A 55678-nucleotide genomic window follows, 5' to 3' on the forward strand; every position below is an offset into this window, starting at 1 on the left:
AAACATTCATTCAGCACACAATTCATATCAACCTCAAGCTTCTCCTCTACCTACTCCTTCATCTCAACCTCCACCTACATCTCCTCTTCCTCATCATCCTTATTTTCCATCTTCCCCTTCTCATATTTCTTCTCCTTTTTCATTTCCCCTTGTAACCCTTGTCACTTACCTCCCTCTTCTCTTCCTCCTCTCCTCCTATTCCTCCTCTTCCTCCTCTTCCTCTTCCTCCTCTTCCTCCTCTTCCTCCTCTGCCTCGTCTTCCTCGTCTTCCTCCTCTTCCTCCTCTTCCTCCTCTTCCTCCTCCTCATCCTCCCCTCCTCCTCCTCCTCCTCCTCCTCCTCCTCTCCCCTCCTCCTCCGCCTCTCCTCCTCTCCTCCTCTTTCTCCTTTCTTATTCCCCTTCTTCCCTTCTCAAATTTCTTCTCCTTCTTGTTCTCCTTGTCTTTCATATCCTTCTCCTCTTCCAATTCCTTTCCATATTTCTTCTCCTTCTTCTCCTCCTCCTCCTCATTCCACTCCTTTTCCTCCATGTCTTCCATCTTCTTCTTCTCTTCCAACTACTTCTTCTTGTTCTTCTTTTCTTCCTCATTCTTCTCTTCCAACTCCTTCTCCTTGTTATTTTTTTCTTCCTCCTTCTTCTTCTTCTTCCTCTTCTTCATTTTCTTCTCCTTCTTTTCCCTTCTCCTCTTCCTCCTCTTTCTTCTATTTCTCTTCCTACTTCTCTCACTCCTCTTCCTCCTCTCACTTCTTATCCTCCTCTTTCTCCTCATCCATTTACCCCACCAGCATTTCCTTCTTCCTCCTCATCATCCTCATCATCCTCTTTCTCCTCATCCACCATCCTTTAGCACATCTCCTTCTCCTTCTCCTACTCCTTCTCCTCATCCTCCTCTTCCTCCTTCTCAGGAGGCTAGCCCAGTACCATCACTCTAAAGATACATTATATAAACATAGTTTATAATATAACATAAATATACAGATATGTTGGGGTGGCGGTCAATCTAACTTTGGCAGAGATTACCATGCTATCTACGCTCGTGCCAAGTTTGCTGAGGGGTGGCCAACCCCTACTGGTGGCCATATTTAGCCCTCCATCGCCAACCGCCCCTACTCTAATCCCATGGAGCCTGGCATTGCAAACTTCTGTTTGCTTCCTATATCACATACTTGTATATAAATACATCACAAAATATGTACACACAAGTTAACTACAGACCTCTTGGCCTCATATTATATACTAGCAGGTAACCCGTGCTTCGCAAGGGTCTTTCTTAAAACTTTACGTAATGAAATCTATAGAAGAATTCAAAATAGGCCTATGTACAGTGAGTCAGTCATTCTATCAGGGCTCGAATAATTTTGAAATTCCAATTGAATAAAAATTGAAGAATATAATTTCTTTATGTAAATAACAACACCTTCATTAAAAGACATTTTTATTAACTGCATGCGTTTTCATATTGCCGATACAGCATTGATGAAACTGTAGACGTTTATTTAGCATTTGTCTCAAAAATTGTTCTAGCTGAAAAATTAATAATCCATGCCACGTGTAGGCCTAAACATGCATCAGGAAAACGAAGTTAAAAACTATGTTTTTCAGGTAGAAAGCAATATAGAAACAGATGTTCCTTTTTTAATTTCGACCATATGATATGGTGATTTTTTAATGAAATCGAATGTACCATTAATTAAATTTAAACATTAATTCTGAAAAATCTAAAAGGAAAATTAAAATTTGGGCTTCCAGGTGTACGAGATTGATATTTTTAGAATCTTTGTGCAGAATTTGGAGATCTAAATCATTCCCGTTTTTCCGGTATGCAATCCACAAGTTGACATGTTTTGATGCGAACAAACACAACCCTACTCCCTCTTATTATAATTTTCACTTGGCTATATAAAGCCTTTACACAGCTTGTCCACCATTGTATACATAATATGTTTTTTTGCATGAAATACACTATACTGGTAGTTCTGTTAACAGTAGACCTCACGCAGTATTCTCATCCACAAGTACCTGATTGAAACTAATAGACCTTATGGAAATACAGCAATAGACTGGCTTCTCCACACATCTGTGTAGTCACTTGTCAGCTGATTTATGATGAATGATGAATGATTCTATAGTCTGATTTTCACTCTATACACACATCTAAATCTCTAATATATCTAATATTGGCGTATGAAGGAGGCTCCTTTTTCCTTTAATATTATCCTTGACATGCAAAATTTCCAAAAACCTTGTATATACGTCGACGCGCGATTAAAAAAGGAACATACCTGTCAAATTTCATGAAAATCTATTTTCGCGTTTTGCCGTAAATGGGCAACATATAAACAGATAAGTTAAACATTCAAACATTTTAACATTCAAACATTTAAACATTAAGAGAAATGCCAAACCGTCGACTTGAATTTTAGACCTCACTCCGTTCGGTCAATGATATACTTTTACATTGGCGACCACAAAGCGCCTATAGTGAGATCCACTTTAAACTGTCAGAATTCCCCATAGAATAGCATCAGTGCTTTCCATTCAACGAATGCTGACAATGTGGAGTATATTAATATTCGAATTCATCTATATCTATCTATTTACAACCACGAGTATGTATATGTGTGTAAGAATATATGGATCGATCTATATCTATCTATGTGCCTCTACGTTTTTGTAATATATATGGAACGGACTTTAGGCTACGTGCCGAGAAAGGAAAACTGTTCAGGCAGGGTTCCAAAATTGTATTTTATATCCTGATTTATCGGACTGGATTTCCCTTTCTTTTCAAATGATCTGGCAAGGATTTCTATATGGTAGCACAATGGATTTACATGATAAAGAAGGGATTTCTTTGAGAAAAATATTGATAAATATACATGAGAAGGGTGAGTGAGATTTTGGATGAAAAGTCGAGGAACTTTGAACAGTATTTCCTCATTCTGATTGAATTTCACACTGTGTTATTTATCGGTTGTATTCAATATTATGAAACCATGGATCGAGTATAAGCTATTATGTTTTCATTCATTATCTTGGAAGGGCTACGTTTCAACAAAATCAGATAAATTAAGAATTTATCAACAAAATCTGTTATTATTGGGTAGAGTTATTTAACCGAGCTATTGATTTCTGTTACTATGTAAGAAAAGTGAATAATTTTTTTTCTGTAACTTACTGTAACAACTGTCCTTACAGGAATTTATTAAGAGTCACAGAAAAAATTATTCACTTCTCTTACATAGTAACAGAATCACTAGCTCTGTTGAATAACTCTACACAATAATTACAATAATTTACTTAATAGAGCTTCTAAATTTCCACAATGTGTAAACATCCTATATATTTCCTAATTCACTCGTGCTGAGAAAGTTTTGTTCTCATTACATCAGCTCGAACTATCTATTGCAGGATACCCATATTTTGTATACTATATACCAACATGCACCAATAACTCATCTAAGCATAATTCATAATTGAGGGAGAAAGTTATCGTTTTCCAACCAATAGAATCTTTTTGCAGGCGAGAAGTTTGAAATTATTTGAACTCCTATTATCTGAATGGCTTTTAGAATAAAATTAGGGAAAGTTTCTGTGAATTTCTAATAAGTTCAAGAAGCATTTATAGTCTGTCCAAACTGCCACGAGCCCTGAAAGATTAAGCCGACCCTCGCTCCCTCACGCGCAGGCACACACGCCCGGCCTACCTGCGCCATTGATAATTATACTATGTTTACTACGTAGTATACAGGTAGACAGACCATTCCTCTACTGAAACACACACAAAATGAGACTGCGCTTGTGTGTGTGAATGTACAAACAACATTATACTCACACGAGTAGTAGGAGGGTCGTCCTAATCCTTCAGAGCTCATGCCTGTTTGGACAGAGTATAAGTTTTTTAGATGTGTTCAATTTATACAATAGAATATCTGACCGGTTGTTATTGAAATGAATAATACTATAATAATTGAATATAATTCTTCATATAAATTTCCCGATTTTTGTGAAAAATCCAATTAACCGAAAATATTGAAAAGTGAATTTAGTTCGGTCGCAACTGATTCGGATGATTGAAGCTTCACTGTTTCTCAGTAACGTTCTAGTTGGCACCAAATCCTTTGTTTTTTGTCTCTTCTCGCTTGTATTTTAGTTTTCGATGTAGTGCTCTTTTGACTCTTTTGACCACATAGCACCAACCTATATTGGGAGTTGATTTGATTTGTTTTATTTTCCACATTTGAAGTTATTGTTGTTCAATTAAAGTTTATTTTTTAGGTTTAAAAAAGTAAAATATATAAGTTTTTCAAGAAATAAATTTGATTATCTTTAATTTCTCAAGGGTAGATGAGAATTCTCTCCCCACACACGGATTAATAGTTTAAGTGGGGAAATATATTTCCTTGATTAATTTTTGTTTAACTTTTATTGAATATGTATATGATTTTTTGGTAGAAATAAATAAACTGAATTGAATTGAAATCAAATAGAATGAATATCGATGGATAAATGTATTTTACAAAAAAGTACTTTTGTAATACTGTATAATGGATATGTATTTGAGTAAGATATTTATGTATAATACATTTTTGGATGCAGTTATAACTGTAGAGTAGGATTCTCGTGAGAATAATGATTAGGGGTAAGAGCAATAAGAAATTGTTGAATATTCAAATTTTTTAAATAAGTGCAATATTTCTTAAGTTTTCAATTTATTGTGATACATTCTGTGATTCATTTAGAGTATAAAATCAACCTTCAAAATTTAAAATTTTCAATAATCATTGCTGGACCGAAAATCAAGTGATGAAGCAGTGTGAGACTACATAACCTTATCTTTTGGACAACATTAACATTTTATAAAAATTTTTGGAGAGAAATAGTACAGGCTCAGCCTAGCTTTCCCTCCAATGTCATAATTGTATTATGATTATAGTATTTTATACAATAAAATTGATAAAAAAAAAATGAACTAAGAGTTTGTGAGAGTGAGCTGTTTTCTGCACAATGCAGTTTATTGGCTACCTTGAAAATGAATTCTCAAACTTTTCTATATCCGATCACCAAACACTCCGTAAAACCCGGCTGCGTTCTGAAAGAATTTCAACTTTTCAAGTGTTAATACCTACTTACAAAAGACAGCCAAGCAGAAAACAAAGTTATTGAGAGAATACAATTGTCGAAAAAGTAGACGCTGAAGTAAAATCGGAGGAAGGAAGGAGTGTTGTATTCATAGAGTAAGCGGCGACGGCAGATATTGTAGGATTGCATGAGGGAGTTTACGACAGTTGCTAAAATGGGAAATGTTTTCGTCAACAGAAAACGACTACCAAGCTGAAGAAATATAGACAAGGAAACTTTGCGACGTTATCATCTCTTTTTATCAGTCCTCTTCTTCATCCGGAAAACTTTCTCTTTCCCGACAAAAACCAAATTCTATTCACTATACAAGTTTTCTCATCGGCTTTCCCCCGCCCTTTCTGATTTTTCCTCAATGCAATTTTCTCATTTTCCGGCAGCTCAACTTTGTTGTGACGAACTTTACACATTCCAAGGACCGAACAAATTTCAAGCAGGAATTTCCGCTGTCACAAATAAGGAGAAGAAGCGAAATAAGTGCGCTTATTTAGAAAGTTGGCAGCTCGCAATCTCTGAGCGAGTCAAAACTCATCTAAAGTTTTGAGCTGTTTTTCTTGAATTAGTTCACAATGCTGGAGACATGGTGCATTCAAGAAAAAGGTTCTTAGTAGGATAATGGCTCGGGGCTTGTATTGAATGGAATACCTGAGCTTGCTCACAATCTACGCTAAAACGTGAATTGTGAAGAATGCTAGTAAATACTACAGGAGATCGAATTAATTAGAAAGAGCTCTTCTTGATAAATGATACTCCAGTGAAATGGGAAAAATTCAGTGAGTGACAAATTTTCACAAGAATATTGTTCATATTCTTACTGTTTTTGTATTCTTAGTTATGTATGATGAATCATTGTAATAGCTGTGTTATGGAAGGAATTTATAGAAAAAATCCTGTTTGCCTTCATTTCCTGTTTCCATAAAAAAAATATTAAATTGACTATGAATATAAAGAAAAATGAAATCTCAGTACCCTTTTTGAAATATCTTATCACAACATGTTTCGAACATTTAAGTAGCTCTATACAGAAAAGAGATAAATAAATTGACTATTTTTATTCCATGGTCATAATAATTTCGATATGAAAATGACATTGCCATTTACTTGTTTAATAGGTGGAAAATATATTTTTTGAATATAAGATTTGCTAAATGACCTTCATTGTGATCTATGCAGTTCTCTAGTCCTTTATGACATTTAGCACCATATTAACACTTCACTTTTGTGAATTTTTGAAAGTTTTGTTCCTTATTCTATTGTTTTATTCCATAATTCCAAACCATTCATTTTTTTATCCAATTGAAAAAGACTACATTTATAAGAAGAATGCATCTCCACTTGACATTATCACTCATGACACAATCATGACAATATTTGAAAAATTCGGCTTACGTCCTGAAAATTGAACATCCTCATGTCACAAATTTGAATCAGATTTATTTCACGAATTTGGTATATTTGAAAGATCTGTTAAGTTGAAAGTTTGTATAGTAAAAAACTTTCAACTTAACAGATCTTTCAAATATACCTTAAGGTGCGTACAGATTTACGCGCCGCGAACATGAGCAATTCACTTTAATCAGCTGATGCCAAGCTTTTTATATCTGTATCTTACCGTTCCTGTAAAAATACAGATGTAGTCAGCTGATTAAAAGTGAATTGCTCATGTTCGCGGCGCGTATGTCTGTACGCACCTTAAGGCGTATTATGAACTAGCGGGTAACCCTTGCTTCGCAGGGGTCTTTCTTAACACTTGACGTAATGAAATCTAGAAGAATTCAAAATAGGCCTATGTACAGTGAGTCATTCATTCTATCAGAGCTCGAATAATTTTGAAATTCTAATTGAATGAAAATTGAAGAATATAATTTCTTTATGTAAATAACAACACCTTCATTGAAAGACATATTAACTGCATGCGTTTTCATATTGCCGATTTATTTATCATTTGTCTCAAAAATTCTTCTAGCTGAAAAATTTATGATCCATGCCACGTGTAGGCCTAAACATTGCATCAGGAAAACGATGTTTCAAAACTATGTTTTTTGGGTAGAAAGAAATATAGAAACAGATGTTCCTTTTTTAATTTCGACCATATGTTTTGTGTGATTTTTTAATGAAATCTTATGTACCATTAATGAAATTTAAACATCAATTCTGAAAAATCTAGAAGGAAAATTAAAACTTGGGTCTTCCAGGTGCACGAGATTGATATTTTTAGAATCTATGTGCAAAATTTGAAGATCTAACTCATTCCCGTTTTTCCGGTATGCAATCCACAAGTTGACATGTTTTGATGCGAACAAACGAACAAACACAACCCTACTCTCTCTTATTATATAGATGACATTTGATATACAAAAGGCTACGTACAAATGGAAGTAATTGAGTAGTTGAGAGGTTGATATAGTGGTAATTATCCATTTTTTAATAAAATATTTTCGTATTATCCATATTATCAATAAATCTGTGGTTTTTTTGACAATTTCTTAGTCTTTTTCATTTAATAGGAAGTAATTGAATTACTCATCCATTTCTATATCCTTTTGATATGATTGAATAAAATTATCAGTGATAATATTGATAAGCTTTCATTGTTCATTTCAATCAGTGCAATCCATTTTAGAATATGGGATAGTAATCTGGGGTGGAGCTTTTGACACTCATGTAAATAATTTATTCATCACCCAAAAATATATTATTAGACTAAAACAATATTAAATAAACATAGACTTTATTCAACTAATCTATTATTTCACGAACTTAACGTTTTGACTTTGAGACAACTCCACTTGAAAAATTTGACAAAATATATTATTAAGTATAAAGACAATTTTTTCATGATAAAGGAATCTCATTACAATTTTAGACCAAATACTATCAATAAATTATACGAAGTTTATTATACAAAATTTACACTAGTTAAGAGACAGTTGATATATTAAAGCAGCAAGTTTATAAATATATTACCTTTTAATTTAACACATATAACTAGAAATACCAGTAATGATATAAAAAATTGGATAATTTATTGCAAACTATTTCACTTCAATAGAAAACCTTATTTGAATTAAAATTTATTGTATCCCTTATTATTTATTTACTTTTCTCTTTTCTTCATTCTCAGAAATGACTCAATGATGAGGTTTTTTTTTAATATTATTATACTATTTTCGATTTGCAACGGTCACCAGCGGGCAAAGTTTATTCTTTTGCTGGTGATGCCATATATAACGCGTAAATTATATATACATACGTAAAGAGATATTTATGATTTTGTATTATTATTTTCTTATTTTTGAGTTAACACTTGTATTTTGTTTGAATTTATTGTTCATCATATTTGATTTGCTCTTTGTTTGTGATTGTTTTTTTAAATGGCGAAATAAATAAATAAAATAAATAAATAAATCATTGAATAGTTCAACATAGAATACGATTAGACAAGAATCAATCATCTATCCTACAATATCTTAATTCAAATCTAATACCCTGGACTCTTTTTCATACACTATTTAAATTCAAATTTCTGGTGCTATATATCAACAGAATATCTGCTACTTGTTTATCTACTTTATTCATTAACACGGTTCTCTATTAGTTGAACGACAAAGCTCTCAACAACACGCTTTTAAACGACCAAAACCACTTGCTTCTAATTATCGAATTAATTAAACAAGTGTGTCAACTCGTCCCTCAAATTAGCATAGACATGTTTGTTTTGTCTAGCTCCCAAATACTACTCTGTGGTTAGTTTCAGTTTGAAGTGTCAGTGTTTCTAGTGGATTACACCGATGGGAGAGAGTTAAAACAGTGCTGACAACCTGAGTTAGCAAGTGGAGGGAGCACTTTTAATCTGATGAAATCCATTTGTTGTTTATGTTTGTTGTTGGTACTATGTATGTGTAAGTAAGATGATAGATAATTTGAGGGTTGGGCTGTGTATATATACAGGCACGGACCAGAGTTGATAACTAGGCGAGAAATTTCCCAGAGGTAATTTTCTGAAATGACTGCTGCAGGGGAGAGCTGGCTGCATTGCAAGGGTCGGTCTCTGGTTCTATCCCATACAAACTAACACGAAACCCGTACAATGTTTGGATAATTATTTGAGTGTGAAGCTAAAACAACCACTCCCAAGTCCCCACTTCGTCACTCTCTCTCTCTCTCTCCAACTATATTCTCTCATCATAATATCATCGCACCTCGTTTAGTGTGAGGGCTGTTTTGGTGGGAGCACCTCGAATAAACTGACGAAACAAACATGGCTACATGACATACATCGTATGCACCCCCAACATGACTGGCTACCCTCATGGTGGAAAAGTACAACACATGATGTTCAATCAACATAATGCTTCATCAACATTATGTGCGCAGCTGCTATGTTGTCTTGTTACTAATAATTTATTAATTTAGTTTGTCTTGTTGCTCATTTGTTGTAATTCTTCGTCGTACAATTTTTTCTGAAATCCATTCATTTTCAAAGATACATTCATGAAATAAATGTTCATGATTTCATAAATACTCTTATAGTAACATTATAATTTTTAATGCTACATAAATATTCATATTCATTTTTCCGTATCTTCTCGAATAAAAATCATGTGATTAGAAATTTATTAAGTGTTAGATGGTTTCCACTGAGGAAACTTACAAAAATGATTTTTCATTTCAATTTTTAAGTGACTGAATAACTCATGTATAAGCTTATTCTTTATTCAAAAAAAATAAAATAACAATCAAATACATTCCAAAAAGCAAATACGATATTGTTTCCTAATTTCTAATGTGTTCCCTATAGACTACCCTTTGTGGGGACACTTGAATATATATAATAAAAAAATATTAATATACTTATTAATATTATAATATTAATAATAAATATTATTATTGATCCATTATTCCACCCAGAATTGTTGAAATAATTAATCAATCTTTCATGGGTCAAGTTACTTTATAATACTTAGGCCCGGTTGAATAAAAGCCGGTTAAATTTTAACCGTGATTAATTTCATGAGAACCAATCAGAGAAGGCGGTTTTGAAAAGACGATTTCTCTGATTGGTTCTCGTGGAATTAATCACGGATAAAATTTAACTGGCTGTTGTGCAACCGGCAATAGAAGTTTTTTATCCAAGCTGGGTAAAACACAACTTTGACATAACAGTGAAAATATTCAAATAGTGTCCCATTGGACTATTCCCATTCAGTCCAGCGGTGCAAAAATTTCCGTCAGATCTTATGTGATTTATATGGGACGATGACAAACTATGCTGACGACAAAGTGGGCTGACGACAAAGTGGGCTACCGCCATAGTTGCACGCCGTCAAACTGGGCTGCATTCCTTAGAGTGCAAGTTTGGCGGTGCACGCAACGACAAACTGGCACTCTTCAGATTTTGTCACCAGGCGACAAAGTTGCACGCCGTCAGACTGGGCTGCATTCCTCAGAGTGCAAGTTTAGCGGTGCATGCAATGACGAACTGGGCTGGAGAACCAGCCCAGTTTGTCGTCGGCCCACTTTGTCGCCAGCCCAGTTTGACGCGGTCCCATTTATATTTTCACTGGTCACTGTCACTGTTGCGTGGGAATCCCCAGCTTTAGTCAGTTATAACTGGAAAAACCACGCCACCTCCACGTCACTTTTAAAGTATTAACTATTGCATTTTTCATGGAAACTTGATTAAGATAAATTATTTTCTTCGTGTTTGGTAGAAATTTGGCACGTGCCATTTATATTCTAGGAAGAGGAATTTTAGAAGAATGATAATGAAATCCTTGTTGTTTCAGAAATTGGTTGTATGGAGGAAATGTACCACATCAAATGCGAAGGGTCTTTGCTAAAGGAGAACAACACGTGAAGAAAAATAAAAAAATTAAAAAAACTAATCCAGATTTATTAGGCGCCAGCTCCAATGATAAGTTGCGTGTGAGTATAATTTTGTCCTAGAGGTAACAAGAAATTATGAATGAGGAATTATAAAAATCAATTATTCCAGACCAGCTGCAAAAGAAGCTCTCTCCATTCATTTCCCATTGGTTGATGATTCATTTCCCATCACAATGTAACTAACATGACTTGAGAGTTCTAATCTGATCTAATCTAATACATTCTGGATACATTACATTGTATAATTGACTGGGCAAATCAGAATGATTTATTCTTTATCCATTTGTACAATTATAAGTACATTATCAAAAAAAATCATTTCGAAGAATCATTCCAAGAAACGTGAATACTTTGGAATTATTGCGTTTTTGTAGATATTAGAGATGATGTTTTCTGCTCAGCTAGATGTGAATAGAAAAATGAATCAAAATTCACAACTTTAAAATAAATGAGTTTTCTGTTAAGACCTGACAATGTTGAACACTAGCATGATATATGTCATCACATTGAATCACATTTCAATCAATCATGTCATCACATTCTCTACTCAAAATTTCTCCATTTTCAACTTGTACAAAAGTTTAGAATTTTGAAAATCTGTTACTTAAAAATGAAAACTTTATATTATTCAGAAAGTTTTGATTCAGGTATTGTTAGCTGTGAACTTCTATCCAAACAAATGAATCAAGATCGACCTACAGTATGTGATTGGATTCAGGCATTGTGAAGCTTGGAAAACCCAAATAGAATTGTCAAACACTTTTTATTTTTATGAATTTATAATGGAACCTGGGTTCACCAGCCACATCTTCTGTATTGTTCACAAGAAAGCTAATTTTGTGACTTCAGCTATCTTGTGAACAATACAGAGGATGTGGTTTGTGAGGCATAAGTGGTCAGATCATGTCCTTAGAATGCCTGAAGACCGTTTCCCATTGAATGCCCTACTCCACAAGCAAATAGGCAGATGAAGTATTGGTAGACCGAGGAAGAGATGGACGCCGGAACAGGCTTGAAAAGCCCAATCCATGACGATGATGATGATGATGATGGTTTGTGAGGCCAGGTTCTGTTATAAATATATTTATTTATTTATACATTGATACATACAATATAATTCTCAACTATGAATGATTGGGAAATGAACAACAGGCTTAAAGCTCAAAACTGTTCCTTCCCCAAATTTAGATAAAAATTGTCCAAAATTAGGTTATGTTTACACTTCATGATTTTTGTCCAATTTTGAGTCCAAAATATATAATTATTTTAAAAAGTGGTTGAAAATGTCTATATGTGTTTCTCTTTGTGGAAAAATACCAAAACCTCACATATAACACAACTGTAACATTGTAAAGCTGTTTATACAACCATTCAAACAGATTTTCAGTATGATGAACAGAGATTTTCATTCAAACAGAGATGTTCAGTATATGATGATGTATTTATCGGTTACAAATCATTGTTATAAATTTCTTTCGAACTGTACAAATATCAGTGATGCATCATCGGTTCACAGTTTATTGTCATAAATTTATTTCGAGCGGTATGCATTTTTTGTCAATCGATACTTTTGTCCCAAGATGCATCGTGCATTTGGGAGGTGTGATAGCGGGTAGAAATAGGAGGGGCAGAGCGTTGGAGCACAAAGTCAAGTAGGCGTAGAAGATGTGATCACAGATAGTCTCAGAGCCAGCGGTATTGGGGCAAGTGTGACAGCCCTATAAAAACGAGAATCTTATTATCATTTAGAAGAATAAGGTAGAGAATTTAGTTGAGACACCTAAGGCGCTAGTCACCTGAGAGTTGAGACTAGATAGTGGGGGAAGAGGCTGCAGTACCGCCAGTGTATACTGGGGGAATTTATTTTGAAATGCTTTTAGAAGCGTCAAGACACTGTTTTGACATATCGTAATGTCGGATTTTTATGTGATGTGCTTGCTGCAATCCCCCTAGCTCCATGCGAAGCCTACGCTGTCTCCCCTGGATTCACAACAAGCTGTCAGGTCCCCTTATATATAACAACAATTCTATCCCATTTAAATAATACTGACACAGCGAAGCTGACTCAGTCTTTCCTAGATTCACTCGAATCTGTCAGAGTTCCTCATACATTACATCAATCCCACCCCATCCAACTAATACAGACAGTACAAACCTCAAACAGTCTTCTCTAGACCCACCTCATACAGTCAGTTTTCCTCACGACTAACACCAATACTCCCACATTCAATTCACACTGACAGACTGAAGTGAACCATACCATATACTCTGGGATGAGCTCCAGGTGGGATGTCTAGTGGGAGAGTGGTGGAGGGGGTGGAAAAGAGGGGGAAGGGGATTTCGGCACGCGATTCTGCCGCCAAATTCTCAAGACACCTCTTGGGAACTTTCCCTTCTTTCTGATCAGACACGCCCTTCCCTTGCTACTTTGGGAAAGTTTGTGAGAGTTCCATGTTGAATCTACTGTGCTAGAGCAGCAAGTATGGTACTAGGGGGAGAGAACTTGCTTCTACACCCTTCACTAGTACAGTACACTGAAGCTTTCTCCTTCTTTTCTTTTCTTTTTCATTCTATTAATACAATTTTCATTTTCTTCTCCTTTTCCTACTCTTTCTTTTTTTTCACTCTGTTTTTCTGGATTTCTTGAATTCCATGAGACTACTTCATTGACATAAGAATGACGAATCCAATGAATTATTATTAGCTATGACAATAATAAACAAAATAAAATTTATCCTTCTTCCTTTTATCTCTATCTATTGTACTGTTCTCTTCTCGTATTTCTTGAAATATAGACTGTTCTATCCATATTTCAATGACAAATCCAATAAGTTATGGTATGATAGTAATAAATTAGATAAAATTCATCCTTCCTCATCATATTTGTTTTTCCTTCTGTTTTTAATTCCATTACTCCATTCTTCATAGTTTTTTCCAGTGATTCTTCCTTATACCATAATTAAACTAATCCTCAGGTGTTTTTTCAAAGAGAAAACAAGAAGAAAAAGGGAAAGAAAATAAGAGAAGAAGTGAATGAATTTCATTTTATTCTCATCGTAATAATATTTTAACTGTCACATATTTCTTCATTCATTGATAGATATGGAGTTTCATCCCGCTCGCTACCTTCTTTTTCTCTAAAAGTGCGTACAGATTTACGCGCCGCGAACAAAAGCAATTCAATTTTAATCAGCTGATGCCAAGCTTTTTATATCTGTATCTTACAGTTTCTGTAAAAATACAGATATAATCAGCTGATTAAAAGTGAATTGCTCATGTTCGCGGCGCGTATATCTGTACGCACCTTTGGAAAAAAATTGAAATTTTTCAATTTGAAGGTACTCTATTCTAAATTTACAAAATGAATGTTTTCCTATCCTTCCACTGTATCTCTTTTCTTTCTCTACAAATCTCTTTTTTCTCTCTCATTGTTTTTCTTTCCACCTTCTTCTACTCCCCCTCACAATAATACTTTGAAGGTACTCTATTCTAAATTTACAAAATAAATGTTTTTCCATCACTGTATCTCTTTTCTCTCCCTACAAATCTCTTTTTTTATCTTCCATTGTTCTTCTTTTCTCCTTCTTCTACTCCCCCTCACAATAATACCTTGGATGCACTTCCACCCTCCCAACTCCCACCCTCGCAAGATGACAAAACTATCAGCCCATCTCTCTCTCACTATCCCCCTCTCACACCTTCCTTCTCACCATAACCACCACCGTTCATCAACTCATGAATCATTTTGAGTTATCATCCCTCCCTCTCATCAACTGACGATATATTGACAACCAGAATACTTCTACACACTATTATACTGCTGTCAAATTAGTAAATCGGTCCATCATTCGGATTGTTATCTGCTCACTAGTCGTAAACTTTATTGGTGAACATCTTGTGAGTTACAGTTACTTATAGGATAGAGAGAGATTATCATCTGGAAAGATATTGCAATGAAATATTTTATAGTTTTCGAAGTACCATCAAGGGGATAACAGGTGTTGATCTAAGAATGTGTTGAATCAAACGATTTATTGTGGATCAAAACTTTATTTGTTTTTAAATGCTCATTCTTGGAGAACAGAGCTACCCCTCCACATTCAGAGGATCTATGGGGACAGATGATACATAGTAGTCTCTATTCTCATTGATTTAGTGTCCTTTTGTGACATTTTTGCCATTTTCCTAAAGCCCTGCTGACTTATTGGGAAAATTGTTTTGAAAAAATTATCTCATTGATTAAGTGTCCTTAAGTAACATTTTAGCTATTTTCTGAAAGCCCTGCTGACTTATTGAGCAAATGTCTCTCAAATGAAAAAGTAAATTTTCTAAAAAAAATGAATGAATTTTTTCATAAATAAATTTTCTCTATCATTGAGCATATCATGTTGTTAAAATACTGTTTCATTACAATAAACGTTCAATCTACCTTGTATGTGTGGATAATTTCATTTGCCAAAATATCGTGACCAACCTGAAAACAAAGAAGAATGATATTAGATCTAGTAATCTTATCATTGTAGGGTTTTGATTCCCAATCTTATTTAAATGAATAGAAAAATTGCATTATAGTGTTATGGACTATTAGGCTTACATCATAAACTGTAAAAAATATTCATGAGTTTAGTAATGAAATAAATTTTGGATAAGTGATTGTTGTACAAATGATTAGATAAATTAATATGATATTGTGATTTATAAAATAGCATCATAGTACCTTTTCATGAAGAGTTTTTAATATGAAATACCATATTAGAAACACAATCTGTGTTTTTGATCTGTTATTTTATATTTAAAACTTTTCCATGTATTCTATGTATATAATTTATGTATTCAGTGCTACTTATATTTTTATTCATAAAATAACATCATAGTACTTCTTTATGAGAAGTTTTTAATATGAAATACCATATTAGAAACACAATCTGTGTTTTTAATTTGTTATTTTATATTTACAACATTTTTAAAAAAGGTACTATGATGTTATTTTTTGAATAAAAAATAAGTTGCCCTGAATACATACATTTAAAGATGATATTGTGAGTACTCAAACTGAATAAAGATACTATATAATATTTGAATAAAAACACACATATATTGTCGAATTCTACAGTTTACACGATATATGTGTGTTTTTATTTCATTATAAAACGGTTCTACAACTTCGACAGTGACTCAGACTATATATTGTTAAAATCACAGATTTATTAAAGATCGAGCTACCAGTTTCGGCTGTTAAACCATTATCAATCACTGATAAACTGAATTTCAAGTAGGGAGCAGCAGTATTCATACCAACGGCCGAGCACCGCTATTGGTGGAAGCAGTGACCTATCAAGGTGAACGTCTCTCATTGGCCTAGACAAGCCCCTCCTTCATTATGAACCGCTGATAGGGGAGGGGCTTGTCTAGGCCAATGGCAGATGTTCACCTTGATAGGTCACGGCTTCCACTAACAGCGATGCAAAGTCATTATTATGGAAACAGCTGCTTCTTACTCTAGTTTTAGTTCACAAGAGATTGATAATGGTGTAGAAACCGAAACCAGTATTTCGATTTTAGATAAATCTATCATTCAACAATATCAAGTATGTATCGAGTATATAACAAGTATTTATGAAGTACTTTTTGTGTAGTTAAGAAGTTTATATTGTGGTAATTATTCATATTGATTGAAAAAGACTAAGAAATTGTCAAAAAACCACAAATTTATTGATACTCAGAAAGACCGGTTTCCGTTATTACACAATTGTCAATCTCTGATAAACTAAAACTAAATAAAAGAGCAGCAGAATTTATAGTAGTAGGCGAGTACTGCTATTGGTCAAGGGCATGAACGCCTGCCATTGGCTCAGCTAGACAGTCTCCTCCCACTCAACGATGTGACAAAATGGCGGCTTAAGCAACAGAATCACCACGATAACAAAATTTACCTTCAGTACAAAATAAGAACCAAGAAAACAAGTGTGGAAGATAATAAAACAAATATGTATATGGAAAAACAATTGAATAATGTATGCTTACAATTTTATGATAAAACTAAATTTGTAGTGTTGTATTGGTTGAAATGAATCTGGTCATTTAAACAATACTGGGAATTTTCCTTGATTACTTTTGTTATTTCTAAAACCTCTAGAATATTCAAAAATCTGCCTTTGTTATTAACATGCAGAAACTCAACATTCTCCTTAACTGTGAACTTGTGATTATTTGTTATCAAATATTCTGCAAAGTTAGATTCCCCATTTCGTTTATTCCAATCTCTGATGTGTTCTTTTATTCTACTTTTGAAACTTCTACCAGTTTGACCCACATAACAAGCATTAAAATCGCCACATTTGAGTTTGTACACCCCATTTTCATCCCAAATATCAATTTTGTCTTTACTCCAGCTAAAATAGACTATTTAAAATCGGTTTGGTCTTGAAAGCAACATGAGATCCATTCCTCTTCAATTCCCTACCTATCTTATCAGATACAAGGCCTCAATATGGGATTCTTTTTCATTCAATATTTATGAAGTAGCCTATTTATCAAGTTGTATTCGACAATATCTTATTCAGTATAGATAACTACAACAATGTTACCTTCACAACTACTCAGTAAGTACACAAATGGATCAAGCACAACTTGAATATAGTTGGCATTGATTTATTCAGAATAATTTATCTGTAATATAGATCACGAATTCACAAGTATAGTAGGTCTCACTCTTCCGAAATTAATATATGACTGTGATAAAAAGTGAAATAAATGAAATGAGATACAGAAATTCACAAACTAGCATAGCAGAATATCAGGATAGCAGAGTATTTTCCAGTTAAAGACAATGGAAGCAAGAGTGTATGTTGAAGAAACATCACATTCCTTGAATCATTACGGAAACAACATCATTTCATAGAAAAAATATTCATTTTTATTTGCTTTAGCTAGCTGGGCTGAGGGAGCATCTAAAGAAACTCCAATGTCAAAACAAAAGAATTAATTCAAAATTATTTCTCCCCACCAAAAAGATCCCTTGTAAAGGCTTTCAACATTTCTGAGATCAGAATACCAAGACAAAGACGTTATCCCCTCCATATTTACAAAAAATTCCATCTCAATAACAGTAGATCATGATACCCCACTCATTTACATGTGTCAGGGTGTTGAAAGCCGGGGCATCATATTGCAGCCCAGACCCCATTCTGGGAAATTCTATCATGAATAATAAGATAAGTAGTCCCATGGTGTATGAGCCCTCTATCATTGCTTCTGATACTCCCTTAGTTATCAAGGAGGCCCCACCCCTAAGATGGTCTTCACTAATCTTCAAGCTAACCCCATTCTCTCAAGACTGATGACTGAACCAGACCACAAGTACTGTATTTTTTTGAGGAGAAATTTAATAACTCCTTGAATTGTCTGCTGACAAGTTGAAGATTTGTTGAGAGTATCATCTGAAAAAATTAGAAATTGGGGTACCTTAATTTTTTTCGGAAAGCAATACTTTCCTTACCTATGGTAATAGGGCAAGGAAAGTAAAAACTGAAGGAATGAAGATGAAATTATATTTTCTAAAATATGAATCATCCCAGGTAGCTGAGGGATCTTCTATTGTTAGAAGGCTATTGTTGTAGATAAATGAATGAATGTTCAACTTAGAACGTTGACAATGTAAATTTCAACGTTATAACGTAACTTGAAAGAAAATTATGCAAATTCATTCAACACATGAGAACGTTATGAAAATAACAATTTGTCAGTCTTCACAGTGTATTAATATTATTTCTGCAATTACTTTTGTTCTCACCCTTGAGAAGCTATGAACTAACGATTTTTGCAGCTGATAAGCTTAGAAGGATATCGTTTTTTATGGCATGTTTTGACGTTTTAATCCATGATATATTTCAATGATGAGATAAGCTTAAAAGGATATCCCATTATATTAAGCGAGCAATTTCTGTATTTTTATATCTGGTTATCTATCTGGCTATTTATTATCTGGTTATTTATGTTCAACGGATCTCGAAAACGGCTCTAACGATTTTATTTATTTATTCATTTATTTATTCGTGGACAGAATCTCAAATCACATAAATATGATTAGGAAGAAACAACAGGCTTGGCCCAAATCTATTCCATTCCCAATTTTGATAAATTAATAAAATGTCCAAAAATAGGTTATGTTTTCTACTGTAAAACGTTCAAGTTCAATTTTCGTCCAAAAATATATACAAGCTAAACATTTTGAATTTATAGAAATTAAAAACACCAAACTATATTTAAATATAACACTTAATTATCACTTCATATTGAATTAATCAAGTAATTTTATAAAATTTTGAACCCAAAAATACACACAACTTCTCTCACTAAGCACAGCTGTTTACATCTAGCTTTCTCCATAATGAAATTAAACCAGCGCGTTTCTTCTTTCCTTGATTACTCTCCCTATTATTTTCTGCTCTATTCGCTTTCTTTTACGTAGGTATTCACCCCGCATTCAGGCGCATATGATTTTTACGAAATTCGGAACATAGTAGGTTTATGATATAAAAATTCGATTGCACTAGGTTTCATCCGGGGCCGTCAATAACGTGCCCATCCGATAACACGGGAGTGATCTGGTTAAAAGACTTTTGGTTGTGGGAGGGTTTGAACCCGGGATCTCCATGCTGCTATGCAAGCACTCTATCCACTAGACCACGAATCACTCCCCGGATTTTCGTAATTCCCGATGTAGACACATGATTTTTTTTTGCAATACCAAAAGAGTGTATTCATGAACAGCAACATACGCTTGTCGAATATTGAATGGCGTCGTTGAATGACCTTTTGGGAAAATTCCAGTCTACATCCAAATGACATCTTCCAAAAAATAAGTAGTTTGTGATAGAATTTAACTGAATGTACCGTCCAGGGAAAGGGAAATTCCAATGTACCTATTCTAGGTACCTTGGGGAAATTCAATGAGTCATTTAACATCCTCTTGCGTTAGTCTCTCAGCTGGTGTTACCTATCATGAGTAACACCTGATCATAGGTCATGATGAGATCATGCACTGCAAATGGCAAGGTCAATTCCAGACTCACTGTCTTTTCGGCACCAAAATGGAACCAAGATTGGAGGAGACGAACAAAACAAAAAAGATGAGAAGAGTGAGTAAGACTGTAGATAGAAGGAGATGGATGAATGTGGGTAGAAGGAGGAAATGAGAAAGTTTGAAGTTGAGTTGTTGCAGTGACAACGGGTGGGGAATGGGGAGGGGTGGGTAGTAGAGAATTGTCTAATCCAATTCGTAGAAGGGAGCTGCAAGATATTCCCCAAGCTAATCCGGCTACTGCTCCCACATTCTCAATATCTCTCACTCTTTCCCCCCTATACATCTCACATTCTCTCTCTCACTTCCGTATTCCCATTCCCTGTCTACTTGTCGTCCCCAAGTTGAAACAAACACAAGCAAATCAACGCCTAATATCGACACTGCAATAGTACACAGCTGTCGAAAATCAAATATGGCGTCCAAGAAAGCAATAGGTAACAGAAAAACAATAAGAGAACAACAAGATTTGAAGAGAAACAGTGATGCAATTTACAGTTCCTAGTTCTTGATCTCATTTCATTCGTATGTGTTGTATGCTGCTAATATAACTCTGTCACCCGGGGCAAATTTGTTGAGGATTTTCCAAAGGAAGCTGTCGCTATTGTAGAATTTGAAGAACAAGTATTCAATCTATATTTATTTATTAGATAGAGTTAACAATACAGTAGTCGGAAAAGGAAGAACAGTCTATTGCCCAAATCTTCTTCAATTTCCTATAATCATTGTGAGATTCTATTGTAGCCTGCACTGTACAACTGAAAAAAATACATAAACAGGAAATTATGAATGAAGAATTCATTAACTTAATCTAAGTTAGACATTTTTGAGGGAGGATGAAGCTTGACTTGAAATAGTCAACAATTGACTTGTATAATTGAACTTTGAAATAATCAACAATTGACTTGTATTATTGAACTTTGAATTTAAACTTATCCTATTTCAAACGGTGTGGAAGTGATATATTATGCGAGTAGCATGAGACTCAATCGAATGTTCCATCTGTAGTGATATGGATATGAATTTTCAATAGGTGAAAGAAAATTCAAAAACGAAAATTGTATTTTGCTGTTGTAAAAGATTCATGTCTTCATATTCAACTACATATCCATGTTCACAGTAAATCGATAATCTGCTAGCTAATCCATTTATCAATGCTTGTTTTGAGCATATCAATGAAAACCCTGATCTCTCAATACCACCCTTATAGATTATAGTTCATGAAATATAATTATTGAACTTGTATTAACGATAAATAATTTGTTGATTATTCAGTTCCTGTGTTCCCAACTCCACAATGTTTTCTCACATATGTCTGTAATGATTTCCCGTTCTTCATACAAAGATTGATCGAAATTTGCCACTGATCTATTCTGCAATTTTCCACTAATATTCTCTCAATTTTCCAGGAGCCAGCTGCAGGAATATCGTGGAACCCGGAAGATAAGAATCAGTTGAACGATACAAATTCGCTACACTTGACCTTAATGCTGCCGCTCACTGAAGAGAGATGGCAATGATCTCTGAAGAGAGATGGGAGTTTTGTCGATTTACTTTATCAGCTCTCGGATAAAACACAGCAGAACGAAGCGAGCGTGAGTTTTATAGCTGCTGGCGCATATATCTGTACGCACCTTAAGTCTCTCAGCTGCACCCAGCATGAGTAACACCTGATCATAGGTCATGATGAGATCATGCACTGCAAATGGCAAGGTCAATTCCAGTCATACGATCTTTTCGGCACCAAAATGGAACCAAGATTGGAGGAGACGAACAAATCAAAAGAGATGAAAAGAGGGAGTAAGACTGTAGATAGAAGGAGATGGATGAATGTGGGTAGAAGGAGGAAATGAGAAAGTTTGAAGTTGAGTTGTTGCAGTGACAACGGGTGGGGAATGGGGAGGGGTGGGTAGTAGAGAATTGTCTAATCCAATTCGTAGAAGGGAGCTGCAAGATATTCCCCAAGCTAATCCGGCTACTGCTCCCACATTCTCAATATCTCTCACTCTTTCCCCCCTATACATCTCCTATTCTCTCTCTCACTTCCGTATTCCCAATTCCCTGTCTACTTGTCGTCCCCAAGTTGAAACAAACACAAGCAAATCAACGCCTAATATCGACACTGCAATAGTACACAGCTGTCGAAAATCAAATATGGCGTCCAAGAAAGCAATAGGTAACAGAATAGCTATAAGAGAACAACAAGATTTGAAGAGAAACAGTGATGCAATTTACAGTTCCTAGTTCTTGATCTCATTTCATTCGTATGTGTTGTATGCTGCTAATATAACTCTGTCACCCGGGGCAAATTTGTTGAGGATTTTCCAAAGAAAGCTGTCGCTATTGTAGAATTTAAAGAGCAAGTATTCAATCTATATTTATTTATTAGATAGTAAACAATACAGTAGTCGGAAAAGGAAGAAGAGTCTATTGCCCAAATCTTCTTCAATTTCCTATAATCATTGTGAGATTCTATTGTAGCCTGCACTGTACAACTGAAAAAATACATAAACAGGAATTATGAATGAAGAATTCATTAACTTAATCTAAGTTAGACATTTTTGAGGGAGGATGAAGCTTGACTTGAAATAGTCAACAATTGACTTGTATAATTGAACTTTGAAATAATCAACAATTGACTTGTATTATTGAACTTTGAATTTAAACTTATCCTATTTCAAACGGTGTGGAAGTGATATATTATGCGAGTAGCATGAGACTCAATCGAATGTTCCATCTGTAGTGATATGGATATGAATTTTCAATAGGTGAAAGAAAATTCAAAAACGAAAATTGTATTTTGCTGTTGTAAAAGATTCATGTCTTCATATTCAACTACATATCCATGTTCACAGTAAATCGATAATCTCCTAGCTAATCCAATCATCAATGCTTGTTTTGAGCATATCAATGAAAACCCTGATCTCTCAATACCACCCTTATAGATTATAGTTCATGAAATATAATTATTGAACTTGTATTAACGATAAATAATCGAAAAACTTATTATTAGTCCTTGTTGATTATTCAGTTCCTGTGTTCCCAACTCCACAATGTTTTCTCACATATGTCTGTAATGATTTCCCGTTCTTCATACAAAGATTGATCGAAATTTGCCACTGATCTATTCTGCAATTTTCCACTAATATTCTCTCAATTTTCCAGGAGCCAGCTGCAGGAATATCGTGGAACCCGGAAGATAAGAATCAGTTGAACGATACAAATTCGCTACACTTGACCTTAATGCTGCCGCTCTCTGAAGAGAGATGGGAGTTTTGTCGATTTACTTTATCAGCTCCGGATAAAACACAGCAGAACGAAGCGAGCGTGAGTTTTATAGCTGCTGGCTCAAGTATCAGCTGATCTACCTTTTACGATATATCACACTCTCTTCAGCATTTATGTAATCTGCTACAATATTGCTCCTCACCAAATCTTCGCTGTATTACCACCATTAGACTATCTTTTCTCAATCCATGTAAGGATGAACGAGAAACCTTCAGCAAACGAGAAGACGATTTGTTCATTGTTGCAATTTATTTCCTAGTTGAATTTGTTGAAAAATGTGTGATTTGAACTGAGATTTATTATCCTATTATATTAAGCGAGCAATTTCTGTATTCATATATCTGGTTATTTTAATATCTGGCTATTTTAATATCTGGTTATTTATGTTTAACGGATCTCGAAAACGGCTCTAACGATTTTCACGAAATTTGGAACATAGTAGGTTTATGATAAATATAAAGAAAATAAAAATCTCTGTACCCTTTTTTTAAAATATTTTATCACAAAATGTTTCAGTCATTTATGCCATTTTCGAAACATGGCATAAATGACCGAAACATGTTGTGATAATTATATTTTAAAAAAAGGGTACTGGGATTTTTATTTATTTTCTTTATATTTATATTACAAGTAGCCCTATACAGGAAAGAGATAAATAGTTTTATGATATAACGATTCGATTGCACTAGGTCTCATCCTTGAGGAAACTCGCTGAACGACATTAAAACGATAATTCATCCTCGGCTGAAACAGCTGTGGATAGTAAAAAAGTAAGTATGTGTAAAATCAAAATATCGCATCCCCGAAATTCATAAGATGACGTATAGCCAGCTGTGGAATATAAACACGATCAATCTAGAGAATTGTGTTCTGTTCATCAATAAATAAAAATAACGAGCGAAAATAATAAGCTCGGTGGCCCGATATTAATAAAACGTTCAAAGATTGTTCTCCATATAGTAGATTGTTCTCATAAGATTGTAGTCTTATGATTTGAATGTGAATTATATACTCACTGTTTGTTGCTTACTAGTTTTTTCAATCATAGGATTCAGGTCTAATTAGGATAGACTTATTTGAAGCCAAGAGAACCAGTCAAGTAAGGTGATTGCAAATAATAAAAAATTATAGTCATAATGTCATAATGTCATAAGATCAAAATCAAATCGATGTCATAAGAGATTGAACTTAGGCTACATCTGTAGCCCTCACAAAGACCACATAAAAAAGTGAAAATTACATAATATAGAATATTATTATGAAACTATTATTCTTTTCGGCTAGTATATTCTATTTTTTATTTATATTTTTATTATTCGTGGATACAATATTACAAATCATCTAATATATCTAATATATAGGGCCCGGTTTCCAGGACTCTACTCAGATTTATAAAAATAATAATAATAATAACTTTATTCTCGCAAAGAAAGCACAAACAATTGTTACAGAAAATGTAAATTGAACCTGACTTTTCATTTATTTATTTATTCATGGAGACAACAAGTAAAAACCCCATTTTGCCTCCTTCACACTGTACAATAATTTCCAACATAATACAATTTTCAATAAAAAGAAGATAGAGAATTATGAATTATAAAAAAACTAATCATAATATTATGAGAATGAAATAAGACGAAAAATAGAAAAAATATACAGTCGTAGACTATAAAGAATAATAAAATTGAATGAAAAAGACTGAGAAATTGTCAAAAAACCACTGATTTATTGATAATTAGAAAGACCGGTTAATACACCATTGTCAATCTCTGATGACCTGAGTTTATCTCTGATCTCTGAGTTTATCAGAGATTGACAATGGTGTAATAACCGAAACCGGTCTTTCTAATTATCAAAAAATCAGTGGTTATTTGAAAATTTCTTAGTCTTTTTCATTCAATATGAATAATTATCACAATATCAACTTCCCAACTACACAAAAAAGAATAATAAAAATACAGTAACTGAATTCAATATGAAAAATGCACACATACCTTAGTAAACTATAATCATTACTAGTATATAGACAAGAGGGAAAAATGTGTCTGTGTAATTTACTACCACTAGACTTTATGAGGATAATTGAATAAAAGATAAATAAACTCATTGTTAATATAGTGTTATAAGATAATAATAAACTCATGGCTCATAAATTGAATAACTCATGGTCCATTAAGTGTTTATAAGTGTTTTTAGAAACTGGATTGGAGTAATTTTGTTGTTTATTCATCCAGTTTTTCTTCATTCTTTGAATGATAAACTTGTATTGTGATTATAAGTAATAGTAGTTTTTATAGTCATCTACTAGATATAGTGAATGAAAAAGACTAAGAAATTGTCAAAAAACCACTGATTTAGATCAGTTTAAATCAGTGGTTTTTTGACAATTTCTTAGTCTTTTTCATTCAATATGAATAATTACCACAATATCAACTTCTCAACTACACAAAAAGTGATACTAGATATAGTATTGATTTTGACAAACTGGAGAAAATATCAAATATCTGATTCCATTCCAAGCCAAAGAGATAACCAATCAAATCAAGCAAATTGTATCCAAAAACTGAACAAAGAGAAACCCAAGTTTAGTGAAAGTGAGAGGGTAAGAGTGAGAGTTCCAAGATCGAAAAGCCTGACTTTTACTAAAGCTCTGATTCAGTTCAATACATTCGAGGCAGCCATTCTTCCGGGACAGCATGCTCTTGAATAATACAATAGATAGGAAACAAAAGTCTAAATAGAATCAGGTCCGATAGACCCCAGGCAAACCTATTCACTCGGAAAGCTAGTTGTACAAAATCTCTCTTGGTCTGATTAAATCTGTAGACTTGCCTCCGTCTTCAGCCGCTAGCAATCGACTATTCAGAGAAAGAGCTCCGGTATAAATTCGGGGATCGAGTCAAGTTGAACCACAATCGGATAGGATTGGATGGATGATGGAGTTTTGTATGCAGGTAGGATACAAATTACTCGGATCTCACTCAAATCAAGTCTGATCTCCACATGCTGAATCTTCACATGCCGTATATGCCTGTATGTAGTCATACGACAAACGGTGATCATGATTATGATAAATATAGGATACAGGATAGGTATTTTTATATGATACTGCACAGAATTTCTTGAGAAAATGAGTTTGTATACATAGCTAAGTTTGTATGCATGAGTTAAGAGCTAAGTTTGTGTGTATACATGAGTTTGTATGCATGTTATATATATAGCTAATTGTAACCAATAATATAGGTTGAAGTTGTTCTAAAATGATTCACCTATAAAAAATGTTCACTTTCCAATGGCAGTATTTGATATAGATATTTGATATTTTTTGAGATAGATATTTGATATTAGACTATACCTACAGTTGAACAAGAATTGATATTGTGGATTTTTACAATGATTGAAAAAACACAGTTTCATTCTTGTCACATCCACATTTATTAATGGATGTCTCTATTTTTTATAAAAAATGTGGTTGTGACAAAAATAAAACTCTGTTTTCCCAATCATAATTACGGTTCAAGAAGCCATGAAGAGATCCATAATAAAAAATAATAATACGATTGGTTTTACTATCCTTGTATATCATTGATAAGAAAAAATTCAAAAATTCCCTAGTTGGTATATTTTTGGCTTCAAATTTTCTGAAATAATCACAATAAATTATTTTTAAGCTTTCAGTGATTATTAAGTTTAATATTGAATTCTAATTGAGTTGGTCCAAATTCAAAATTTATAATTCCTAGTTTTTGAGAAGAAAATTGAACTTGAAAGTAAAATGTAACCTATATCTTTTGGAATCGTTACTGTTTACAAAATTTGGAAGAAGAGCAGTTTTGGGCTAAGCCTGTTGCCCTCTCCCAGTCAATGCTGAATGATTTGTAATTGTATTGTATTGATAAGGCAAATAGCGTTATTTTTTCCAGATCCACAAAGTTGCCAGATCGTTTTTCAACAATGTAGAAATAAAATTAATTGAGAAATCTAATCTCATTTGTGATAATCCATTTTTTATTCATTGGAGAATATATTTCATTGACAAATAAAATATTGATTATTCTAGATCAGAATGAACAGTTGAACAGTCATCAGATATAAGGAAATCAGCTATCCTCTACAGAAGGCAGAGAGTCGGCAACGCACTTCTCCTGCCCATTTCTTCACTGCCATTATAACGTGAACTCCACTATAAATACGGGTCGTTTCCCATTTGCAATGAAAGATTGGTTATTGATTATACCCTCATCGATTACAAAAATATGAATTCAACATTGTAGAAATCTACAGGTGGATCTGATTTATATTTGGTGATGGGCAGATAATAATCAAGATAGATTTTTAGCTGAAAAGAGAGGATATTACGATACACATGTATATGAAAAGAGAAAAAATTGTTTGTCGACCAAAAAGAATGTTAACCATCCAGCCTGTCTCCCGATACTTGAAATCATTGACAACATCCATTTTGAAAAATTCCAGCCGTGGAGAATCTAAGCAAATAAATAACTTACTCTTGAAGCTGGCATAATTTAGAAGGCTCTACACTGGTGACAGCTTCATTCCAGTTTTCTGTCTTTTTTCACCAGCACTCGATCAGGCCTGTTCAATGGCGCATTCTGTTCTACATCTTTCGAGAATATTCCATGTGTCAACTCCAACTAGCTGAGAAGAATTTATTCGAAATCATACAACAATATTTCACTCACATCGTAGCATGAGACATCAACATAATTAGCATTTTTCCATGTAACAAGATGACACCCCATGAGAATTATGGACAACAAATCGTATGGTAGCCTCAACTATCCAATCAAGATCTTGAAAGATTCATTCTGTTTGTAATTTGTGGTTGAGAATGTCTTACTTTGAAGCATATCTCCAAGATTATTACAAAGATGTCATCTCTTGATTTGAATACGCGATGTTGAGTTTTCTTTTGTAATAGTCTCGAGAGCAATTTCTAGTCATATACATTAGGAAAAAGATGAGTTATTGTACAAATGAATCTATTAGATCCCTCATAAATTCCCTAAATGTTCAAATACTGAATTCAATTTAATGGAGAAGCTGAAGTTGAAAGTGAAATTTGAACTAAAGTGGAGTAGAGCTCAAGTTAAATAAAATTTGAATTCTCAGGAAATTGATTACTCATTAATACTGCGAGGCTATCTATAAGTTGTCAATTCTTGTACTTAGTACGAATATATCCACTACCTCCGTGAGCAAAGCCGTAGTGCATTCGTGTGACGTCAGCACAGGTAGGGCTCTTACACCAATAGAAACACTAGCCGATATAAATCAGCTGAAATCAACGATTTTTCATTGGTGTGGGAGCCCTACCTGTGCTGACGTCACATGAATGCACTACGGCTTTGTTAGGAGGTAGTGGTATATCTCCATAGAGAAAATATAGCATATTCTGTGCTATCTTTTCTTTATGATTTTATGTACTTCAACTTAAATACATTGTCATAACTCTTCATTGTTTCATTCATAAATTAGACTCATCTTTTCTCCGTTCCTATTTTTGATGGAAGTCTTTAGTTTTGATTTTATATACAAGTTAGAGTCCGTCAGTCCTGATCCAAACAACATAAATTCAATACTGGAATAGGATATTGGAATATACTTAATACTGAAACTCAAGACATGAATATTAAATATTATTGGGCTTATAGTAGGATGATAATTGAATTCATGTAACAGTCTAAATTAGACTACATTTATGATATGATTGAGATTGTATTTTTTTTAGTTGAGATGGAAATTTTATAGAAAAATTCTTTGACATTCATATCATCGAAACACATCTCAACCTCCACAATTCAACTTGAAAGAATAATGAAATGCTCTAGAAACACAAAGACGAATTGCTGAAAAGAAAATCTCAAAACTCTCATCCTAGCCTTGTAGCTGAACCTGTGAATTGAATTTAAACTGGAATAGTTCGGTCATTCTTGAGATAAATAATGAACTTTTTCTGTAGTTGAGAAGTTCATCAATAAAGTTATCAATCTGTGGTTTTTGACAATTTCTTAGTATTTTTATTCGATAAATAATGAACCCTTCTATTGTACCATTATTGTTGAATAAACTTTTCAGGGAAATAACATGAAATTGATGTAGCAGTGACTGAGCTAGTAGGCCACGCCTCCAAAACCAACTAACTCTCTGATTGGTCGAGGAGTTGCAGTTCAACTTTCACAGCTCACTACCAATAGAAAACGAGCAGCTTGAAAATGTCACAAGCAAGTCATTGACCAATGAGATTGCTTGTTGAATACGGGGCATGGATCACATCAGCATAACCAATCCCATAGTTTTCAGTGTATTGAGTTAGTACTGCCTTTCTCCACTTGGATTATTCTCTCTAAAATTTTCGAAGTGGAAAACCAGTGAATTATTTGAAGAAAAATACAATTATCATGAATTTGCATCGTGATACAGTGTTTATTTATTTTTCATTTAACAATACCGTACACACATCAAATATATGATTAGAAAAGGATCAACGGACCTAGCCCAAAACTGTTCCTTTCCCAAATTTTGATAGTAGTATGCCAATGTCTAAAAGGTGAGTTATGTTGCTTCACTTTGAATCAAATTCCGAGTCCAGAAATATTACTGCAATTAACAATTACAAATTCAAGCAATTAACATGACTAGCATAACTAGGATTCCTGAAATATATTACAGGAGAGTAGTTACTAGAGTCAGATCGATAAGGCATTGGAGCCTCGAATTGCTTAGAACTGCCCTGCAAAAATAAACTCTATTTCTGAACCGTTTGATACATAGGTACATTGTTCATTTGAACTATCTGCCACTCCCCAATTCTCTCATCTTCTACTGGGAGTGGCCATGTGAAGATAATTGAGATAATAACTGAATGAATGATAAATAATAATTTATACATTAATGTGTGACAGACAGTTTCAAGTATAATAGTTGAGTTGGAAGTAACGCTTGAAATATGAAACCCGAGCCATCCCGTTGTGAATTAAAAATCTTGTCACGGTGAATATTCTGAATTCAGTAGCCTTCCCTCACTACATCCCTCTATTCTAATCACGTGTTTGAAAAAAATGAAATCTTCTCCGACCACCCAAGATCTGATCCTTGCCACCGTACAGCAATGAATGAATTTGTATTTAAATTGACATCCTATCTCCTTCCTCAAGATTGAGCTTACTCTCTTCAAATAGTTGTAGGCCAATCAATCAATCAATTTTATTAGAAAAATCATGTACGAATTTTCATTTAAGTTACGTAAGTAGCATAACCTTTAAACTGTGTATTCCAAATTGAGGTTTGAAGCAGTTTTGGGCAAATGCTTGTTTTTTTTACCTGAATTGTATTTGCATATGAATAAATGAATACATAAACAGAATGAAATGAATAAATAGATAAAAACATTTTTACATTGTTGGGTCTTGCTAAACCAGTGGGTTTTTCAGCAGGTGCCAGATCAAAACAAAATTATTCATAACATTAAATTGAAATTAAGTATAAATTAAGTCTCAATGTTTCATTAGAAGAAATTATTGTGTATCATTGAACCAATAAATGGAATAAATGCATTTATTCTGTAAAATTATTGTAATTGGTATATTTTTTCACATTTCATTGTAAGGTAATTTTCAACATTTTCATTTTGAACAGTTTATTGTTTTTAGTTTACTTATCAGATAATGAAAGCCTGTAAGATAGTCAACTACTATCACATTTATTTAATAAAAATATTTTACTGGATCTTATATTTTCCTCTCTCGGAAATTGTAAACAACAATTTTCAGGTGCTTCATTGATAATTTCATAATTCCATGGCAATCAATCAATATTCACTTATTATTTCATGCTTGAATGTTAGTATATAATATTTTAGTTCAAGATATGAACTTTTTAAAAAATTATCCTAGTCTTGATTTGTAGAGTATGAATTTTTGGCAGATGTATTTCAACCACCTTGATTTGTAGATTATGAATTTTTGGCAGATGTATTTCAACCACAATTTCAATATGGTATGAGATGTTGTGGTATTTCTCCATAATTAAAAGAATACGACGTTGATGTTGTATCGACTATATTAGTGGTATTCACAACAACGTCTTATTCTTTCAATCACAGTTTCAATATTTATAAACCTTGATTGAATTCCGGTTTTCCTCCAAATACTTGCTCCATTTTTTATAACTTCTGAAATACCATATCCTATAACGAGATTCCTATAATTAGCTTCTACAACCTTGCTAACTGAAATCTATTTTTCCAGTTGATCAAGAAATGAAGATGAGACGAGACGCCATCTTGATGTAACAGATGAACTTGAGCCAGGATGCTGGATGCTGTACCGGACTCATCGGGGATTCAGCCATATTTCAATCCGCACCTGACATATCTCAGCTGGCCACATACCAGATTGGAGGAGTCTCTCCTCTCCACACAAATTATGCCACATCTTTTATGTATACCGAATAAAAATTTCACTTTATATCGTCCATTAGTAAACATGAATCGTTCAAGACAACATGGTCGGAGCGATACAATTTATGGTTTACTCTGTTAATAAAATCATTTACTTTATTAAGGTATTAGATGGAGAATACACGTGACACTTGAGAAAAATATTTAAACCGCACAATTTATTGGGAGGAAGTAGTTGCGCTGAGGCTGTCTCTCTCTTTGTCACTCTACTACTTTTATATTCAAATGTAATCTTGGAACTTACTGTACTTGAGAAACCCGTTTTCATTTCTATCAAATGGTGGTCTTACACTGTGGGCTGATTGAAAATGGAGAATTTACTCCTTAATTGAAAATGCAATGAGAAAAGCTTTTTGCATTCAAATAGATAAGTTGAATGCATTTGAAAATATATATTCCATGTTGCAGCCTGTGTTCAAATTACTGCCTCCTAATGGATTGCATGGTGCAGACTTAATGACTTTGATTTTTTTAAATAAATTCCTTTGTCTCTACCTCTTTTTTTAAAATGAGAATTGATTGTGCAGGGATGCACCAAGAGAGTTTGATCTCAATCTCATACTAGCGCAGTGGTAAGTTAGTATATTGATATGATAAGATGATCTTGAAGAGAGTTGATCCAAGCTGGTACAACTCAGCCTCTCAATTGTCTCAATTGTGAAATTTGTTAAAGCAACTCTTGCTTGAACCATAATACATGAAAACTCACACGATGCTGATAGAGTTGGAAAAATAAGCTGACAGCATTGTTAACATTCTCAACAATTTCAATTTCAATTTATTTATTTAAATTTTCACAACATTACATTTCATCAAGTACATAACCTCTCTAGCTATTTAGCTATTTGAGAGGTATACAGTTAGAAAATTTACAGACAATAATTCTTTTATAACTCTTTGATAATTCCAATGAACACAAAGTCAACAGCAGAAGTTCGAAAACAGTTCAGTACAGATTGTCGGTACACTTTTTTAGCATCCCACTTTGTCACAGTATTCTGATACACATATCCATACAGAACAACACAGAACAATTTGTTTGGAATAGAAAATACATAGCAGTGTGGAAGATGTTTATACATGTTTATTCAGACGATTTTTTTTAATATGAATGAATCTTTTTAAATTCTTCCCTCTAGATTTGTGTGTCTGCGACTGGAGTCGATAATAGCAGTGTTGAAGCCGTATTCTCGAACTATTACATTATTACAGTAACCACCTTACATTAGTAACATTATCTTGGTAGTCTTTGATGAACAATTATAACTGGTAAGAATATAGTTTAGAACACAGATGAAAGAATCTTTAATTATACTCTCTCAGACATTGTAATATCATAGAGAAACAATAGCATAAGTAGATATCCCATGGTATAGGGTGTTTATGTCGTAACTTTTCCTGTTATCTCAAGCCGATAGTCCACGTAGTTCTTTCCCATAAAGCTGTGTGGCGGTGGCAGTCTCTCATATTGTGCCGTTCATACAATCTCACCCAGACAAAACAGTAAAAATCTACAATAATCGACAGTAATCGGCTTGAGATAACAGTAAAAGTTGCGACATAAACGCCCTATACCATGGCATATCTACTTACGCTTTAGTTTTTCTATGTTAATATCGAGCTCATACAAATGTGTGGTTTTTATTTGTAGCAGCCAGAGAGAATAAAACTAAATATTAGCTAGATAGAATATTCAATTATACTATCTCAGACATTATAATATGCATAAAAGATGCAATGAATCAATCAGCCTCATTTCAATTCCCTCAAATTATACAAATTTTATCGAGAATCGTTGCTTTGAATGTGATTTTTCTATCAAGGAATACGTATATCCAATCATATGACACTCATAAGTAGGTCACATCTGTATGACGAAGGCCTAAATTCCTAGACAGTCAACTCCATTATATTTGTTATTCTTTCAGAAGAGTAGAAAGGGAAGAATGCACAGTCTCTTCAGGGCTGTCAGTTACTACAGCACTTCTTTTAAATTGGTCCATTCCATGATGTGTGTGCTTGTGTGTGTGAGTAGTCGACTCACTCACGCACATGCACTCTAGCGAGCGTGATGGCGTGTGTGCCAAGACTTAACACGCATCAGTGCTGAAAAACGCATCGCATCCACAAACGAAAGTAATTACGTAATGAACGACGAATCTACCAATCACACATCAAGAGGGCATTGGCCTCATTCATGCTACTTTTGGAAGCGAGGAAAGATGTGTTGAAAAAACACAAGTCGATAATCAATGGAGCTTGCTTCAAGACACTGCACAGGCCTGAATTGAACGAATCATTCTGGAATCATTGGGAAGTAATTATTTGATTGAATGGAATCAACAATCTGTTGAAATCATTGAGTTCTGAAATCATAGTATGTAATCATTCAATTGAATAAAATCAACAAGCAGTTGGAATCAACAAAGAAAAACAATTGGCGATATCAAGTTGTCATAAAGTTCAATTGAAATTATGAGAATCTATGATCTTAGATGTGGTAATATCAGTTTGTGATAATCAATGATATTATCATGCATTATTATTGCATAGTTGCTCTGAGACCGCTTGATAATAATTTGAAGAAGGATCAATAGAAAGAGAATGGAAGAAGAGCTCTTTATATTTAATTACAGCTCCGTCATTATCCCAGTAGAACAAGTCAGCAATGATTACATCATTTATTCATATTCTCTGATTTGCTACATTGTTTATGTTTATATTACAAATTCAGAACACAATCAATCAATCAGATCTAGGCCTGTTTCACACGATAGGAGACAAGGTTAAGTTGAATTAATAGAGTTCATGGAAAAACCCTTCGTGGTCAAATTGAATAAATGGATTCAATTTTTCAGAAAAGTTGGATAATTTCCGAGTGTGTGAAGGCTGCATAATTGAAGTACATAATTGAATAATTGTGACCGCATAAACAAATATTGAACACTTTAGAAATAGCCTTGAGCGGGATAGAACCTAGAAGTATAGAATTCATTCATACTCCATTTACATTCTATACTTTCTGTCTGGACATCTAAAGGTCCAAACTTCACCGTTCTATGTGAAAAAATTACAGTCACCATCACAAAAACATTACCTCAACTTTTGAATATTTCATGTAGATTTCAAGTTCCCAAGCAAAGCTGTTCTTAGTAAAATGTTTCAATGAGAAAGAGAATTAGAATTCATGATAATATGAGACACTGGAACTGCATCGTGATCATGATCATGATATGAAGTTTTCTCCAACTCTATAATAAAGGAAGAGGTACGTAGACTACTACGAGTGTTGCAGTGGAAGATTACGGGTAAGTTTAAGCATAGAAGAAAGTACCATATTCTCTCTATGGTTTAAGTTTGATTGAGTTTTCTTTTAAATATCGACAAATATTATTTCTTTTGCGTTTCTAACATGACTATTCACACCATACTCGCAGCATAGAATGAGTCATATTCACGCTGATAGAACATTTGTTGCTTTATTGAACAATTTCAGTTCGTTAATACTTTGAAAGAAGTCATGCAGAGATTCGAATGGAAGTGTTCCTATCCATGTTATCCATGAAGTTAAGAACGTAAGTTATCACGAATTCTCAGTTTAGTAATGGGGATTAACTACTCTAAGAGAATGCATATTCTGGAGAAGGAAAAATTCACACATCCATTTTGTTCTCTATCTTTATATTCCAAAAGAGCTAAAGCTAGTCGTATATAAATGAAATTGATATACCATACTTCCATAGAATAGAACACTTATTGACATGGGCTGCTTTTAAATAAATAAAACAAAATAAATCTTATATCACCCTTAATTCTTTAAAGAACTTTAAAATAGTTGAACACTAGTTTCGGTTTACACAATCTTCAGGTTCTAAAATGAAAATCTTTATTTTTGAAGATGGTGTAAACCGGAACTAGTTGTTCAACTATTTTAAAGTTTTTTAAAGAATTAAGGGTGTTATAAGATTTATTTTGTTTTATTTATTTAAAAGCATGAAGATTTTTATTTTAGAATCTGAAGATGGTGTAAACCGGAACTAGTTGTTCAACTATTTTAAAGTTCTTCAAAGAATAAAGGGTGCTATAAGATTTATTTTGTTTTATTACTATAGAAAATATATATCGTAATAACATCACTGACAAAATCAACCAATGAGATTCTGATAATGTGATGAATTGATTAAACAAGAAGTAATAAACAATATTAGATTTGAAGAACCTGAAAGTATGGCTAAAATAGTGTGGCTCTATTTCTAATCCAAACTCTCATTCGAATAAAATAACTGAGCCTCAGTCAGTCTAAAGTGGAGTTAAAATATGGGCTAACATTAAGAATAGAAAATAGACCAAATAAATATAAAGGAAACGCCTCTATTTTTAAAATCCAGAATGAAAAAAATAGGTTTGGCTATTCAATCGCCTATGATTGTCCATAGTCCAACAATAGACTATGTGCCGGTTGCTCAAAAGCCGGTTTAATTTTAATCATGATTAATTTCACAGATCAGAGAGGCCTTTTCTAATTGATTAATATGGAATTAATCATGATTAAAATTAAACTGGCTTTTGTGCGACCAGACATTTGTCTGCCAATTTGTTATTTCTTAGTGACAAGAGTAAATAATATTGAAATCATATTAAACTGTGATAAGCCTACTGATCAAGTATTCACAAATTCCTCTTTCATTAGAATTCTGCAACATGTTGTAAACAGAGAGTGCAGAATTACAATAGATTCTATTCCAATTAATCCTATACCCTCTTGTTGTAACAAATCAGATGAAAAGCAACTCTATTCAATAGATAGGAGAATATTCCCGAACATCTTAATGGCAATAATAGGCATTACAGTATCATTTTATGTTATAAATTGTTTACTATATCTCCTCATAATTATGTGCCTTCGATTTATATTTAAAATGAAAATAATTCTTATTTTTATTCTTGTAATTTTTGAGAATAATATTCTATTTAATTGTGTGTACTTTAAAAATGTAGAATGACTTGTCTATTGCTTTTATTGTAGCCTGATGGTCAATAAAAATGAATCTTGAATCTTGAATCTATGAATCTTCATTCAAAGAAGCCCAACAAAGCCGATAATTATGATTAGCAAGTAGTAGTGATTTTGATGTCGATTGGTAAAACACTTTCCGCTCTATAAAATATTAAACAGAGAGAAAGAAAATAGATAATGAGATTACTGTACTACTTCGTATTAGAATTAAATTCTACATAGTCTACTCTATGAAGAGTAGATAAAGGTCATGCGCATTAGAGTGATACTGTAGGTGTACCCGTAGATTAAATCACCTCAGTTCCACATAATCTAACAGGAATTTCTCATGGATTTCATTTGTATGTTTCAATAGCCTATCATTTTTCAAGAGGTTCAAAGTTAAGTGTCAAGAAAATAAGAGCAGAAAACTCAGTAACGCCACTGATATTGCAGTATTTTCTTTGAAATGTTGTTATTGCAAGCCTCACGATGATAATTTCTAATTGGAATATTCTAATATCCAGTTTCAATCATGAAGTGAGTGATTTCTCATAACGTTCCATCAATAAATATCAATCTCCGGGATTAGAACTCCATGATGAGATTACATGATAAACATGATGGGATGGCTCACAAAAACGTGATTGTAACGCAGAGGTTCAGAAAACACTCAGCATCACACCTTAACATTCACTATATATCAAGACTATGGATTGATCATCCATTATAATGAATAGCCTATTGCAAGATTCAAATCACTGTATGCCTCCTCAATCATAAGAATTTGATTAAAAATAATCTCAAATCAAAATCAATTTATTTTAAATTTTTTACAGTATATACAGAGCATGAAATAACCATAGTTAGGGAAATAATTACAAGATAACTAAAAAACACAATCATACCCCAAAGAACGTTACAGAGAATCTTTATTATGGAGAATAATCCTAAAGGTTACAAAAACCTGTTTGGGCAAAAATGAACCTCAAAAAATTGCCAGAACGCAACTTGTAATCAGGCAAATCAATCATAATTCTCTCATTTCTATTTTAAGTCTTGAAAATCATGTGAATATTGAGTGAATGAACTTGTCTCTACTTTTTTGGAAGAGTTTGTCGTTTCTCTAGTCGTTTCCTAAGGAATAAACATCGTTCTTCCAATTCGATTCAACTGATGAGGATTTTAAACAAAAACCAAGAACTCAGCTCTTGAGGTTCGAGCAAACATCCACAGATTGAGCTAGCAGGAACTCAAGCATGCAGCCAAGCAAGCAAGGAAAGAAGCGCCAAGTCCGTGAAGTAAATCAATATTCAGGGTTGCCTTACGGTGGAGCGCTCTAGTGGGGTGGGGACGAACTAACAGCTGCCAGCACTAGAAGTCCACCCTTAGAATGATGGCCGCTCGATACTCGTCTGTGATTGGTGGAGAGGTCGGCGGCCATGATCCTTTCCCGCCAGAATTAACATAATTTATTGAAGGGTTGCTATAGCAACGAGGATAGCCGATCTATGGCCTCCTGTGTTCGCTACGGTGGCTCGGCTCTTATCTGCTTATCACTCTGTCTCTTTCCTTCTCTCTCTCTCTCTAGCATCGTTCTCTCTGAAAAGATCAGCCGGCTCGGAAAGCGTTGCCTATGAATTGGTGCCCTGCCCTAGAGCCTCACTGTTGATTCCATGAGCGTGATAAAGTAGATGGATTTTCTGCACGATTCGAAAATCAGATACCGTCAGCCTGATAGCTTAGTGTGTTGTTGCTGGCAAACAAATTCTGGTGAAGCTTTTTCACAAAAACATACAGAGCTTTTCTTCAAGTTGGGAGAAAAATCTGTACAGCACAATCACTTTCAGTTTATTCGAATCATTCAAGAACTTTCCGACACAATGCACATATATGAGATTACCAAGCATTCAAGAATAACTTGAACGAGTTTCGTTCTTATTTTGATACTTCAAAAACATAATGTACCCCATTTTTGTCATGTTATTGAAACTTTGGAGTAGAATATTTTTGGGTCCAGCCTGTTTTCCAATCCCAATCATATGAGAACGAAACTCGTTCATGATAGATTATTTTATCAATGTTCACTGCAATAATTTGAAAAATCAATAGTTCTTTGAGCACCAATCTCATCTAGCAATGTGAAAAGAACATTTTTCCAGGCATCCCACTCTACGTTAATTGAATAACTAAATTACATGTGTATTTTTTCTAGAATCACCTTAATTCATGCAGAAGTTCAAAGATTGATTATAGCCTACCATAATCCTTGAAATTGATTTGGTTACCCTCTATTATCTAACATTGAAGAAAACAGAGGATGAGGAGTCTGCAGAATTATGCTTTAGAGAATCACAATACAAATATAGAAAAAACCAATCTTCAATTTAATTTTTGAATACACTTGGGTGGAAAGTATTATTAGGTATAGGATACATTTCATGTCAAATTTATATATTGATTTTAAATTTGGTTTTTAATTGATTTCAATTATTGGTATCGAATTTGTATTGATACCATGACCACATACATGAGACAACGTCATATTCAGTACAGTTTAATTGTAGCTCATTTTGTTGTACACATGAGTTTTACATATTCTACTTGAAATTGATCACATTCAAAAACGTTGAGGAAGAATATTTAAAAATTGCAACCAGAGTGGAGTTGATAACCTAAGCTTGAATAGAACTTATAATAATTTTGAAATCATCTTCAAACAATAATTCAAGAGTCACAGACATCACTAAAATACAATAATTACAACAACAATATAATGTTATAATGTCACAACCATCTGATGAACATTATTATGAAAGAGTTTGAAATTGATTAAAGACGATGATCAAAGGGAGTATCTAGCGGGTGATTCATGACAAAATCAATAATATGATTATGCGTTCCACCATATAGTATTTTTACAATCAAGAAGCGGAAGAGAATTTTGAGATGTCATAAATTGTTAACTCAATGCTGCATTATATTATATACATAATTATTCGTGAACAAAAAGTTCTTTCCTTTTTCTCACATTAGACTCAAGCCTTAAACTTAACTCTACCTCTTATTCTGTTCATGATAGATTATTTTATCAATGTTCACTGCAATAATTTGAAAAATCAATAGTTCTTTGAGCACCAATCTTATCTAGCAATGTGATAAGAACAACTTGCTCTAAGAATCCCACACCACGTTAATCGAATACGAATTCAACAATAGAACATCATCTCAAAAGCATTCTTTGACGCAACAAAAACTCCCTGAAATATAATGGATGCATCCAGTTATGCTGGCATTTGATGCTTTGTAGACTACTTGCGGCGATAAGGTCACATCCTACCACAGATCAAAACTCTCTACCAATTCTCCAAGGGGAACAACTCCCTGGAGGGTTGGAAATGTCGAATAGATGCGTTTTTAACGATGTCTGGAGTTTTTGACGGGTCATTGCTTCAGAACGGTGCTTTTTCTGTAACATTTTCTCGGAGGGGCTTATGCTCATTTCCCGGTTCCTGAAGTTCATGATGGATAATTGAATGTTTCATGTAGATTTGTACTAGAAAGTTGATTTGCAGTTGAGAATTCATAGTATGGAAGTGTTAAACTTTGACTCACTTATGATTCAATTGAGAAATTAAAAGATCTTTGGTAATTCAACCAGGTGAAAAATTATCTATATAATAACAGAGAGTAGGGTTGTGTTTGTCCGTTTGTTCGCATCAAAACATGTCAACTTGTGGATTGCATACCGAAATAACGGGAAGTATTCAGATCTCAAAATTTTGCACTTTGATTCTAAAAATATCAATATCGTACATATTGAAGACCTAATTTCAATCTTCCCTCTAAATATTTTAGAATCAATATTCAAGTTTCATTCTAGAGAGAATGATATAATCTAGAGAGACTACATCTTCAAAACAGATGGTTAAAATTGGCAAGTAAATTAATAACCAGTCCAATTTTGTCAGGTAGGCATTAAAGCTGGGTTTAAACCGAAGTTATTAACAAAATGTTAATAGCTTAATCCTTATAGATTTTATTAGATTGAACGGAACTTCACTAACACATATGTTCATCATGTGTATGATAAGATATGTTCAATCTAATAGAATCTATAAGGATTAAGGATTAAGGATTAAGGATATGTTCATCATATGTATGATAAGATATGTTGAATCTAATGGAATCTATAAGGATTAAGTTATTAACATTTTGTTATTAACTTTGGTGTAAACGCAGCTTAAGTTCAGGAAGGTTTCTAAACAAGATTTGAGTTCTGTCACTTCATTGGGTTAGCAACAAGTTGAAGAACTTATCTACTCTAAAATAAAGGAAAGAACTGGCTCATATTCGTACGGGATAGGAAAATTATGTTTGATGCATTATCACAACTAAACTACTGGACTGATTAAATTAAAATTTTGCAGATAGATTCTTAATTTTAACCAAGGATGGTTCTAGACCCATTTCAAACTCTTCAAGATTCCACTCGGTCAAGTTTCCAGTTTGTCAAGTTTCAAAATAGACCCTTGCGGAGCACGGGTTACCTGCTAGTTATAAATAAATAAGCATATATTTCCAGGTTATCAAAATATTCATAACTTTTCAGAGACTCAAGAAGGTAGTGGGATAGCCCGCATTTTGAATTATTTTGTATCTATATATAAAATGAAAGCGAAATGGCACTCACTCACTGACTGACTCACTCATTCACTCGCAGAACTAAAAATCTACCGGACCAAAAACGTTCAAATTTGGTGAGTATGTTCAGTTGGCCCTTTAGAGGCGCACTAAGAAATCTTTTGGCAATATTTTAACTCTAAGGGTGGTTTTTAAGGGTTTAAAGTTCGTCTTTTAGCATTTATATTCTTCTTATTCTCTTAATTATAATTATTGAAAAATGTCCATACCATATGTTAATATAGAACTATAATCTAGAGAGAGTACCTCTTCGAAACAGTTGTCAACTGGTAACTAAATTTATAATTTTGTCAGTTTGGCATAAAGTTGAGTTGACTTTGTTAGGTTGGCATCAAGTTGAAGATTGAAATGCATTTAATAAAATTAGTAGAATTGATGGTGATGTTGTGAAATCTCTCCATAATAAGAAAACAAAGATATTGTCAAATTTCACTAAAAATTTTTAGTGAAATTTGACAATATCTTTGTTTTCTTATTATGAAATGCATTTATCGCGGAAAAATTGATTGGGCACTGCTACTTCAATCAGAGCTATTACTCGGAATATTATATTACTATGCGTCAGCATATCCGTTTAGCTGGACGTTTAGTCTGGACCCCCGACTGGATCGTCCTAACATATGATAAAAATGCGCAAATGAAAAATGCAGGCGAAAGAAGTGAACCTGCTGATCTCCTTCTTGGACGATCCAGTCGGGGGTCCAGACTGATATGTACAGACGGATATACAGGCGGATATATACGGATTTATACTGATATATACTGATATATACTGATATACAGAAGGATATGGCGAGCGAAGCGAGCCTGACGGCTAGTTACTCATAATTACTTATGCTACATTTTCTGATCTAATCTACTCGGAGAATAATGATTCATGCCAGAAGTATATCAAAAATTGCTTCTGAAGATAGATAACTCGGACTTGAAGCAATTCCAGCACTTATTGTAACAAGTAACTGGTCAGAGTTTAGAAAAAAACAATGCATGATTCTTATCGGAAGTCACATGAATAAGTAGATTGCGAATACAAAGTTATCCATTTTCTTCGGACGTCTTAATGAGAAAAAGAGAGAAAAAACAGTTGGAGACAGTGCCTCTCCCAGCAGCTAATGAAACGCAGACAGGAAAGTCACAATTTACAGCAGGCTGAACTTGATTGGTTGCCAAGATTAGCAAAAATCAACGAAGATTACAACAAAACGAAATCGGATTCACAGCCGCCAGCGAATAGAGAGGAAACTAAGGAGTGGGATAGCTGTAGAAAACAAGGTGTCAACCTAGACATGTCTAACTTATAGTATTACAGGTACCTTAAAGTAAGAGAGTTTATTTGCTGCTAATTCCAGACAAGATAACTCCGTCTCAGCAGTCATTGATTGAGCGACGGAAACTGGATAAGCTTCAATAATAAATAATCTCCAGCCTCTCAGTTTGTTTTTCAAGAGACCTTCTCCCACTAAACGTCTGACATTCAAAAAAATACTTTTCACTTGTCTCGTACATCAGGTTAATATATGTCATCCTGATTCCAACATAGACCTGCTGTGTATTCAAATGGAATGTTGCCATCACCTCAAACTACAACGTATTAGTTCTTCACATAGAAAATATACAAATTTTATTCAATTTTTTCTTCGAGTTGACACAGCATCAGCATGCATGTTATTCATGGACTTGAGAGAAAAATTTACATTCTTACTCACGTGTGAGAATTGAATTTGATAGAATTCATTTGACAATTTGATTATAGCTTATACATCGTACAAGGTTTTTCCTTGGCGTTGATTTAGTTCATTCAATGATGGACTGACATTTTTTGAATTGTATTAATGGAATGTTTCATTTGTTTGAGAATAGTTTTGTTAGTCGTTTTTTATGAATCTCTCAAAATTTTCCTAGTTACATTTTACTAGTGGAAGGATGAAATATGATTGATTACAGTTAAGAGATCCAAAGTAACCTATGGAGAAAATTATACCTCATGATATATTCAGAAAATAGATATTTCCTCATCGAAATTCCAGATTTAAATTATCAGAACAACGAGGTACAATCTAAGTATGAAGATAAGGAAACCTATCATATTCCTGTGCTATTAGTCTGACAACTGTTATTATTATTCTGACAACTGTTTTTACTGTAATGAATAAGTGAATTATATATTCCAATCAATAGACCTGAGTTCGCTTCAGCCACTCAACGGTTGAAATAATTTGAATGAATTTCAAATGAAATCATAATCTTCATTCAATCGAGATTGAACCATTTCATAAATTACCTCACAGCTATTAAAATTTTCATCCTATATTATCATCTGGGAGAGACATCGCAATATTCGAAAAGGCTCATGACTTGCTAGTCATTATAGGCCTACACTGAGAAACCCCCAAGTAAACTAATTGAAAATGCTGGAAAGCTATCTGAAAAGATCGATAAGGATATCATTGCTTCGAGAATATATCTCTCATGTAAATTAATCCCACGAAAAATGTGTACAATATCTTTTTCTTGAATTTGCAATATTCAGTTGGAAACTACAATGAAAATACAGTACCAGCATTAGAACGTACAATATACGCCTAGCATCTGTGAATCGGAACCCTTGAAGAAAGGTGGCAACAATGCATTTCTTTTCATATCGTTCTCAACTATCGATCAAACGTACTCTCAAATTGATCTCTGAATATTTGTTAATCTTTTTCAGCACGTAACACATTGATAAGATAGAGTTTTCAAATGTCAAATAGTATAAAAATGTCTTGTTTCTCGACTGTGTTGAACGTATAATGACCATCAATATACTGGTCATTAATATAATATAATATATTAGTATATTGGTCATCAATTCTCAAAAGAGGCTAAGAATAATATTGTTCTCAGCTCACTCTCACACATTAGAATCATCAACAACTGACAACAGATACAGAATAACTGATTCACTGAGCAGCAAGATTCCTGTAGGTGCGGAAGAAATGGGTCATAAAATCTGGCAGACGCCATAAAAGAAAGGGAATCCGTCAGTGTGACGTAGGCATCAATCAGTCTGCTATCAGGAGAGACAAAGTCCCTAATCGTGAGGGAAAGTGTCAATAAACTGGCTTAAATATAGCAAGTGTCCTTGACCTAGACACTCCTCCACAATAGCCATTACACTCTTCTAACTGTTTTTATTACTATTATGATCATTTTGTGTTACAGACATAAGGAAATGCCAGGTCGCGGCAGTTTTATGATGGCCATAAAATTGTTTATGGCTCGCAGTTGAACAGTTCCCATCCAGAAGCTATCACTCGAATGTGTCAAAGACCTTTCAGCTTCCTTTCTTTCCGCTCCATACAACCCAAATCGTTTCTTGATTTAAATTTAAGCGTATTCCCGGGTCCCCTGACCTAATAAAACAAGTGTGCTCCAGATTTTTCGTATGCGACTGGCAGGTTACGACTGGTTCCCTCCTTTATGTCGTTCCTCAGAAAGCTGACATCATCATTATTTTCAAATGTATCTGGAAACCTCACATCTCTTATACGCTTCACTTCGGGAATTTTCCTCGAGAGTTGATATGATGTAAGTTTTCCTCGAGAGTCTATATCATGTAAGTTACTCCACTCATGACCATGTGCCAAAAATCACTCACAATTTTCTTATCATGGAGTACGTTATAGAAATCATGACTGCGCTTCCTACACGTTATCAAGCCTCTCTGATAAGAAGTTGTAAACATCAGAATGTTTTGATGTAGAATTGGTTACAGTTTTCACACTGATAAGATAATGGTCTCAAATATAGGATATTACATGTTTGTAGATTCACAGATGACTCGTCTTCATTTATTTATTCGTTGATATTATGATCATATGAATATGATCGGGATAGAACAACAGGCATAGCCCAAAACTATTCTGTTCCCAAATTTTGATAAATAATAAAATGTCCGAAAAAATAGGTTATGTTCTTACTGAAGAAATTTAAAGTTCAAAGTTCTGTCCAAGAATATCAATATATTATTTTACCATGTTAAATAATACTGTACAACTTTATTATAACAAGAGTTCTTTATTAATCCCGTAATTCATTAATTCAATACATTATTATTCTAGACGTTACATAACCTCTCACACTAAAAGCTGCCTACTTCGCTTCTAATATTAGCTAGAGATTTTGAATTTATAATGATTAAAATACCAAATTATAATCAAATTTTTCACTTAATATCACCGCACTTTGAATAAATTAAGTTATTTCAGAAATTTTGAAGCCGAAAATATACACACAACTTTCCACTGGGCACAGCTGTTAATTATAATTATTGATGTTTTTACAGCTGTCTTGTAGGAATCGAATGAATAATGACAGTGGAGAGCCTGTGGAAACTGCAAATTCAGATTGAATGATGTAGAAGTAGGTCCAGTTTTCACACTGATAAGATAATGGTCTCAAATATAGGATATTACATGTTTGTAGATTGACAGATGACTCGTCTTGTAGGAATAGAATGAATATGACAGTGGAGAGCCTGTGGAACTTCAATTCAGATTGAAGATCGGCTACCAGTGAATTTTTCTGAAATGACACAGAGTTAGTATAAATGTGGAGTATGATATGGAAGAATACTTTTCAGCATACTTTTCATATACTGTATCGGACATTCTATTACGATGATACTCTGTGATTCATTATTATTCGAATAAGAAGCATGAATAACATCTGCTCATCTGTTCTGAATAAAGATGAAGTTGCAAGGTTTGTTGGATCGGATAAGAAGTGAGTTGTCCAAATCAATAGAAAACTCAATATCATTTTATGTTCGAAAGTTTTCCAATTAATTGTTCCAAGAGCTCTTCATTTGCAATATTTGGTTTATCACTCATATCAACTAGGCTATGATTCCATTGATATCAAATAAGTTATCTACTCTACCTCGATCTAAGATTCCTGAAAGAGGTTATCATTTTCCATGTTTGAAGTTTTCAAATGAATAGCTCCTAGTTCTAGATTGTCATTTGCTATATTTATTTATAACCCATGTTATGAATAGCTATGATTCTAAAAAATAATTCTATGCTTCGCTTTTGACTCTCCTAGCCTATGATTTCAAAAAAAGGTAACTGGGAAGTTAAATGAGAAAATCACCTTGAATTATGACATATTCATATTGAATGGGACTCTCCACTTGTTTTATTCAATCCAGCGAATACTGATTACTAACAGATTAAATTCTTCTTCCCTCTTAAATCTTTCATTCAATATTTTACATGAATTATTCACTCTTCTCAATTCATATCACGAAACCGTTTCAATTATTTTGCATTTCTGATCCCAACAAGAGAGTATAGAATAGATTCTATACTCAATGTCAGTGTCAGAAAGTATGGAATGTAATGAGTGTATTGAGTATAGAATCTATTCTATACTCAATACACTCATTACATCCATACTTTCTGACACTGATATGTCCAAAGCTCTGCCAATTTATGTAGATGCATAACAATATTATCTATTTTATCTATAGTTATTAGAAATTGTTTTTTTTTCATATTATATACAGCTCAATAACTATTTTCTTAATTTATATTTTGTAAATTCATCCATAATTTTGCTGTATTGTAAGCTATTGTATATAAGTGTATAAGCCAGTATATATTGTAATCTACATAAATAAAGTACTCAATCAATCAATCAATCAATCAATCCCAACCAGAACTACTTTACAGAGCTTATTCGTGATTAATTGTTATAAATCATCCAGGTTAGCTATTTTCTTCAAAATCTTATTTAATGATGAGGGAAGCACTGCAGTTTGTAGCAAGATTTATCAGCATTCTGTCAAGCTATTCATTGGCGCCAATGATTTTTTGATGAATAATTTTCGAGTTTACTTTCTGCAGTTAAAAAATAAAAAGAAGGACATCTGATTACTCTGCGGTTGAATTTGGTATTTTCGGAGACGATATAAATCAATTTTCGTACACTCTGCTGCAGTGGAGTAGATTCCACCTTGAAGTTAGACAGTGACGGAGAAATCCTGTGTAACTTGAAATACATGACAGACCATAGTAAGAAGTTCATGACCAAGTCACATCAGGCCATCGTGACACAAAGGAGCTGACATTTGAATTATGATAACTGATCACGAAATCAACCAAAAAGCCACCACCCTTGACTGGAAAAATAGCTAAGATAATTACTAGGGTAGGTTTTATCAACCTATTGCGAACACAGAGTGCCTTTGAGATTGATGAAATTTATGTAAATACTTCTACTTCATGTGAGTTATCATTAGGACGCATGAGTCATGTTGGATTACATGTTTCTGGTAGAACAAACGATTTTCTTCTTTGAAAGGAAATTAATCTTCATTCTTAATCCTCAAATTCCTTGTTACATTGTTGAGATCAACCACAACAATGTGATTAACATTTAAATATTATTTAAAATATTTGCGTTTACAATTCAAATTACTGACTAATTATGAATTTATTCGGAAGTTTATGTACTTGATGAGTTCAAATAGATATTCATCATTTTTTTATTCCAATACATCATTATTCTCCTATTCTAATATTATGTTCATACTCCCAAAAAACGTTCTAATAAATAACGTACAGCTTTGTTCTCAATTCTAGTATTTCCTGATTTCATGGATCATTCTTCGGAGATAGATAATATATTGTCAATCATTGTTATTGTCATCCATTATCGAGATATACAACCACAAAATTAATCATGATAAAAGTGTATTATTTTGAAAATACTTCAATTTGATAGCAAACCTATAATGATTATTATGAACAAGAGCAAATCCCTCTCATTTTAATAATGTCACATTACTTATGAGACTTCCAATTTTCATCATTTGAGATTTTTTACATCACTTGATAAAGAATCTTCCAATTTTCCCGTCAAATAGCTCAACATCATTACAGTCTACATTCTGAGTTAATCGTTTCACTAAGCCCGTCCTTGTTAAGGGGATTTCTACTAAATACTAGGTAAGGCTACCTTCTGAATGAAGAGTGTAGGCAAACTAAGGAATTTTGCACTCGTATGAAATATGTCGTGAATTCAGAGTAGCCCAAAATGGATGAATAAATAAGGAATGTTGGAAACATTCCATACTCCAGAGTATAACGATAAATGAAGGAAACTTTGCTAGAAGGGTTTTTCTAATAATTGTTTCAACCATACGTTATAAACTCATGGTTTTTATTGTAAAAAATTGTTATCCGCTGCTACAATATAGGCTTTGCTTCAATATTTCTAAATTCTGATAATGGAGATTATTTATTGTTGTGTAGTTGAGAAGTTGATATTGTGGTAATTATTCATATTGAATGAAAAAGACTGAGAAATTGTCAAAAAACCACTGATTTATTGATAATTAGAAAGACCGGTTTCGGTTATTACACCATTGTCAATCTCTGATAAACTGTTTATCAGTTTAAACTGTTTATCAGTTTATCAGAGATTGACAATGGTGTAATAACCGAAACCGGTCTTTCTAATTATCAATAAATCAGTGGTTTTTTGACAATTTCTCAGTCTTTTTCATTCAAGATTATTTATTGTTTCCAAGAATGTTCTACGTTCTAGTCTATATACGTCAATTCAGGCGAAAAATCATGATTTTCCTATTGATTCTCATCTTTCATCTTCACTTGAATCTAATCATGAAAATTTATTCATTCCCCATCACAAAATCAAATATTCCTTAGGGTCAGGTAGTCTCTCCCATGATATAAAACTAACAATCCTCAGTTAAAACTTTAACAACTAGTAGATGAACTGTGAAATCGGCCTTATTCAACAGAAAGGGTTCAGATCTGCCAACAAAAGGGCACCTATCCCTGAAAGGGTGGACCCTCTGACTTGTTTTTACGTAACTCTTGGACATTCCATTGAACGAAGCGACAAAAAGTATCAAAACAATGATTCCGAACAGGATTGAAGGCCACTGGCCAAGGTTAACACCAGTTCGATTCACTTTATCCTGTCAGCCTCGATTTAATGGGAAGCAATCGAATTGTTCGTAAGGTATGCTGAAGGTTTAAGTGAATTTGACTGTAGGAAATATTAGTCACGCATCATTTAGGCTAAAATGTAGGCATGGGTTGAACGAAGGTCATCACGTAGGCATATAGTTACACGTTGAATGGTACAATGTCATTCTCTGTTGCATGTGACTGTCTATTCAACAGACTGAATCATATCTCACATTTTTTGTTGTGTAGCACATGACTAAACCAGAGGGCCCCCCGGAATATTCATCATGCTATATCGTGCATTGAAGTAACTTGGTTTAGTTTGTGAGATACATGCATCAGTTTTGTATTTGGTCTCTGTTTTATGCTAATCCTTCAATTCAATTGTGACTCCGTGTGGTTACTACGTTATTATTATTATTATTATTATTATTATTATTATTATTTATTGTATAAAATACTATAATCATAATACAATTATGACATGGAGGAAAACTAGGCTAAGCCTGTACTATTCTCTCCAAAAACTTTGATAAAATGTTAATGTTGTCCAAAAGATTAGGTTATATAATCACACACTGCTTCGTCACTTGATTTTCGGTCCAGGAATAATGATTTAAAATTTTGAATTTTGATACGTTATCTTATTATAATCTATTCTGTTAGAATACATTAATGATCATCTGAGAAAATGCATTATATGAGAGAATTAATAGCAGAAATAAAAGAGTACCTGGATAAAAAAATAGAATAGAATAGAATGACTGTCTTTATTTTTACCTGAGAGCTGAGGATAACTGGGAACTTAACTGAGTTGAAATAAATCATTGTAAGTTTGATCAATCGTGGAATCATAGAGCAATATTCTCAGGAGAGCAAAAAAAAAACAAGCTTTATAGACTCTTCAGAGAACAGCATTTTTTGTTATTGTTCCAACCATCTTCTCATCCAACATTTGAGCTAAAGTGACTTCTGTGTCCACGGATAATCATAAGATTTCATATAATTGTGAAAGATTAAATTCTAGATTATACGTTCAGTTGAGAACCTACTCCAGCACTGATGGAAAGTAGTAAAATGATTAATATTCTGGTGCTTATTGTACTAATTATATTGCTTATTGCCCTATATTATCAATCGTCACCCAATACTGGGCCCATCATTTAATGATGAAGTAACCTTCTGAAAAATATAACAATAACAGGAATACTAGTGTATTTTAGAAATAAACTACTGATACAACTTGAAACTTAATACAAAATAAACTGGGATTTTTCACTTAAGTGTAAGCCTACGCTTCCAAGCGTGTTGAGGTTTCACTGGGATTTTTCTCTCAAGTGTAAGCCTACGTTTCCAAACATGTCGATTCCAACCTAACCGATCCCTTTATTCAATCTTCGTATATCATTTAGTATTTTCGAAACATTTCTGTAACATGATATTTTTGTAACATTCAGAAATTTGTTGAAAGACTACATCCTAGTACAATCACTAGTATTCACTCCTGTAAATTATCCGTGCATTTTCAACAACATAGGCCTCACATCACAGATTCATTGTTTATTCAATCTATGATAATACGCATATTCTTATTATGTCATACTTTATGTCACTTGTCACATTGTGATTGATTACGAACAACGATCACTATTGTAAAATTTAATCTATTCAATTATGACATTCAACTGGAAAATAAATAAGCATCATATACAATACCTGGAAAGCTTAGGTCTGTAGGTTAGGTATAGACTCACCTGTAAAAGAAAGAAACAAATATTATTGAAGGAAACTGATAAATTTGAAGAATTCATATGAGTTTTCATCTTTCATCAGTTCAATACAATTTTTGAAAATCCACGTATATCAACAGAGTTCGATCAAAAACGATCAACGATCGTTCAGAACGTTCAACGATCGTTCAAGAACGTTCAAGATCGTTCAACGAACAAGTTTTTCAATAAGTTGATCTATCTCAAATTTAAATAATTTAAAAAGGCTTCTCAGATTTATATTTTTATTCACAATAAACTGTTGTTTGACGGTGGATAATGTGTATAGTATACAACATACATGGAGTATGTTTATTTGTTTATAAAATACTATAATCATAATACAATTATGACATTGGAGGAAAAACTAGGCTAAGCCTGTACTATTTCTCTCCAAAATTTTTGATAAAATTTAATATTGTCCAAAGATAAGGTTATATAGTCACACACTGCTTCGTCACTTGATTTTCGGTCCAGAAATGATGATCTAAAATTGTGAATTTAGAAGGTTGATTTTATACTCTAAATGAATCACAATAAATTAAAAACTTTAGAAATATTGCACTTATTTAAAAAATTTCAATACAAAATCAAAAACCTACTCACTATTTGTTATTCACAGCTCTAAAATATATTTAGACTCTTTATGTTATTCGCATCACGATAATTCTGAAGGTGTTACACTTCTATTACTCCAATTTGTATGCGTCTATGCATCCTTGTGAGTTTAATAACTTCACTGAAATACTGCAATGCTACTCCAAAATAAGATAATATATATTTGACAATCTCTCTATAATTCGATAAAAAAGGGCAAAAAACTACACCATTGATATTAGCATGATTTCCTTTCATAGATTGAACCATTCTCTATTCTCTATTGATTCATACAATAAGTACATCATCAAAATGATAGGGAGAGAAAAATAATAAGGCAACCTTGTGATATTCCTCTCCCAAATTTAGATAAAATATACATTATATATGATAGTAAGTTGTGCCTCATGTTCTAAGCTTACAACTTCTCGATCCGTGTTATTGAAACAATATGTGAAGCAAAAAAAAAAAAAAAAAAAAAAAAAAAAAAAAAAAAAAAAAAAAAAAAACGTTTGTTCAATAGAATATTACAATTTAATATTCAATACCAATCGATCTCCCATTTTGTCATAAAAGTGGAGAAGGCGAGAAAAAATGCTCTCAAAATCTAGTCAAAGTAGTTTTTTGTAGATTATTTGATCAACATGAGTCAGCTGATCGCGTGATCTGACGCCATACATGACAACGATTGAGCTTACATTATTCTATTATTTGAATTCATGGCAATAAAACTAACCGAACTATTGTTTTTTGTCTATCGATCCTGTTTGTGAATGCATAGTGATTCCTAGTCATCTGGTTGAGTTTGACTCGGTGCAGCAAATTTATTCCTTTCCTGAACAAATGGTTTGCTCATATCAATGTACATAGAATAAAATGTATTGTAGGTACATTGGCTCAATCATTTGCATTCCTTTCTAATTCACCTATTTTCGGATCATGAGCTCTTTTCAGAATATTGGACTGGGTATCCAGACCTGGGTATGTAGGCTATCTCTACATTCAAGTAGGTAAACTCTACCTTTACTTATTTCGAATAGTATAGAGTATAGAATAGAGATTATAAAGATTGGAGTATGGAGTGAAGAGTATAGAATATGGTATAGAGTATGGAGACAAATGAACAACTTTCTAGCCAATCTGCTGGGAATAATATTATGAATTATTATGGTAGCCTACATGTGATGCAGTTTGTAAAACTAACATTTTTCCAAGCATATTCGTCTCCTGATACTAATAGAAACATTAAAATGGAAATATAAAAAATAAATATACATAAATATGAGATTATAAAGATTGGAGTATGGAGTGAAGAGTATAGAATATAGTATAGAGTATGGAGACAAATGAACAACTTTCTAGCCAATCTGCTGGGAATAATTATGAACTATTATGATAGCCTACATGTGATGCAGTTTGTAAAACTAACATTTTTCCAAGCATATTCGTCTCCTGATACTAATAGAAACATTAAAATGGAAATATAAAAAATAAATATACATAAATAGGCAGGGAATTCAGCTTTTGTTAATGACCCTATTAAAACTTGCAAATCGTTAGTCCAGTTAACAATAGCTCCACTTTTTAATGTTACTAATACATTTTATAACAAAAGTAGACAGTGCAAGGGTTTTCGTGAGTTGTTAAGAGTCACACCACTCCTTATGCAAGCTCAGTTATCGACAAAATAATGATATCATTCTCCATCCAATCTGCTGATGAATATAATATCTTCATCATTATATTATGAAGATATTAATGTTACAGCTGTTTTATAGCTATGGTGAATGTGATATTTTCGAGCTCAAAATTTAAGTGTTTTTATTCTTTATTTTGTGAATTTATAGTTTGTTTCATGTTTTTAAGAAATTTTATTATAATCCATCCAAATTTAAAAGGTTGTTTTATTCCAATTTATATTTTAGAATGTGATTTGGTGTAGAAATATGAATGGACATAACCTATATATTTTTGGACAATTCAAAACTAAATTAGGAAATTGAAGAAGTTTTAGGCAATAGCCTGTTTTTTCTTTTCCGATTCTTGTATTTTTTTGCTAACCTTATAAATAAATAAATAAATATTATTCTTAATGTGCTGATGGAGCATAAAATAACCTTGGAATGAAGCAGAGTGAGCAATTTTATTGTTAGAGCATTGGATTGTATTCACTTGATCAATGCATTTACATACTCAGTACAGTAATGCAGATTGTTGAACAGTAATTGTTTCCAGGAAATAATCCAATCAAATCTTGGAAAATCAACAATAGGCTTTAGGCAACACAGTATATTGATAGCCTAGGTATAGGCTGGGTGAAATCGATTCCATTTGAAGCCTCTCAATTGATGAAAGAGTACTAATTTTCAGAAAATCAATCACTTTATAATATCAGTATTATCATAGAGAAACAATAGTGTAAGTAGATATCCCATGGTATAGGGCGTTTATGTCGCAACTTTTACTGTTATCCCAAGCCGATTACTGTCGTTTTTGTTGATTTTACTGTTTTGACCGGGTAAGAGTGTATGAACGGCACAATATGAGAGACTACCAGCGTCATAGAGCTTCACGGGAAAGAACTACGTGGGCTATCGGCTTGAGATAACAGTAAAAGTTGCGACATAAACGCCCTATGCCATGGGATATCTACTTATGCTATTGTTTCTCTATGGTATTATTTAATACTCAGTATTATGAAGTCTACTGATATTGAGATAAGCGTATTGTTTAGGATAGGTTACTTTTCAAGGTTCAAGTGAGTCATAAATGAGGTCTAACAGAAAGTTCCATCATGGAGAATACACATTCTCTCACAAATAGATTGCAAAAAACATGATCCTCAGATTATTTTTATGCAGTTTCCAATTATCGTAATGAGATATTTTGCAACTCTCTCTCATCAACACTACAAAGTTATCAACACCTCAGTCATGTTTTGTTAGTGTTAGTGTTTTGTTAGTTGTTGGTGTTCGAACACCAACATGTTGACTTCAGCAAGTCTTATCATGCCAATTCACACTGAGGCTTTCTTCCTACATCAACTCTCACTTGTTCTTCGGATAGCTAGGGTGAGTGTACACAGTACACGTACAGTTCGCAAACAAAACATTCTTAGAGTGAATTTGTTGTGGACTTGATAAGGGAAGGAAATGAGGGAAGGAGATTTGGGGTAAAGAAAGAGAACTTAGTAAGGGGAGATTTGGGGAGGCGGAAAAGACTTGATGATGGAATTGATTCTGGCGTAGGATGAGGAGATAAAGAAGATTGTGAGGGCGATGAATGGAAAGAGAATTGAGAAGAGTGAGAGAATTGATAATCAATATTAATAATGGATGATTTGCATTAAATCGAGAGGGATAGATGGAGTTGAACAATTGTAGGAGCTCATTATAGAATATAACGTTGGGAATGAAGTTTTGTTATAACTTCAAAAAATTAAGATGAGGAAAGAAAAATTGAGACGAGTGGGAGAATCGATAATCAATATCAATAATGAATAATTTGCATTAAATCGAGAGGGATAGATGGAGTTGAACAATTGTAGGAGCTCATTATAGAATATACGTTGGGAATGAAGTTTTGTTATAACTTCAAAAAATTAATTCGAGTGAGCCTGGTTGATCCTTATGTACTATCACAATTGAAAAGTGTTATCGATTCTTCATCTCGATACATCATGTTTGATAAAATCCATATCAGACCTAGGGAGAAATTCCTGTTATGAAAATTCACTTGTTTTTGATAAAC

General features: G+C 33.4%; 1 long non-coding RNA gene across 1 annotated transcript; it reads left to right on the forward strand.

Moving 5' to 3' along the window:
- The first annotated feature begins 10928 nt into the window (after window positions 1-10928).
- LOC120352626 lies at window positions 10929-32023 on the forward strand. Its single transcript, XR_005571975.1, has 3 exons — window positions 10929-11067; window positions 21520-21705; window positions 31669-32023. It is a non-coding gene; the product is annotated as an uncharacterized LOC120352626 (long non-coding RNA).
- The last annotated feature ends 23655 nt before the right edge of the window (window positions 32024-55678 follow it).

The sequence above is a fragment of the Nilaparvata lugens genome, chromosome 8, assembly GCF_014356525.2.
Source record: "Nilaparvata lugens isolate BPH chromosome 8, ASM1435652v1, whole genome shotgun sequence".
NCBI lineage: Eukaryota > Metazoa > Arthropoda > Insecta > Hemiptera > Delphacidae > Nilaparvata > Nilaparvata lugens.